Raw genomic sequence first — 67,668 nt, forward strand, 5'->3', positions numbered from 1 at the left:
TCTGAACAAGAGTGACGTGCTGCTCACGGCGCCCCTGGTGCAGTGGCAGGCGGGGTTGTGTGTTTGATGGGTGTCAGCGCATGTATGTGCGCGCCGCATTCTTCTGTTTTTATGGTGCGAAGTCCGCTGTGCTCCTCACCCCGCCTGAGGGGAAAAGAAGGGCGATGAATCCCCCGCTTCAAGGAGCAAAGGATGCCGAGGCTGTCCTTTTTAGGCGGCATATCAAGTCTCTGTGGGCTTGTTAGTGGATGCCCATGCGTGCACAGTGATGCAGTGAAAACACACACATACACACAGAGAAGCTGCAGAGTGGTAGCTGCCGTGCACCTGGCGGCGTTCTTCATGTGGGGTTGTTGCTTTCACACCGAATATGACGCGACCACCACTTGCGGACTTCTTTTTTTCCTGCTGGCATTCGCACTACGCTCTCTCTTTTCTAGGCGACTTTGTTTCTCGACCCCTCTCCCTCGCTTCCTCCCCGCACCCGCACGCGCACCTCGGCGTCTTTTCCCCTCTTTTCATAGACAGAGCGGAAGCGTTTACAGCGCTGCCGAGGTCAGGGGTTCGAAGGGAGAGCGGCAAACTTATTCACACACAGCTGACGCCTTTCCTGGTACCCCATTCTTGCAGTTTTTCTGACCGTTTATCCACTCGACACTGCTGGTCATGGCTTGCACTCGGCTCTTTCGCTTGGCTACTGCGGCGCACTTGACGTGGTATCTTGCTCTAGTTCTCATCTGCGTTGCCGCCGCTGCCGCGCCTACCTTCTCCGCATCCTCCGCATTCCAGCAGCACAAGGACAGGCGCGTCGCGCAATTGCGAGCTGCATTGCTTGACAGTGCCCTGTACAATGTAGAGACGCTCTCTGATCCGCCGCTGGAGTTGGGTGTTCACACCGCCTGCAAAAAATTTGGCCGTGGCTGCCCGGACGCGTACATTCAGTTTCTCGAGGGGCTCTTAAATACGCTGAGGGCAGAGGCCACTGATGGAGACTGCCGAAACAGGACAAGCGGAAACGCACAGGGGGAAGAGGCGAAGAATTTGACGCGTCAGGCCCAAGCGGAGGTGAGCAATGACGCGATGTCACACGAGCGGTCTGTTTTTGAGGCCCCTCAGCAGTACATCTGGGGCGTGGACGACCGCATTACCGATGGTGCTGTTTCTCTTGCCTCACTCCTGCCGCGTGACCTTCGGCTTCCTCTGCAGCTGTCGTGGCCATACGAGGCGCGGAAGCGTCTTGAGAACCTGCACCATCTACTTGCCACTCGCGAGGCCGAGTTCCACAGAGATGGTGTCGCACTGACGTCGCTGCAGCGACTCTACCACGTTCCACCTGCCGAGCGCATTCACTTGGTGGAGGACCTAGACGGTGTCATGGCGGCGTGGCTACACACTGCTTGTGCTATCGGCTCGTCGTCGTCAGTTCCCCTGCCTACGGGGTGGACGGAGCAGAAGTGGGAGGATGTGTACGGCCTGTGGTGTCGACATGTCGAGCAATGCTACCAGAATCGACGAAATGCGGACTTGAATGTCGCTAATATGACGACAGCAACTCCTTCTAGCTTATTGCCTCTCCCTCGCAAGGCGTGGCGTTGCATTGCACTTCACCACGTGACACTGTACCTGCAGCTGCTTGTGGGCGCAGATCAGCTTCTCACCTCGGCTTGCAGTTGGACCTTTTGTGTTGCAGTACCGAGTGCATTTCTGACGTGCATTCTTCTGTGGCTCTGCGTTGGAGATGCATGGACGGAAGCGGCCGAGGCCTTCATGGTGAATTCGTCTGTGGCCGCGTCTAATGCTACAGATCAAGACAACGGCGAGGTGAATGGGCTTGGTGAGAGTAGTGGTACAGAACCCAGCACCACACAGCACGAGTGCCGACCTACCTCGACAGCCACGGGATCTCCCTCGACGCCAAGCGCACGTTCCCCCGTGCGTGGGACCGAAGCAGAACTGCCGATGTCTCCCGTACTGTCTGTCGCTTTCACAGAAGGGCGACATGGTACAGCATCGGCACAGTGCGACGCAGTGCCTGCCTCGGAGCACTGTTATTGCCAGCTCCAAAGGCAGCGCGAAAGGCAACAGCAGCGCCGCGCGGCTCTGCTACGCTGTCGTTTTGCTGAATCTGTGCACCACCGCTCTTCGACTCTCTTTTTTCTCAAATTGCGGCTTCTTCTGTGCCTCCTCGTGGCAGGCCAACTGCTGTGGAGCCTGTGGTGTGTCTTGGCTGCCAGCTATAACATGACCGCCTCAGCTGCCTCGCTGGTGCAGTTCTTTCTCCCGTCCTGGCTACTGGCGTGTCTGAGCGCGTATCTCGTTGTACCGCTGCAGGTGATGGTGCTGGGGACAGCGTTGAAGGGTGCACTAAGCGCGCATGAGGAGCTCCTGTCTTTCCAAGCCAAGTGCGCAGCTGAGCAGCGCGCTCTTCTGAATGCTGCTGGGGTGCTTCCCTCGAGTGGCTGAAAAGTATGACGTGGTGTAAAGGGGCAGGCGAGACTTGGATGTCGCATCAATGTCTTCCATTAGCAGTGCGCGTCTACCTGCCCATACGCCCACGTCCGTCCACGCTGCTCGCGACTACGCCACTCTCATCTCAGTACTACAGAAGGAGAAAGCGGCGCTCTACATGCCTTGCGGGACTTGCCAGCTGAAGCAGCGGCGGCCTGAAGGCCGTGAATGGCTGGACGGAGGCATGGCGAAGATACCGCCCTACTCTATGCGGCGCCACGAGGGATGGAGAGGTGGTTTTTTTTCCCCCTTGTTGTCATCCCATTAACCCCCCCTGCTGTCCTTCGTCAGTCTCCTTTATCGTGGGCACGCACGTTTGCACATCAGCCCTTCTGGTTGCTTCGCTCCTTCCCCCTTCTTTTCATCGCTTTTTCCCTCTCTGCTACCGCCTCCTCTACACAGTTGCTATCGGTCTCTATGTGCGTATTCTTTCACCCTCCACGGTGTAGCCAATACCTACGCACGCAACTCTCCAGGGGGCAATGCGCATCTGTCCATTATCACACACTTCTTTCCTCTCTGTCTCTCTTTCAGTTCCCCCCATCCCCTTTCAGCTGAGTCAAAGCGTGCCCTCACACCCACACACCCCCACAAGCGCGGACGCTGGAAAAGAAAGGCAGCATTCTGAAGCTCGAAGAGGGCACATAGACGCACACAGGCATACACACCTGCCCCTCTTTCCCTCCACCCACAGCACGACATAGACGAACCGTCCTCCATTCCTTCCCGCTTTGCTACGAATCTTAGAAAGGAGGCGAACGAAAACTGAACGCTCAAAGCTGCATCGCCGCTCGTTTACATAATACCTCCTCTCTTACACACCGCGTGTTCCTTCTTTTTTTTTTCGGTTCTCTCCCCTCGTTCTCTTGTTTGGGACTTGGCGCGATCCCCGCGTGCGCGCGGCTCGAACTTTTGTTTTTCTTCCCCCCCCTCTCCTACAGAAGCGTCAACAGCGATGGCGGTGCCGGCGGGCTGCCACCCAGAACGGTTTGAGCGCGTCACCGTCTACACGGACATGGTATATGCCGCAAACACACAGTTGGAGGGCCGAGGAGATGACGAGGAGGCGGCGGTGCTACTGGCGCTGATTCGAACGTCTGCCGCAGCACTCGCTCGCCAGCTCGTTGTCGTGGATAGCAAAAGTCTTCTCCCCTCCGCAGAGCAGGCAAGGCCTTCTTTGCCACCGAAGAGGGATACCGGCACCGCTTCTGTGGCCGCGTCTGCGAGTACGTCTACCACGGTTCAGCTACTGCGGTACTGGCAAGCGGAGGAGGCGGATGTGTACACACGCGATGTGAACAACATTGTTTCCTTCATGCGGGACTGGGAGTGCTTGATCACATGCAAGGACATACGAGACGGTGCTGTGACGTACGCGTTGCATCGTCGACAGATGCCGGTGCTGTCGCTGGCGCTAACGCAGACCAGCACGTCAACGAGGACGCCAAAGAGCGCCGTGGAGGAGCTGCTTTATACGTGTGTGCCAAGCGGTGCCACACTGAAGGACAAAGAAGATGCAATCACTCGCTTCTTCACGTTTCCCTCCGAGCTGGGGGCTTACGTTGTGGCACCGTCTGTGACTGCTGCAGGCGAGGCAAAGCCTCAGCATTCCTCGGAGGCCGCCTCTGCGAGTGCTACTGCTGCTGCCGCTGCAGTGGTGCTGGTGAACAAGAACGGATATCCGGTGCGCCTTCCGTGGGCCGCATCTCTGCTCCCGCCGCCGCCTGCGCGCTTTGCAGGCGTCTTGCAAAAATTGTGCTCGGCGAACAGCGCACAGATGGAGGTGCTGCGGCGGCGCAACCCACTTCTCCCTGGTGTCCTGGCTGCTTTTCATCGTTATGAGAATCGAGGCTTGCTGCGTAGTGCGCTGCAACGCGGGTGCCATGTGGAGGTGGTGGAGACGACAGAGGGCGATAAGGCTGTCGTGTCGGCAGAGGACTGGGTGCGCAGGTTTGTGGATCTGTTGACCACGGGCAGCGACGAAGCGGACTCACAGAGGAGGCAGACCACCGCCGCGGCCACCTTGAAGAACTTCGAGCTGAAGTGGCTGGACCTGCCGCTGCCGCAGAGCCAGACGTAAGTGCAGAGTGCCACTCGCCCTGTAGGGGGTAAGTGACGGCGTACTACATATGGTGGTGTTGTTAGGAAGACGGGGTCTCGCGGCAATGCGGTGCGTGGATGACCGACACAACAGCTGCACTGATCCGCTTGCCTCCTGATGAGTGAGGGGAATGGATTACAGAGACACGTACAAATACAAACGAATCGTAAAGCCCGACCTCATTCGATGTGTACAGGCAGCCTACCTGCTGTGAATTTGGACCGGGTGTGCACGACGGGTACACGGACCCCTAGTCTACATCCCGTGATGCGTTGTGCTCGCGTGTGTTGCGCTCAGTGGAGGGTTTACTCCTATTCTTGGAGAAGCTTTTCGTCATCAGGTGCGCTCTCGCGAGTGTATGCGGACCTGCATATGCTTGCCAGATCGCCTATGCACGTCTCCGTGGGCACGTGTCTCTCTCTTTCTCTTTCTCTTATGTGTAGCGCTTTTCCTGGCGTCTTCACTCTGCATTGCCATCCCTCTTACTTTGCTCCTCTCTTCTTTTATTTTTTTTTTCCCTTTTCGTTTGTTCGCTTCTGCTCTACCGGAGACGTCTCCTTCGCTGAGCTGGACCCGTGAGACACCTGCTTGTGCTCCGTTGCGCGACGAGTCTGCTGCAGGACTGCCCAAGGAGCGTCTTGAGCGGCGTATTATTCTGTTTGATCCATTCCCCCCCTTCCCCTCTGCTACGCGTGTCACCTTCCCTTGTCATCATGGCCAAGATCAATGCCACGTACAGCTCGGGTTACTACATCGCCCCTGATGTCGACTTTCGAAAACTTGAGGAGCAGCAGCGGCAGGAGCAGCGCGGCAAGCGCAGGCGTGGCGTTCCCAACGACAGCGGCGATGACAATGTCAAGCGGCAGACGTTTGCCATTCCGTTTGATCTCATATGCGAGCAGTGCCACCGGCGGATTGCTCGTGGCAGTCACGTCTACGCCAATCGACGGGGGACTGACAAACGCTACCTCGGCAGCATCCGCATCTGGGAGCTGGAGATACTGTGCCGTTTCTGCAAAGGAGCGTATTACCTTCGCACCGACCCGGAGACTCCCAAGGAGACGGGCGGCTACATCTGCGAGAAGGGCTGCAGGCGAGTCGAGGGCGACTTCTACTCCCTCAACAAACAGAACCAAGCAGCGAGGGAGGAATGGGAGAGGGCGAAGGCAGAGGCAGAGCTGAACCCACTGGCGGCGCTGGAGAAGGAAAACGAAGCTGCCCGCGAACTGGAGGAACGCAACCGCCAGATTGAAGAGGCTGTGGAGGAGCGCGCTGGGCACAATGATGGGGACTTGCTTACGATGCTGCGCAGTCGCTCCTGCCGCACCAAGGTACGTGCGGATGCGGTAGGCAAGGACAGCGACGAGGACGCGGATGCCAGCGGCAAGACTGGTCTGGCACTGAGCTCAACAAGTGCGGAAACAGCACCAGCACCGCCGTCATCATTATCAACATCTTTCCTGTCACCAAAGGCGTTCACGCTAGGAGGCGACGGCGACGGAAGCGGTAGCGAAGACGAGGAGGACGCCGATGAGCGTGCTTTCCGAGCATTCAACGAGGACATGGAGCGACGTTGGCGTACCCTGGAGCGCCAACAGCGCGCGCGCCAGCGGCAGCAGGAAGAGCAGAGCTCTATAACCGAGACGACAATGCCCGCTGATGAGGACGAGCTGAAGCGTGTGCTGGCCCGCTACGGCGGCGATCGTCACATCACCACGGAGACACTGGCAAAGGCGCCGACGGAGGCCCAGGAGCCGAATGCACTCCCGGTACAAGGTAGCGTGCCGTCTCCGACACTGATGAGTACCTTGGCATCATTCATACCACCCCAGAGCGGCAGTATCAAGCAAAACAAGTTCTTCGTCCACAACGATGACGATGACGACGACTTCGACGAGGCAGACGGTGAAGAGTCGCTGTTCGCTCGCCTACGCGGACCTCAGCCATCGCAGCCATCCCTTGTTTCCGCCACGGCAGGAGCGACGCCATCTGTGCGAGCTGCCTCTCGCTTCGCAGCCCCGGCCGGCGTCTCCCAGCCACACTCATCGCCACGGCAAGGCGGCAGCTCTCTTTTACGCCGCCTTGTCGGCGATGGGGATGACGAGGATGGAAGTGACGCTGAGGAGCGTTGTTGAGCACGTTGCCCTACGACATGCGCCCCGCCGCTTTTTCTTCTGTGTTTGCGCTTCTCGCGACAGTCGCATCAGCGCTTTCCTCCCTTCTGCTCGTGCATGTGAGTGTCAGCGCTCTGGTGTGCCTGCCAGACGGTGGTGTGACGGGGACAGAGTGACGCGCACTGCTGCGACCCCGCACGCCTCGTCTTCTCCACTTCTTCGAAAAAAAGATGAAAAGGAAGTAAAGAAACAGACCTCACGCGCATATATATGCATACGTGCGTTTCTGCGCCAGCTTCGCGTGCTCAAGAATGGAGTGCGCGCGTCGAGAGAAAGCGGAGGTCAAGCTTTCGCTCGTTGCTTTCGTGGGCTATAAGTGCAGAAAGAGAAGAGAGATGCAGAGAGGAGGAAGAGGGGTGTAGAGGCCGTTTGCGCTCAACTTTCTCTCCCCTGGATCTCTCTCTCTCTCTCCTGGGTGCATGCTCACCTCTATCTTGTTTGACTTCCCATCTCCGCGCATCTCCTGCGCTTACCCTTTTCTCTTTCGCGTTGCCTCGCTTGGGTTTGCGCTGGTTGCGGCGGTCTCGTTCATTCAGCATATGGCGTATCGATCGAAAGCGGCGACAGGCAACGCGAATATACACACAGACGACAACCACAACGACTACGAGAGCGAGAGAGAAGCGAAGCAAGCAAAGGAGCATTCAAACACCCGCACAAACGCGCGCTAAGCGGTGTACGGTTTCCCTCGCTCCTTCTCCTTCTACACACTACAACATTCTGCATCTCACGCGTGCTGCAAGCTCGCGCGAGCACGCACACGCGTGCTTGGTGTTGTAAGCAAGGCTTCTCCGACTTGTGTTCGTGTGGTGAGGTGGACTTCACACTCATTTTTCACTTCTGGAAGCTTTTGGCTCTCTTCTTGGGCGCGCAGGGCTCGATATTCACATCTTAATGTCTGGTGGCCCACCGCCCCCACCGCCGCCTCCGCGGCCAGGCGCAGTCGGAGACGGGGCACTGCACCCATTATCCATCTTCGGTAAGCGACCTGCAGGGGCGCCAGGGGGATCTTACTCCTCTGGAGCCGACCCAGCGGCGGCACGTCGAAGCAACCTGCTGAGCACTTACAGCCAGTACACAAACTCCTCCGCAGGCGCTAGGGCGCCGCCACCTGCAACTACCGGTGGTGACACTACTCCTCTTCCTCCTCCTGTTCGGCCACTCGTGGTGGCAGGTCCTCTAGAGGCGAATGAAGGCCACGCTTCACCACCACCACCCACTCAGCTAGCCTTTGGCCAGCCCTCTGGCAGCCTGCCTCCTCCACCCCCCCGCGCGACCCTACTGAAGACGGCAGCCCTTGATGCCCCGCCAGCAGCGCCGCCTCCCCCTTTGCCTGCCGCAGCTGCGAATGGGCTGCGCATAGGCGGCGGTTTTCGGTACGCCGTGCCCACCTACGGTTTTGGCGAGGAGGCGCATCCGAGTGTCGGTGGCCCGCCTCCACCGGTGGCTCAACCCGCGGTTCCATTGCCCGTATCCTTGCCGCAGCCACCACCACCTGCTCTGCCCAGCAGTGCTACACAGTCAATCTTGGAACACACGGAGGCGGAGGTCCAGCAGGAGCCAGTTTTCCCCCCCACCCCGCCCCTGGCGACGGAGGTGTCGCCACCTCTACTGCCGGCATCCTTTTCTTCACCGCCCTTTCCTGCCGTAGCCACTGCAGGACCACCGCTGGCGACGCGCGTTAGCGGTGCGGCGCTCGCTCGGCCTGCCAGCTCGCGCACCTCGAGCAATGGTCGTCAGTCGCCACGTGACTTGAGCGAGATGGCCGGCCACCGGGTACCGAATGGCAACGGCAAGCAGAGTCGCCTGCCTTTAGCTGAAATGGATAGCATTACTGAGACATCCGCCGCTGCCATAGCACATCCCAGCTATCCCTCGTCACGCGGCAGCAGCATCCTGGTTAGCATCGCAGCAGCGTCGGCTGCGGCACTTGAGTCGGAGGGTCGCCGCACACCACCCGCGCCTCGACAATCGTCCTCAATCGACTCTGGACTGCGTCGCGGTGTGCCCGCTTTCCTCCAACCCAGCGGGGGTGGCAGCGTCGTTCAGCGCCCGCTGCGCACAGCCTCGTCTCGGGTGGACTTGACCACGACTTCGTCGCGTTGTCACAAACTACTGGAGGCCGCCCTCACGTCGCGCGGTTCCCGCCATGCGTCCTTGCATGGCGCGCCTTTCGCCAGTCTCTCAGCACACCTCCAGCAGCAGCCGTCGAGTTCGGTGAGAATGAGCCAAGGGGCCCCGATGAGGGAGAGCGAGGGTGATGCTACTGTTGCGCAGCGCAAACCAGAGGCACCCTCCGAGCTGCACAGTCAGGGGGGCTCTGCACCGACGCATCCGAGCAGCGACAACAACGGAGGCGCCGTTACAGACACGTCGTTTTTGGTGCCGGAGGTGGTGACGCTGCCCACTGGCCGCCTCTTGCCAGGGACCGGATACTCCGTCTCGTCGCGAAGTGTTCGCCAGCCCATGGGCGGCAACGGAGGCTCTCTCGCCTGGGATGCAGCGCTGCTCGCGAACCCAGAGGCAGGTGAATCAAAGGACATGGCTGCGGGGCACGATGGTCTTCAGCAGGTAGACGCGCCGCCGCAGAGACTTGATCCCGCACGCGGTGACAGTGGCGGCCGTACAGACGCCGCCTCGGTCGATTCTCATCCTTCAGGGCCGCTGGGAAGTTGCAATGGCCGCATGGCGGACGAGGTGGTTGTGTCCGGAGCTGAAGTTCATGCAATCTTGAATCCCCATTCTTTGCATTTTGACGCGAGGGAATCGCTGGCCACACTAACGGACGAGGCCCCAGAGAATGCACTGCGAGCAGATGGCAAGAGTGCAGCTCGATACAAGCACAGCAACGCTTTCACAACTGACAGTGACCCCACTGCCGCATCTATGACACTCGTCAATCCGTTCCGTGCGATGGCCGGGAGGAACGGCGGCGATGGCACTGCTGCGTCGCCGCCACCACCACCGACAGCCAGCCGTGGACAGCTATCTTGTCAGCAGCAGCAGTGGCAACATTTAAGGCAGCAGTCACCACTGCAGCATGACGCACCGTACAGCGGCTTTCAAAGCAGCTTGCCACCATCATCTTACCCCGGGGCATGCGCAAAAGCGCCAGAGCAACTGCCAATCATGAAGAACATCCCCACGGAGGAAGCCGTCGGTGCGACTGGTCCTCCTCTACCGCCGCTACCGCGACAACAGCAACAGCAGCCACCCTTTGCTTCAGGGAGCGGCGACTCGGCAACTGCAACTGAACCTGCGACTGGCTTTACCACGCCGCGAATGGATGGGGCGAGGTCGATGCCTCAAGCACAGCAGCAGCAGCAGCAGCAGCAGCGACAGCCCCATCCACTGCCGATGTCGTGTTCTTCCAATTCACATGTGCCTCACAACATGAGCCGTGGCCCCTATGCGGCGTCTCCCTACGTGCGCGGTGAGGACGCGCGGGCCATGGTCGAAGAGTCTCCACTGCCGCTGCGGCCGCCATCCTGTGACAGCGTGCCGCAGATGGAGGAGGCGCTAAGGGAGGCTACTGAGCAAGGCGAGCACGAGTTTGGCGCTATCAACAGCAGCGCTCTCAACTGCATGGACGGCGATGGCAGCGGCGGCGCACAAGATGTTGGCCGCTTCATGTGGGATGAGTCGACTGAGGACGGTAGCGCCGCCGGGCAGTACCTGTCAAAGCCACAGTGCAGTCAACACATCGCACCTCTTCCTTTGCCGGCTCACAACAGAGGCACTGCGAACTCTTTTAGTGCCATCCTCACGCACGCCCAGTCTAAAGCACCACGCGAGTTTCAGAAACCACCACCACAGCCCCCAACACAAGAACCGCAAGACCAGGAGCAACGCCGAGAGAGCCAGTCCGGCCAGTCTGCCCCTCTGATACCGCAGCTATCCACCCCTCTACTTATACTGTCGACAAAGGCCATCTCCAAGACCAGCACCTCGCATCCTCCTCCGGGCCCGGCCTCTCCGCACAGCACAAAGTTCTCTGAGAGCGACTTCAGAAACTGCAGCTTGACAGAGCAGCTGCAGCGCCCACTAGAGCTGAACCTGTCGCCAGGCAATGTGGCCAGCACGGAGAGTCACCACGGTTACACGTCCGTGTCTAACCCTTTTGCGGAGCCAGACGAGAATTTTCTCTTCAACTCCACCGGTGGGCTATTGCTGGATGCGACGAACGCCTTCGACAGCAACACCGTCATACCTAGGTCTCACCAAGCCTTGAAGGGCTCGCTGGACTCAGTTCAATCGATGCAAGCGCAGCACGAGCCGCCGCCACATCTTCAGCTGCTGAGGCCCTCCGACTACTCTGCCTTGTCCGTGGAGCCGAGCGGTGCGCAACCGCGATCCAAGGATCATCCAGCACCGCCGATGTTGGGGTCCGACCCCGCCACCGCACCGCCGTTTGGCTTCACCGGCGACGAAGGTGCCCCAAGCACCGCTGTCGCATCGAGCAACCCGACGAGCGTGAAGACGCGCCCAGCCGCCGTGCGCACACCAGGTAGCGCAACGCTGGTCAACCCTTTCTCTAAGTCGGCCCAAAACTCCAGCTGCTACTTGAGCGGCACAAGTGCGAATATCAGCGGTGGCGGCGCTTTGTCGAGAGGCACGTCTCTGACAGGATCGTTTGCCGGCGGGGCGACACGCAAGAAGCCACGCCGCAGCGGGGCACCGTGCTTCGCCATCTTCGTTGGCGGCGCCACTCTTCTGCCGGGACCGCAAGGCAACAGCGGCAGCGACAGAAGAGTCTTTTCATGCATTGCGGCCTGCTTCAATCTGAGCTCTGGGTCACCACTTGCCAAGAACAGTGGCTGGTCTCCGTTGGGGCAGTCGACTCCCTTGGGTTCCCCCCAAACCGCGTCAGTACGGTCCACGTCGCAGAGTGGCGCCACCCGCACCATCACGTCGCCGGTGCCGCGCCCTCTCTGGACAGGCCCGCTGGGGGGCAACACCGGCATCTGTCTCAGCTTCTGCAGCGTGACGGAGGCGTTGACGGCGCGTGGGTCGGTCGTGGACCGCAAGGGCATCCGCGGTACCGAGTACGGCCGGAGCTACGTGCGAGCCTTGACGGGCGCAGTGCTGCCGTGTGCCCTGCTAGCGGACAAGTGGGGGACCAGGGATGAAGCGACAGCCGGGGAGGTTGCAGGGGTGATGGAGGCGCTGAAAGACTGCGTTCCTGCCCCGCTCGGTGACGTGGTGGAGGTGATGCTGATGGACGCACTGCCGCAAAAGAATGGAGACGACTTTGTCTGGAGGGATAACGGTGGGCGTCGACTAGCCGAGTTGCTCACGACGGCGGCTCAGGCTGACTCTCGCAGGCGAGCAGCCACCGCTAGTAGCAGGAGCGCTGCTGACAGCACTACTGTTGCTGCTGGTTGCACCAGAGCGACGAGGGAAGTTGATGCGCTGGGGGCAATCTCGCCGCTGAACCCGGTAACCGCCACCGTTGGATACGACCCGAAGGAACGGTCTGCCGCGCTCTGCCGGGTCGAAGATTTGCTGTGCAGGGGACAGCGCGTGGAGGCGGTCGAGGCCGCCCTCGAGGCAAACCTCTATGCGCACGCGCTGCTGATCTCCATGATGTGCCCGACCAAGGACTTATACCTACGCAGTGTGCAGGCGGTCATGCAGCAGGAGCTTTCGGTTGCATCTCCGCTTGCCCGCGCCTATTGCATATTCAACGAGATGCCACTCCCTCCTTTGGTCTTGCCGCCCCTGAAGGCGGACGAGGAAGAGGAGGTGAAGGAAGGAGCAGCGGGTGAGGGGAGAAGCGTGGAGACGGCCCAGCAGCAGCACAAGCGGCAGCAACAGACGTTCTTGCGTGATCAAGAAATGCTGCAGCAAACATGGCGCCGTCAAGCTGCTGTTTTGCTTGCCAACTTCACTCGCCACAGTGGAGATGGCCTGCTGCAGCTTGCGACCACGCTCCATCAGTTTCACCTCGTCGTGGAGGCGCACACGTGCTTGCTGCTGCTGCACCTCACCCCACTTGGCATGGCGGGTCCGGCCCGCGCCGGTGCGGAGCCGCTTCCCCCGGCATCCTCTCTCTCTCCGGAGGATGTGGTAGACCTGCTACCGCGTCCCGATCAACGGCAGGTCATGGAGGAGATACGGCGGCGCATCGGCGTCGTCGGCGGTGCGTACCACCCCACACAGGGGTGCCGTGAAAGCTTTCTGACGCCTCTCACAACGTTGATCACACAGCTGGTGTGGCTGGTGAGCGCGCGGCTCGATGCGCGGGCGCCTCCACTGTCACACCCCGAGCCCACTGAGCCACCCGTGCCGTTTCATGGGCTTCCTAATTATCATCCTCGAAGCGATATTGGGTACCGCATGATGCAGGTGCTGTGGCTGCGCGAGTTGGGCCTCGGCAAGGAGTTTGCGCAAGCACTGCATGCACTGCTGCAACGCATGCCTCCACCGCTGGCTTTCTCCTTGCGTGCGCCGCCACGCACATTGAATGAGCTCGTGTACCTCTTTGGTGGTGTGCCGCCTCCGTCGCCGCAGCAGCCACCGGAAGCTTTAGACGGCGCTACCCCTGCGACGAGGGGTGAGTTGATCCCTGAGAGCGAGGCAACCACAAAGCAGTCTTCCCAATCCCTCTCCGTAAGACTCCCACCCCACTTGCGTGAGGGGCTGCCGCAGGACACCGATAACGACGCTGGCGAGGTGCCTAGAGCAAGTAGCTCATCGCTGATTCGTGCCACCTCAGAGGTGCGTCACAGCGGCCCGCCGCCGCCGCTAACCCCCCAGGAGCGACGGGCGACGACACCGCAGCAACCCTTCTCGCTCAACCACGCGTCGCTTCCCTCCTCGTCGCCTGGTGCAGCCGACACCACCGCCCCGCTCACCTGTGATCAGCGCACGGCCGTTCTCCAGCCGCCGGAGCGGCCAGCACCATCCAACATTACTTCCCTGCCCCAATTAGAGACTCAGGGACTACCGCTCCTGCCACCTCACCCAGAAGCTACTGCTGCTGCGGACAAGCCCGACAACGCCAGCGCCAGCGCCAAGATAGCTCTGGCCCCAACTGCGACAAAGTTAAAGCAGCCCGCGCCCCGTCGCTCTCGCTCGCTCGATGCCCTCCGCAACTTCTTCTTTCGACGTGGCAACAGCGAGGCGACTGGCGAAGAGAAGGCTGACGAGGCGAAGCCGATGCACCTCGACACGGAGAAGCCACCGACCTTCGACCCTGTGACGGGTCGATGGCTGTTCGATATGACGGAAGAGGAGAAGCGGCTGCAAGAGCTCGCCAAGGCAGGCCCACCCAAGATGGCACCCAAGTCCGGTGCTACTGCCGCCTGGGGCTCAGCCCTCCGTGACCGAGCGCCGCTGCAGCAACCAGCACCGGACAGTGCACCGCGGCCTGGCAATGCGCGTGCTGGGTCAGGTACTTCAGCCCCCGTCTATGCAGGAGGAGGCACGCCGGCACCTCGCCCAGCTGGTGGCGCCCCCGTGATCACCGGCCGCAATGCGCCGCCAACGGTGCCTGGCCGTGGTGCAGCGCGGCCTGGTGGGCGGCCGCAGTACGTGGATATGTTTAACAGCACAGATTAGTGCGTCCAATGCACTGCAATGCAAGGGAAGTGGTATGCAGGCTGAACTGCTGCGCATGAGGAGTGTGTAGTGTGCGGATGGCCTGGGTGGTAGAAGACGGCCCCCTCCTCTAAAGAATGGAGGGGGCAGGAGGGGGGGGGGTAGCTGCGCCATTGCTGTTGCGCCCTTGGTGATTTTGTGGGGTTGTGCTGTTCCACTCTGTTGCCAGTCAAGAGGAAGGGTGAAAGTGCTACTTGCACACGCACACTTGCCTGGCAGCTTTTGCCTCATGGGGGGAGGAGTGGGTTGCCGGAGGTGTCTTGACGTACACTTGTGAGCATTACCTGTGCGGATGTGAAGGGAGGAGGAGAGGAGATCGTGCTGATGCGGTGTGTGGTCGCCATTTGGTCGACGGGTGTGTCGTTGCTTCTTCTCTGCGGGACCTTTCCTCTTTTTTTTTTGTGTGTCGCTGGTGTTGGGCTTTATGTTTCAAGCGTACATCTCTCTCTCTCTTCGCAGGTGTGCAGGTGCGTGTGAGTGGGCATCCATGCCGTGTGTGGGTGTGTGTCTTTCTCTCCTCTCTCTCTCTCTCGCGCGCGCTACACTTTGTGTGGTTCCGTTGTCCGGTTACGCTGCGGAAGAAAGCAGCAGAGCACAGGCAAACACAGCGAGAGTCGCAGGGCACATCCAGGGGGGAGAGAGCGGCCAAGTCGGCCCGTGTTGGGGGCGTCAGAGCGCTTCTGTCCAAGTTTGTGCCGCTGGTGCTGACGGGCGCACCTATGGGTGCGCCCGCGGCTCCCTCCCTCCGTCTGAGCAGCACTGTTACATGCATGCGTGTCATGTGGCAGTGCTTCATTTGTTTCTTTTTCATCTTTGTGTTGTTAAAGGGGATGTCGCACATTCCTCGCTTTCGCGCTTGCAGCGAAGGGAGCAGTGCCTTCCCAGCAAGAAGGTGAGACAAGTTGGTCGCCTTCAGCAGTCATGCCCCTCGCCCTTCTCTCTCCCTCTCCATGTGTGCGTACGTCTCGCTCTTCTCCTCCACTGCCTTTGCCATCTGCGCTCTTCATATCCGACCTGCTGTAGATCTGAGCAACCGCAGCACAGCGAAGGAAACTAAACAAGCGCCGCGCGCATCCACTAACTTTGTCGCTATAAACGTGTCACTACGGCGACTTCTCCCTTTTCTCGCGCCCCTACCTACTGGCCTACTGACACGCACCCGGCCCAGCAGCACCCCTTCCGTTGCCCCCCCCCCTCCCCCCATACCCCCACTGTGAGCCGCGCCTCTTTGCGCTTTTTCGTTGGTGGCACACTTCAGGCACAAACCCCCCCCCCCCCTACAAAAAAATTTTTTAATTTAATTTTCTGTTCAACTGTCTTTTTTTTTTTCTGTTGCACCAATGAGTGCCACAGACGTGCCGAGCCCCGACGCGGAGGCCGCACCAGCGTTTCCGGTGACGTCTTCCGCTACTGGCCCGGCTTCACCGACAACTGCTCCCACCTATACGGTCGGTATCGACATGGGCTCCGTCACCACTCGCGTGGCCATCTTGAATCCAGCAAAGCCGATGCCGACAATTGTACGCAACGCCTTAGGCAACGAGGCCACAAGCACTGTGGTTTCGTTTGCCGCGAATGAGGCTCGCTCTTTCGGCGAGAACGCGGCGGCGCGGGATGTGACAAAGGCGTCCGAGACCATCGTCGACCTCGCGCCATGGATCTTCGGCTACACATCTGGCGAGCAGGCGCCAAAGGACACGGCTGTGTCACTGCAGGTGGTGTCACCAGCTACTGCCATGTCCGAGGCTGTCCTCTTGAAATCCCGGCAACTGGGCACACAGGAGCACCTTACCCACCCGGCACAGGTGACCGCCTTCTACATCAAGTCGCTCCTGCAGTTCTTGCCGGATCAAGAGATGATGCGGACTGCTCCGATCTGCCTGGCCGTGCCATCCGCGGCAAGCGCCGCTTCCTTCGAAGCGCTCCGCCAAGCCACTTTGCTCGCTGGCGTGCCCCAAGAGCACACGGTCATCGCCCACTCAGACGAGGCCACCGCCGTGTATTTTCACCACCTCCAGTACAGAAACCTCCCCGCCGTGCACGACGGCACCGCAGTGCCAGTGGTGGTGATCGACATTGGGCAGAGTTGCTCTGTGGCCTCCCTCATCATCGCTTCCCAGCCGCGCGTTGAGAAGGTGGATTGCCAGACGCTACGCATGGGTAGCGAGTATATCGACGCTCTTCTCTGCAGCCACGTATACGGTGAGCTCGACAAGAAATTTGGTGCGGCGGCGGCCCCCTTGCGCGGCGACATCAAATCGTTTCGCAAGATCCTCCGCGAGTGCCGAAAGGCCAAAGAGGTGCTCTCGACGACAGACGAGACGCGGGTGCAGCTAGAGGGGCTGCACGGCGACATCGACATCATCGTTTCTCTAACACGTGCAATGATGGAACAGGCGGCGCTGCCGTTTCTGCAGGCAGTACGCGCGATGCTCACAGCTATCAAAGAAAAGCTACCGGCGCCGAACGCGGTGGAGGACGGTACAGGCGAGGTAGCCGAGGTCCCCCGTGTCGAGGTGATTGGCGGTGGGTGGCGCTCTGCGTGCATCATGGAGGTCATCAAGGAGGTGTTCGGCATCACGCGTGTGGGTGTCTCGCTCGACGCGAGCCTCAGCGTGGCGGAGGGCAGCGCAATCCTCGCTGAGGTGCGGCGGTTGAGCGTTGCAAGGCAGCAGCAACAGCAGCAGGACGAGGAGCAGACTGCACAATCCACCGCCGCATCGCCAGTTGCGGAGGTTCACCACGTCGAGCTCACTGGCTTCGAGGTTCTCGACGCGAGCTCCCCTATCTGTCAACCGCTTTCTGAGGCAGCTGTGGCGGCCGTGGCGGAGTGGATGGTGCTGGAGAAACAGATGGAGAGCAGCGACGCCCGCATCCACGAGCGACTGGCCGCGCTGAATGAGCTTGACTCGTATGTTCTGCAGACCCTGACCGCCATCGACAACTGCGTCGCATCGAGCGAGAAGAAGGCCGAGATGCGGTCCTACATTGAGAAGATCGACATATACGTGCGCAACGAGGGTGATGAGGCAAGCACGGCAGACTTGAGCGAGAAGCTGGCGGCGGTGCAGGCCCACGTCACAGAGCATTTTCCTGAGCTAGCGGTGTATTACGAGAGCGTGCGTGAGGCAGAGAAGAAAAAGGAGGAGGAGTTGACCAAACTGAGCAAAGAGCGGCAGGAGGACGAGTCCGAGCTGAAGAGCGACCCCCAACGTCTGCGCATGGCTCAGAAGCGGCGTGAGCAGGGGCAGGGCTTGTTCAAGGAGGAGTGCTGGGCTGAAGCACAGACGCGTTTTGTACAGGCGCTCTCCATCCTTGGCCAGCTCTACGACATAAGCAGCGAGGAGAACAGGACGAAGAAGCACGAGATTTCCCTCTCGTGCTACCTCAACATTGCCTCCTGCAGTGTCAAGCTAGGGCTGTGGAAGAACGCTGTGAACAACTGCACTCACGCCCTTGAACTAGTGCCAGATCACCCGAAGGCGCTCTTCCGCCGTGGGCAGGCCTACAGCGCGCTGAAGGAGTACAAGGAGGCGGTAGCGGATCTGGAGAAGGCCAAGGCGGTTTCACAGCACGACCCGGTTGTCACGGCAGAGCTGACCAGGGCCAAGGCCGCTCTGGAGGCTGAAAAGGTAAAGGAAAAGAAAATGTTTGCCAAGATGTTCTCATAGAACGCAAAAAAAAAGGAGACAGGGAAGGAGGCATAGGCTGGTTGCATGTGGAACACTGAGGGAATGCGCTCATGCGCATGTGCGTCATTTTGGGTCTGTGTGAGACGCTGTGGTGTGGCGTGGGGGTGGGGGTGAGCGTGAACGACGAAGGTGTGTGTGTTGGGGGGGGGGAGGGCGAAAGCAACAGAGTTTCAAGCGTGGTGAATGCGCTACTCTACGCTCTTTTTTCTCTCTCACCTCTCTCTCTCGTCTTGTGCCACAAGCGTGCGCCAGACACACAGACGAACCACCCTTCACTCTTGTGCCTTACTTCTCTCTCTGTTTGGTGTTGGTGTTTCTTCAATACCCACGCGTGCCTCCGAACAAACTCGCCTCCTCCCCTCCTGCGTCTCTCCCCCTTTTCCGCACCCCTCGCACCTCTCTTGCATGACTCAGCTGTCCATGTCTCTGCGGAAGGCGGGATGTGCGTCCGCGCGCGCGACTGCGAGACGGACAGAGCGACTATAATAGGAAAGCGGTTTAGGAAAAGCAAATAGAAGACTGGCCCAACGGCAGAGAAAAAACAGCACAACCCGCCCCTACGCGCACCCGAAAAGCGGAGAGGTAACGCTTGGCAGTCGCGTCAAGTGCAGCACCCATTCCTCCTTCAATTCCCCCATTCCCCTGCATCGTTTGATGACAGTCACCAGAGAGGGCGCGGGGCCGGGGCCGGGGGGAGGGGAGGACAGACGGACCCACAGATGAGCTTACATGCAACGTGCAATGATGTGCTGTCGCAGGCGACAACCTGGCCTGCGTGTGTATTGTAAGTTGACGGTACTACTTTGCCTCCCTTTCCGCCTCCTTCCCTATTTATTTTTTGTCTTCTTCACTCCCTCACATTTGATCGCCACGCGTCTATCTTTCACGTCTACCAGCCCTTCTTATTCTTACACTCCCCTACAAACATCTCCGACGGGCCTGCAGCTCACACCACAGGCACCGCTGTGCGCCACGCTCACCCCCCTCCCCCCTTTTTTCCCTTTCTTCTTGTGGCTTTGGGGGTTGCCTTCCGCTTCTCTTCCCTTTTCGTATGGGCGTTTGCTTTGTTTGCGTCTCTGCGTTGTGTCTGCGTCGATGGTCTTCTGTGCAGGCGCGCTCGTTTCTTGCGTGTGTGCGTGTTTTCTGTTTGCCCCGCTCACCCCTTTCTCTCTGTGAGGTCGGGCGGGGCACATCATCCGCGTGGTAGAGCATCCCAGAGCTTCGTCGTGGTAGGCCCAAGCACGCACCTTTTGTCATTAAAAGGCTTAACCAGGCGACACACATCTCCACACACACCCCCGCACAAACAAGCGAAACCGAGAAAAGACAAGTGTAGAGACTACAACGAGAAGACACGCGTTTCATTCTGGAGTGGATCGGGCTACACAAGCATCCACAGCTGCACAAGCCCACGTTCCCCCTCCCATCAACAGCAACAACGCCAAAGTGCATAGACGCCCCCCCTCGCCATAAGCGACGAGAGAGGAGTGAGGGAGGACAGTGGTGGCTACTTCAGCTTGACCGCTCTCCCATTTCTTCTCGGCCCCTTCGAAAGAAGAAGACGCGCAGCAGCAAAAGAAAGGCGCTTTGCGTTATACACATACGTGTGCGGTGACACACCGTCACCACTTTTGTTTTCCCGCCATAACCGCAGCAACAACAATAACGAAAAGGCACAACGGTAAGCCGCTCATAGGTGTCTCACGTTGGCTAGACGGTAATTTATTGCCAGAGTGAGCTCCTCCTTTTGGGCTTTCGTTGTTCGCATTGTCGGGTTGCTCTACTTTTTGTGTGTCTAGCGCATCTCTTTTCCCTCTTTCCCATTCTTCTCTTCGTCTCCCCCCTCTCTCTCTTGCAGCCTATTCTCTCCTCCTCATCCCTCTTCCCGAGCCCAGAGGTGCGACCGCTTGTCATCTCTTTTTCCCCTTTCTCGGTTTACTCTTTTACTCATTTCTGTGTTGTCTATCGCCTTCGCTTTCGCACGTGCGTCTCTTCTCTATTTTGTTTCTCCGTTAGACGAGATCGGCTTTGGTTGCTCTTCTCCCCCCTTCTCTCTTCGTATACGCGTAGGCGTGCCTGAGGTCCATCTCACTTTCAATATTTCTGGCAACACTGTGGGTAATACCAAAGGGCAAAGCGCTGGTATTCAGATGCCGTCTACGTACGCCCATGAGCCAGATATACGCACCCTCGTGGCAATCACGCGCTGCGTTTCCGCCATGCAGCACTCGGAGGTGCAATCATGCGCGGCTCTCTTCACTGACACTCATCACGCCCTCACGTGTTCTTCCTGCACTTCTCACGCAAGGGCGCTTAGGGAGGTGACACCGGCGTGCTATGCGAGCGGCACGCGCGAGCCTCTGCCTGACAAGCAGCGGTCGGCGACGATGCGCCGCAACGGGTGGCCCCATGTTGCACGGTCGGCTCCTGTCTTTGAAGTCTCTCCACTCCCACCGCCACCAACGTCTTCGAGGCACACGGCGCACCAAGAGAGCAGTGCGTTTCTCTCTTCACGGAGACTGGCAGGGGAGAGTGTAAGAGCGGGGGAGTACGTGCTGGAAATAGGCAGTGACCGAAATGCATCGGACGCGAGGTACGGGGGGGCCCACCATACGCAGTCTGCTGCGTCTCGCGCGTACGGCAGTTTCGGCTTCCCACAGGATGACAGGCACTCAATCAAGCGTAGCACCGGCGTCAGAGGTATTCACTTTCGGTCTTCCGACGACCCTGGTGCGTCCCGTGCTGCTTCCCGTGTGCCTCTGGGAGGCACTGCTGCACGAGCGGATTTGCCTTTTTCGATGCGCCTCTCTCATTTACACCGCCAGCCACCATCACCATCACGCTCGGAGGCAGATGGCGCGACATCGGGATTCAATGCACACTCCCTTCGACTGAACATCAGCGCTGACGTTGAGAACAAGAGCTCTCGCGCAAGTCGCAGTGACGACTTCACCTTGTTCTCGCTGGGCATCTCCAAGGTAAACGGTGTATCGCGTATTTCACGAGCCGATCCTGCGTCTTTTATGGATGAAATGTGCACTGCTAGCCATTTGAACCTTGCGCAGGCGAGCACCACAAGAAATAGCTCACATGCAACGGTTCAGCCGCAGCTGGACTGCTGGGAACAGCATGCGAGCTCCCGGTCGTCTCGGTGGATGACGTCGCAGGGAGGGGAGGGATCTCTTGTATCACCGTTGCAGAAGCTGGTGCACCACGGCAGCGCCGCCCCGTCCGTCGCTGCCTCCCGCTCTCCGCCGTCTGTCACCGCAGCTGTGGCGCGGAACGGCAGAAGCGTGACGTCGTACGACACGGAAGCTTTGTGGTCATCTGTGCGGTCTGCCGGTGCCCATGCGCCTCCACAGAGCTCGCGTGCCTCAGCTGCGTCTCGCTCTTCCTACCCCGTTTCATCCCTTGAGCACGGCGGCCGTCGCAGAGCCAGTGACACCACCAGCGTGCGCTGTAGCAGTCACACACAGGAAACGGCGACGGCCGTAGCTGGCAGCAGTGTTCCTAGAATCCTCTCACATGCTTCTCTCCCTGTGGCTGTTGTCGCAACAGCAGACGACTGTACCCTCGATGCAAGGCGGCATCTGTCGGATGCTGTGCACGATTCGTCTTCGTTACCGAGAGACCCACAACACGAGGGGGCAGAGCAGCTGGGGTTTCCATCGCCGGTGTCGGCGCTGTCGCACGTGGCGTCACCTTTACAAATACTTCGCAGTGGTACGCGCTGCATCCACAACTCCACGACGGTCCTCACGTGCGATACACCTCCGCAGCCGGCATGTGCCCCCAGGAACGCAGGCGAATTGTGTCTTGTCAATACAACTTCATCACCGAGGAAGCAGAGGCACCCAGCTGATAGAGGAACGGATGTCGTTAGCGTAAGTGCATTGGGGGCCTCTTTGGATCACACGCAATGCGCCACACACGCCGCATCTGGGGAGTTGCTGTCGGCCGATCGTGCACCCTCTCACCCGGCCGTGTCTTCACCGGATCTCGAGCGGTGCCCCCTGCTGGAAGTGTCGACGCGTCTGCTAAGCGCCTCTTCACTCGCCTTCACAGCGAGCGAGACTTCACCGGTATCGCTTACTAGTCGCTCACTGCGCTTTTCTCCTCCCTCTGCCGCCACGGTTGCTGTTCCCGATGGAGTTTGTGTGGTGGAGGCCTGCCCCTCGCAGAAGTCGGCGCAGACGAGAGAGGGCAAACATGTGCGTCACGAAGCCGCGTCTCACACATCGGCGGCATCGTTTCGTGCGTCCGCATCGGCATCTGCTTCTATCTCCACCTCAGCCAAGTCTAGCTTGTTTCTGGCTGAAGCGTCAACGATGCGGCCCGATGTGCTGTCGAGGCCGGCAGTGGCGAGCGCTAGTGCAGCACGTAGGCAATATCCACCATCGTCGCCTCTTCCTTCGGCGTGCTTCGAGCCTTCTTCATTCGCTGATCTGCAGCGCGCGGGTGGCTCGCCCCAGCGGTCCTTATCACTTCACAGCAGTTGCGGGGCAGAGCCAGGGTCGGAGAGACGTGAAGACGGTCCGCTAGCGCCACCGGTGCGAACAAGGAGTCCGTCTTACTCCATTCCAAGGCGCCGACGGTCTTCACTCAAAGGTGCGGCGGCAGTCTCTAATATGGCTGAGAGAGCGGCCCAGTCTTTAGCATCCACTGTGATGGGCACTTGTGATGTCGCTCGATTGGTGCAGTCGACGGCTGATGAGAACTGGAGGATACAGAGCAACCCAACTGGCCTACTGGGACGCGGAGGGGAGGTCCTCAGTGATGTTATTCAGCGGCCACACACAACCCCACCGCCGGAGTCTATCGGCACGGCTGATGAGCCGCTGACGGCGGTGAGTGAGGTGGAGGACGACGTGGCAAGAGAAGAGGGTATACACACAAGTGCCAACGCGTCGAGTGGTTTCTCAAGAGAGGGCAGCGAGGAAGGGCAAGGTTGGCAGCAGCAACAGCAACCCCAGCAGAGGCATCGCTTTCTGGGGTACGTGCCCCCAGTGAGGGGGCCTGGCGCGTCTCCGCTGAACCAACGTAGCGTAGCAGCTGCCGCTACTCATCGCGGGAAAGCGCCCCTGCCATTGCCTACGTCACCGACTTCCTCCGCCACGGCACTTCGTCCTCCCCTCGCGTACTGTGGCAATCGGGGCCGACGCTTTTGTGGTGGCAGTGGTGATAACACTTCTGCAGGGTTACCCACAAACAATGCCAGACGTGAAGTGCACGAGGCAGCTAGCAGGAGCCGTGACGCCTGCCCTTGTTGCTCACCAAGGGCTTCGAATCGCAAAATGGAGCACCTGTCTCGGGGAGAAGCAACGACAACCCCTACTGAGACCCCGGAGCATCCGCGGCTGTCTTCGTATCTGCCGTCTTTAGTGGATGCAAGTGGTGACGAGCGTGACACCGGTACTGGTAGCGCGGCAGTCATCGTCCACCTCGATAGCCGTGATGCGCCATCACTCGCTGGTGATGTGATAATGATGCCTACCTCGCCCACCATGCGAAGCGGCGCGGTACGGCTCATATCCCCGGCACGAAGTCATGCAGCTGTCACTTCGCTGCGGGAAAGTGAAGAGGGCAGAGTCTCCTATCGCCGCCGCGGCTGCGATGAGCTCCAAGTAGGTGACTTGGACAGTAAAGATGTTGTCAACGACAGCTGCATTAACGACACGGAGGTGCACCGGCCAGGGGGATACCATAGGCACCGCAACCCCACGACCCGCAGCAGCGTTGCCTCTATCCTCGCCACACACCACACCCCGTGCGAGTCACTGCACAGCGTCAGCTCGGACTTCGACTGGGTCATGGATGACTACGCGGCTCAGCAGCGGCTGCAGAGCTACGCTGACGACGAGGGATCGCTTACCGTACCCTTACCTCTCGACACTACTGTAACTGAGTCGCCGCCTGAGCTGACAGCGTTGGAGACGCGTGAGAGCTCGTTCAGGAGAGGGTGCGCGCTTGGCTCGCAAACTCCCGCTGCGCCGCCGCTCACCTGCGCTACCGTGGTCGCTGAGGACTTGCGCCAGAACGACCCCACGCTACAGGTACGGTCCGCAGCCAGCTCCACAAGCCACTTCGCGCTGTTGCTATGCACATCGTCAAATTTGCAGCCACCATGCCAAAACTCTCAACACTCACCTCACACCTCGGTGTTGGGCTCATTAGTTACGAACAGCAACGGCAGTCTTTGCATGGACTCCTTTGCTTCCCTGGAACACACCCCGGCGGGACGATCCATAACCAACGAAGCCGCCATGGAAAACTCAGCGACAGGGTGCGATGCCCCCGCGATGTCGACCTTCTTTGCCGGTGACCATGTAGCTGACGCAACCCCGGCGGCAGTAGCTGTGAGAGGAGTGGCAGAGGAGCGAGACGAGCGCGTAGCCGGCGACGTGCTTGCCACGGAAACCCCTGTGATGGAGGTGGATGCAAAGCTCAAGTCACATGCACGGACTCGTTTGGCCATGAACAACAGCGAACCTGTGCTGCGTTCGTCAGTGAAGCAGTCATCATCACCTGGTTCGCGAAACACCGACCTGTCCTCTCGTGTCACTCACTCAGCAGTGCACACTCCCGGTGACGTCTGCGTGGGGGTTGCCGACACCACCCCATCGATCTCTTCAGCGACGCGGAATGAGCTGGCCGCTGGCTCACAAAGTTCCCTCCTGGACAGCCGCCTCCACAGCAACTCGGTGTTCAAGACAGCATGGCGTAGGCACACCCAACACGAAGCGAACACGGCAGTGAGTCGTGGAGTTTGGGAGGTACACACACGACCATCGACGGCTCTCAGCGCCAATGCAGTGGCGGACAGCCGTGACGGTGATGACGTGGAAAATCGCTTCGACGACGTACCGACGCTGAGGGATCGCTATACCCCCTGCCCCACCCCAGTCCTCGGCATTGACGGCTGCGACACGCACTTGATCGTGCCCTCCGAGTCAACACCTCCGCCTCCGCCCGGGGTGCTGCGCAAGCCGGGGGAGCAATTACACCAACCGCGAGAAGCTTCCTTGTGCTTGTCTTCGGCACACCTGATCGATACGGAGGACAACGCGACCGCGCTGAAGTCGATGGCCATTGCTCAAGAGATAGAGGGCCAGCAAACGGAGGTGGTAGAGGCCAGCCGGCGTCGCGTAGCACCTGAATTATCTTCCTCACCATTCTCGATCAACGCGGCCTCCTCCACGACGGCCGCATCGCTGCCCCAACGTGGGCGCCACCCGGGCGAGCGGCAAGAGGACAAACGTGAGCCTGATGACCTGCTGGAGACTGACCACCGTCAGTGCCTGCAACAGCGGGAGCAACATCAGCAGGTGCGGAATGATTATGATGATGGTGCGCAGTCGCAAACACTGTGTGGGGCACACGGCAGCGATTTCTTGGTTAGCAGGTCGTACCCTGGCTGGAGCAGCGTAAGCACGCAACCGTACGACACCGAGGGGAGCCACAGTAGAGGCGACATGCAGGATGAGCTACCGGGTGAGCCAATCATGATCATGAACGCCGGTGGTGGCGGTAGCGAAAGTTGTGGAGACTGCGTCGTGTCAGCTCCGTCCTCGCCACAGTCACGCGAAGGTTCCATGCGCGACAAGGCCGTGGTCGACTCCGCCGCGGCCGAGTCGCGTGAGGGTGAACTTGCTACCCCTGCCCATTTATTCACTAAGGCGATGGCGACGACAAGGACAACGGTGACCACGACGCCAGAGTATCACCCATCAGCATCAGGACAACGCACCCACCTCTCCGTGCCAGCAGCGTTTTCGAAGCCACCAATGGGGTCTGGAGTGTATCGACCCCTGCTTGGCAATGTACTGCGCTGCAGCTCTGCATACGCTTTCAGAGGTGGTGACTCCGTCGTGCCGTCGGAGGAGGCTGGTAGTCACCCACGGCGACAGTGGGCGATGGCCGCGGCAGCAGACAAGGATGCCCACGTGGCAGAGGCAGATGGCTTTGGGGCTGAAGTGGATGACGATGAGGATGGCGGGTACTGCACTTACGGTTACGAAAGTGATCTCATTTACGTGTGATGGCCTGTGGGCAACGCTGCCCTTGATATCGGCAGGCAAGGCCTGTGGTCCCCCCAAGTGAAGACGCGGGTGGTTGTGTTGCGTGAAAAGTGTGCTCGCCTATTTTACGCGCGTGTTGTAATCGCGTCGTGACCGCTGTGAGCGGACAGGGGCTCTTTTGTTGCCCTTCTATTTCTTTGTTTTTTCTCCATTTCAAATTGTATTCTTCGCGTTGTGGATGCGTTGAGCAATGCACCTTTTGAGAGTGTCTCTGGGACTCCTCCCGTTCTCCACCATTCTCTCTGCCGCACTTCTGAGGTGATGGCTTATCATCAGCATCGCTGATGATCAAGAACTACAGGAGCTGGGGGGCAGTAGCGCCACGACAACGCGGGAGGTAGATGGCATGATGACCGTGTCTTTGTGGCTGCAAGGGCTTGAGTTGGCGGAATCTTCTCTGACGCTGAAGCGTAGCACGCCGCTCCGCGCGTATACAGTGTGGTTCTCCTTTTTCCTTGTGCTCCCATTGGACACCAAGCACAGGTGAATAACCTTCTCTTTCTCTCTCTCTACACACCTCTCTTACGTCGCCTTCTTCCTCTGCCCCCGGAGGAACGCGCACGTGCGCTGTCGTACAGCTCCCTGGATGCCTGTTGTAAACACTGCCAGCACCTGCAAGCACACGCGCACAGAGAGAGAGCAATACGTATCTTTCCGCTCCTTTTAGAGCCGGGGAAGAGGGAGGCATGAGGGCGTGACGAAGCAGCTGAGCTTCTCAACCCTTTTCTCCGTCGAGCTGTTTTCCTCTTGTTTTTTTTTTGTTCCTGCTCTCCTCCGCCTCGTTCCTGGCGACTCAGTGGCCTACTTTCTCTTCTCTCTCCCACCTCGTACTGTTGCTGCGGCCCCCTCACTTTTTAAATGCTAGTTTATTTTAGCTGCGCCTCACTGACATACCCCCCCTCCCCACATACACACACACACACACATAGGTACGTACTCATAGAGCCGTGCTGTCTCTCTCCATCTTTCGAGACCATTTCCTTCACTGCTGCTTTGTTATATCGCTCTGTTCGGCTTTGTCTCCCCTTTCATTTGATATGTGCTAAGCAGTTCGCGCGTGCTTTGGGCTTCTCAACAACCCGCGCATACGCTCATTGTAGCGCATTGCGCTCACCTCTGCATCCGCCTTCGTTGTCATCACAAGAAAACAGCGCACTGTGTCTCCCACGAACCTGCTCTCTGGATGCACCAACAACGGTGTGCCTCTTGTCACGCGCCTGCTCGACAGGTGACCCGCGGGTCGTAACAAGGTGCGCCCAGCGACACACTCGTGATTTTTCCGTAGAGTCGGATGCTCAGCCTGCTGAGCTTACAGGTGGAGACCATGTACTCCTTATCTAGTCGCGTGTTCCTGTACACGTGGCACGTCGTCCTGGTGTTGTTGGTGGTGCAGTCGAGCGTGCGCCTACAGAGGAGCAGTTGCAATTTATGCGGGACAGCGGAGGAGGTGCCTGTCTACCATCTGGAGGAGTGGAGCAGCAGCGCCTGCCTGGCCTGTGAGGCTCACTGGATGCGGCAGGTTTATACATGGAGCTGGTCACAGGGCCATTCACAACAGCAGCAGCAGCAGTGGGTGTTGCTGAAAGAGCAAGTGATTGACGTAGTTACTGATGGAGTTGCGCAGCCAGTGCGCCCCGGCTGGGGAGTCAGTCGCCGAGGTGTCTGCTGCTGACGTGGCCGGTCACACAGAGCATGGTGCGGCTACCGCGGCCGGCGACTCACTATCGGGTACGGACCACGACACCTTACGCACCGCTGTTCTATTCTCTGCCAGCTGGATGCTCCCACGCAACAGCGGCGACAAGGGTCGCACTGACACTGACGGGGAGGCATTTGACAGTCAGCAAGGCGGCTGCCCGGGCTTCAAAGATGTCTATGTCACCGGCGACAGCCTTGGCTGGTGCTCTAGTTTCTCTGTGCGCCTACACGTTGCGCCACGTGCTGCTCCTCCTCTGATACCCGGAGACGGATCTCGTTGTCTACCCATTTGGGCAGCTGCGCATCGGCCGCTCTGCGTTCAAGCGGTACACCACACAACCCGCGTCATACCGTACACTATTTGCGTTGCAAATGAGAGCGACGCTGTTTTTAGCTTTAACTCCTTCAGCGAGCGCCATGTCGGCATACATGTGAGCATCGATCCCCTCATCAACTGCATCTGCTAGCCAATGTACATTGAACACATGCCCCGGCCAATGCACCGACGTGGCTTCGCTTTCGCCAGCCACACCATCGCCGCCTATGCGAGTTCACTGGATGCCACGATCGACATGTACACCCACGGCGCGTACCCTTTTCGGTGTCACCAGCCCTACAAGGATGAGGACGAGCCGGTGATCAGCACCAACAGTGAGGAGGGCGAGCGATCTGCGATGTTAGTGCTGCCCTTCCAGCAACGAGAGGAGAGGGCAAAGGCCAGTGGTGCGTCGAGTTGAAACGAAGGAAAGCAGACGCATACAGCGAAGGGGTGGGGAGCTCGTCGTTGGTGTCTTGGCTGTCCCTCTCGTTCTACCGGCTTGCTGCAGTCATTCTCACGGCATGAGTTGCTGTGCGGGGTGTGCACCTCTGCATGCCCTTTTTTTGTGTTCGTTTCGTGTCGCATTTTTCGATGTGTTCGTCTTTCCTCCCCACCCTCATGCAGGCGCGGCTGCCTGTCTTCCTTTTTTTTTTCGCACTTTCCCCACTGAGTGCTGCGTGAGGACATCGTCGTTGGACAGTCGGTGCCATCGGCCTACTATGCGACGAGGGAAAGAGGCAAACAACCGACAGGGCGGCACACGAAGAGAGGGGTAAAGCGAAGGGGCGTGAGTGGCAGGCGCAAAGGAGAGCTACACGCACACGCTGCGCAGTTCTTTGTTCTACGATGCGCTACTCCTCTTTTTCGCTGCTGTGGAGAAATGTCCACAACCTAGCTGAGCATCTCGCGCGCTCTCTCTCGCTCTCGCAAGGGAGAGTGTCTCGACAAAGCAGGGGAGGGAGGGAAGTGCCTTCTCCCTCTCTATCTCATCTTCCTTGGTGGGTAACGCGGCTCTTTCACGATAAAGTTCCTGGGTCGCTTACCCAAGCGTCATTTTATTCTCTCTCCCTCCCACTTCTTCTCTCTCCGCCATCTCTGTGGCTCTCATGTGCACTGTCCCTTTCACCATCTTCTCTTCCTCCTTTTCCCCAATGATCATCGCTTCTGCCTCTACATGGCCCCAATTGCATTTACACTTGCACACACCCACCCACACCCACACACATACACGCATTCCTGCGCACCTACCTCACACCTGTAGGCTGCAAAACTTCTCCAATTCCCTCTCTCCTCCTCGCTATTACTAGCATTATTACAGTCAAGCAATCAAACCACAAACGTCGTTGTGTCCCTCTCTCCTCCTCTTTATTGTTTTTTTTTCGTCTATTCCATCCCCAACGTTCTTTATCCTCTTCCACCCCCTCCCATCTCGCTCTTCATCTCTTCACTTCCGCCTCTTCTCTACTTTCCAACTCGCCTGCTCGCTCTCACTCTCTCTGTGCGTGTCCCCCTCTTCTTTCCCCCTTTTTGAATGGTATTATAGACAAGTAGGCACTCACTCGCTATTGTTGTATTTGATTGCGTTGTAGCAGCACGGTGTGCTGCCTGAAGCTTGTGCTGGGCCTTTACTTGCCTGACCTCCCTATCTCCTCATACCATTTCCTGTGCGGTACTTGTGCCCCCCCCCCCCCCACTTGAGCGTTCCCTCACGAGTGGTGCAGTAAAACAGAGCGGCACGGCGAGCGGGAGAGAGCGAGAGTCAGCCTCAAAACTTCGTCAAGTCCACCGGCCCCCCCCCCTGCTTTTCCTCTCACCACAATAGATTCACCGACGGAAAAGAAAAGGAAAGCTCCAGGTCACACAGCCGAGACGATCGAACGTACACCGGTGCTGCCGGGCGCCACTTTTATTATTCTTAGTGTTGTTGTGTTGTTTGCATTTCATACCCTTGCCGCTTTTCTGTGCCTTCTCGAGTCTCCAGTGTGCTGATAAGAGCAGAAGAACAGCAGCAACACAGGACCCATCAAAACTTTATCTTTCTCTATAAACACACGCCTACACATCTGTAATACACTCACATAGACAAACGCCTAATCCCCTCCCCCTTTCCCATCCCCGCTCTGCCGCCGCTCGCTCTCTCTCACACAGGCGTGCCCACCTCTTTTGGGTGATATCGAGTGGTGGGCCCATTAGAGAGCCAAAAATTTGTCTCTTCTCTTTTGGCCTTCATCTCGTCTGCATTGCGTTGCTAAAGCACGCAGCAGCAGCAACAAAGCCAACGAAAGGGGCCGCGACACATTTGGGGCACATTCACACGACCAAGCGCATATACAAGCCCGCTGCGCTGCTTCTTTTCATCTTCTCTCTTTCATGTCCAGTTAGGTGACTTCGATTAGAACACTGACATACCCACGAGAAGAAAAGCCGAGGGAAAATAAAGCAGCTTTTACCTCCCCTCCTCTCTCTCCCTCTCCATGTCGACGCAGCAGCCAGAATGGACTCAGGCGGCCTCTGAGTTGATGGCCCGCACTGTCGCACTGGCACGCAAGAAGGCAAACGGTTATCTCCACCCCGCGCACCTCGCCTACACCATGTTTGAGGATGAAAACAGTCTTGCCTCTCGTGTGTTGCGCAAGCTCAGTGCCGCCCCGGTGAAGGAGGCGCTAGAGGCCCGTGTCGATGCGATTCCCACGCAGACCCCTGCGCCAGCGCAGCCACGGCCCAATTCGGACATGATGCGCGTGCTGAACACGGCGGAGCAGGAGCGTGTTGCCCTCGGTGATACCCTCATGGCAGCTGACCACTTCCTCCTGTCGCTCCACGAGAGCAAAGAGGTCGGCAAAATCCTGGATGCTGCAGGAGCTGGCAAGAAGGCGATCCGCGCCACGCTGCTGGAGATGCGCAAGGGTAAGAAGGTAACGTCGGACTTCCAAGACGAGAACTACGAGTCGCTGAACAAGTACGCAATTGATCTCTGCAAGCAGGCGGAGGACGGAAAGCTGGACCCGGTTATTGGCCGCGCAGACGAGATTCTGCGCACTATACGCGTGCTGTCACGCCGCACGAAGAACAACCCGGTACTGATTGGTGAACCTGGAGTTGGTAAGACTGCGATTGTGGAGGGCATTGCACAGCAGGTGGTGCGAGGCGACGTGCCAGACACCCTTGACGGCATTCGCATCTTCTCGCTGGATATGGGTGCGCTGGTCGCCGGTGCAAAATACCGCGGCGAGTTCGAGGAGCGCCTGAAGTCCGTGCTGAGCGAGGTGAAAGAGAGTGACAGGAAGATCATCCTCTTCATTGACGAGATTCATCTCGTGCTCGGCGCTGGCAAGTCGGATGGCGCGATGGACGCCGCGAATCTGCTGAAGCCGCTGCTGGCCCGTGGTGAGCTGCGTACCATCGGGGCCACAACGCTCGAGGAGTATCGCAAGTACGTGGAGAAGGACGCCGCCTTTGAGCGCCGCTTCATGCCGGTGCACGTGAATGAGCCGTCGGTCGAGGAGTGCACAAGCATCTTGCGTGGGTTGAAGGACCGCTACGAGCAGCACCACGGTGTGCAGATCACAGACAAGGCCGTTGTGGTGGCGGCGCAGCTGGCTGACCGCTACATTACCAACCGCTTCCTTCCAGATAAGGCGATTGACCTGATTGATGAAGCTTGCGCGAACGTGCGCGTGACGCTGTCGTCGCGGCCAGCCGAGATCGACATTCTCGAGCGCAAGAAGCGCCAACTGGAGATTGAGGAGAAGGCGCTACAGCGCGACAAGGACGCGTCGGCCAAGGAGCGGCTGAGTGCTGTGAAGGCAGAGATTCAGAAGGTGGGGGAGAAACTCAGCCCACTTCTTCACAAGTACGAACAGGAGCGTGCCCGTATCGACGAGCTGCAGGCAACGCAGGCGAAGCTAGACGAGAAGAAGGTGAAGCTGGAGCGGGCGGAGCGAATGAGCGACATGGAAACGGCCGCAGACCTCAAGTACAACGTTATCCCAATCCTTCAAGACAGAATCCGATCTCTCAAGGAGGCGATCGAGAAGCAGAAGGCGACGATGCTGCAGGGCACCGTGACCGAGACGGACATCGCCGCCGTTGTGTCGCGCTGGACCAATATCCCGGTGACGAAGCTGAGCCAGACCGATCGCGAGCGCCTGCTGCACCTGGCCGACCAGCTGCACCTCCGTGTGAAGGGCCAGGATGAGGCGGTGAACCGCGTCGCGGAGGCCATTCTGCGCTCACGTGCCGGTCTGGCCCGCTCTGACCGACCCACCGGCTCTTTCCTGTTTCTCGGCCCGACCGGCGTGGGCAAGACGGAGCTGAGCAAGGCCGTTGCTGCGGAACTCTTCGACGACGCCAAGTACATGGTACGACTGGACATGAGCGAGTACATGGAGCAACACTCTGTGGCGCGGCTGATTGGCGCCCCACCGGGGTACGTTGGCCACGAAGAAGGCGGCCAGCTGACAGAGCCTGTGCGCCGCCGCCCGTACACGGTGGTGCTGTTGGATGAGGTAGAGAAGGCTCACCCGAACGTCTTCAACGTGCTGCTGCAGGTGCTCGACGACGGGCGGCTGACTGACTCGCACGGCCGCACGGTCGACTTCTGCAATGCGATCATCATCATGACGTCCAACTTGGGTTCGCAGTTCCTGCACAGCATGGGCTCTTCACCAAAGGCCTACGAGGCAACACAGGCGCAGGTGATGGGCGAGGTACGGAAGTTCTTCCGCCCAGAGTTCATCAACCGACTGGATGACATCGTCCTCTTCCGTTCTCTGGGTTTCGACGAACTGACTGGCATCGTCGACATCATCATCGAGGAGCTCAATGGCCGCCTCAAGGACCAGCTCATCCGCGTCTCGCTCACAGACGAGGCTAAGCACTACGTCTTGGAGTCCGCCTTCGACGCCGAGATGGGCGCTCGCCCGCTGCGGCGGTGGGTCGAGAAGAACATCACCACGGAGCTCAGCCGCATGATTATCTCGCAAGAGTTGTCGTCGAACAGCACGGTGAAAGTGATTCTCGGCAGTCATCATAAAAAGTTGTCCTTCTCGGTGAAGCGGACGGCGGCGGCGCCATGAATCGCGGTGGCGGTTGCGGACTCGGGCAGCACTGATGCCGACGACGGCGCAAGCAGCCAGTCCGCCTCCGCCAATGTATATGGAGAGACGAAGCGAAGACGAGCTGAGTGACGGCAGACACGACCGGCGGCGCCCCCCGATTTTTCGGTGAATGCTGCAGGCGTTTGTGCTCTTTCCTCACTCTCTCCCTTCTTCACAACAACACAGCGCCCGACCACCCGCGCTGACGACGATTCAACTCCTGCATTCTTGGTTTGCTGGCGTGTGCGTGCGTCGTTTTTTCTTCTCCTTTTCCCCCTTTCGCGGTGACCACATCGTGTATCTCTCTCTCTCTCTCTCCGTGTGTTATCCGTATGTGTGCACCTCGTCATAACCCCTCAGTGATCGAGGGGTTTGAGGGCATTTCTTTCTCTGCCCCCCAACCCCAATCTCCGCTGCTCACTTCCTCCCTCCTGACCCCTCTCTCGCTTGCCTACTCTTTCTCTCACTTCGCTTCTTTTGCTCTTTCTTTCTCCACGTGCTGATGCCTCCCTCATGACATCACAAGAGCGAGTAAGTGGGTAAGTGAGTATGTGTGTGTGTGTGTGTGTGTGTGTGCTTGTGTGTATGCAGACATCGGGAGGGTGCTGCGTTGCTTTTTCTTTCGGGTGCGTGCCGTTCCTTGCGTTTCTTCCTCATTTTGGTGTGGCTGTTGTTTCCCCTCGAAATGCGTGTCGTACCTCCTTTTCTACGGCTCTACAAATGCGGCACATCCGCAGCGACACACCGTCATGTGATGGCGCACTGCTTCTGCGCCGTACCTTTTTTTCTTGTCCACTCGTTGGTGTTTTCTTGGATCGTCTCTCTTCTTCTGGCAAGGGAGGCCTCGGCGCGTGGCACCCTAAGGTGGCAGTACCCACTCTGAAGGGAAGCCAGGCAGCCCCCCCACCCCCTGCCTCTGCCAATGCCGAGCCCTCTCTGGCGGTGACAGGGTGAGGAGCCTACGATGCAGAGGGGGGCCAGGGCGATGCATCGCTACTGGTGCCGGCGCTGCGTCAGAGCGGCATGCAGCTGTGAACACGTTTGTGCCGTCCATGTGATGGGCAACGTGTCGGCGTGACTTGAACGCGTCCCGCCGGGGCCTCGCCGCCTGCTGGTGTGTGTGTGTGGGGGGCGCCGGGTGGGGGCCAGCATGGTGGGAGCGGCCTGCGGGGTTTGGGGCGGGGGCCGTGCTGGGATGGCTGGGTCGGGGCATTGCTGTAATGCGTGTCTAGCGCTGCTTCGCACCACGCGGATGGGCCTATGGCAGGGCCTGGTAGAGTGGAGTTGTGCTCCTGTGTTGTATGGCAGAGAATGGGGGCTCGTCGAAGGTGAAAAAAATTATTTCCGGTGATATTGTGGCCTGTGCTGTGCCGTCGTGCGAGGGCGCCATTTTGTCGGACGCTTTTCCTTGACGATCTTTTTCTTTTCTCTGTGCCATTATGTTTCAGCACTTTCTTTTTCTCTCCTCTGTTACTCTCTACGGCGCCACTGTGTCACATTGCCTTTTCTGGCGTGCCTGCACGAGGACTGCTCTCCCCGCATTGGTTTGGTAGAGTCTCCCCACCCAAAATGTTTTTGGGGGCGTTTTTTTTTTCGCGGTTTGTTTCTCCTCGTCGCGCTTATTCTACCGCCTCCACCACTACGACGGGACCACCACATAATCTTCCTCTTTCTCCCTCGCTTTTCTCTGCCGTTGTTCTCTTGGCTCCTTCCTAATCGCACCTTCCTGTGTTGCGGTTATGGTCATGCGAGTGACGGCAGCTACGAGGGGCTGTGTGATTATGCACCGGAGCCTGACGACGAGGGTGAGCACCGGCACGTGACTAGCCCCCTCGTCCTTCACGCAAAGACACATGCAAAGGTGCGAACAAACGAGCGCCGAGGAAGGACATCAAGGTGAAAAAATGGTGGCAAGAGGAAAAGGTCCTTATGTGTGTCCCCTTCATCGAGGTATGCGCGCTTTTGCAGTGAAATGCGTTCCCAACGGAGCACTTCGCTGCGACTGCAAGTCGAGCCGATCCATTTCCAGCCCAATCGTAAGTACGGTCTGGGTGTTTCCATGCTCCTTACGGCAGTGAGCCAAAGAAGGCATGTCGGATTTTCGTTGCCATCGCTCCACTTGTTGTGGTCTTAACTTTTATTCGACCATTTTCCTCCTTCTCCCTCCCTTGTGCTCGTCTCTCTCCCCTCCCCCTTTTCCATTTCCGCAGCTCAGACTGCTGCATCGCAACGAAGTAGTGGTGACCATTGAGGGGTGCCACATAAGGGAGAGGAGCACATCTCAGCCCCTTCCCTCCCTTCCCCACACGCATAGCAGCACACCGTTCCTCCCAACCGCACAGGCCCTCTTCGTTTTAAACGGAAAGACAAATAAGGATTACACCCATGCGCCACCGCATGAACACTCACGCAGAGAGCTGCGCACGCTGCCGCTAAGCGCACCACAAAGGTGAAGGCGGGTCGACTGGGTGCTACAGCATCGATCAGCGAGTACAAAAGACGCAGTGCAGTAGCTCCTTTTTTTCTCCAGATCTCCCTCCCCCAAAGTACGTACACACACGCACACACTTGTGCGCGTAGTTTCGCTGGATAAGATGATGGAGCATGCTTGTAGAGACGGGCTCCAGAAAGGAAAGCAGGGGAGAAAAAACAGAAAGTTTGAGTGCAGCTCGTCATCCCCCTCCTTCTCTCGTCTTTCTCTCGCCTCCTCGCAGGGCCGCTTTAGCGTATGCCTCGGCTTGTCGCTTTTTTTTTTTCGTCTTATTCGACTGTCCCTTTGCTTGAAGCGGTTGAGCTGTGCGTGAGGCGGTGGGAGAGTGGGTCTTGACCTACTGCCAAGAGAACGGGGTCAACCAAGACATTGCACAACAAGTATGGCTGTTGTTACAGACTCGCTCTTTCCCTTGTTGTGGGGCTCAGCACGGACTCCACAACGGTGGTAGATTGTATATTGCGACGTATCTGCGCGACACAGTGCTGGCGCTTCTACCCCGTCACGTGGGACTCTTATTTCAGCTCGTCTTTGGTTATTGTGAGTAGTGAAATAGCGACGGAAGCTGACAAGCTTTCGAAATCGTCAGTGGCTGAGGAGCCGGCGCCCGCCGCATGAGTTATGGGCCTAGTCGCCGCTCTCAGACGCCAGTCCAACTTCCCCCCGCAACTGTGATACACGGTACAATGCGCTACGACAAGAGCTACTGGGCAGCAACCATCCCACACTAGAAACGTACGAATGCTGAGTTGATGAGACAACAAGCGACGATCTTCGCCCAGTTCCACACAGGAACTTCTCTCTGATTCCCACAGCGGCGAGTGACTGGGGGTGACAGCGCCCAGTACAGATGGTGTGGTGCCCACTACTCCCCTCGCGTTGTGGTGCCCCCCATGCCCGGCGGTCTTTTGCCATGAGGACCGACGACCCGCCGTTTTGCCCGGTCTGCCACGGGAGACTCGCGTGCCGCTCTCGAGGCTCGGCGTATACCTTGTTTCATATTGAGATATTGCATGCAGCGGCCTGATGATGCACCTCTCCCTCGCGCTGCATGGGCCTCCCCCGCCGGGCGCCTGTGGCTGCCCCCCTGCGCCCCCTCGGAACGACAGGCCACGGGCTCGTTGTGCGCTGGCACGCGCCCCCTCCGCTTGCCACACCCGCTGCTGTCCCCAGCATGCGGGGGCAGGAGGGGGGTGGCGCCACGCTGTCGCCAGAGAGCGTCAGAGCAGCGCCCCTCGGCAACAACGCCGCCTCGAAGCGCAGAGGCCCACTGCGCTGCAAAAGTGCACACGCGCTGCCTGGGCCAGCTGGCACGGTGTGACGCAGCGAGCCAAGGCGCGCAGAGGCCAGCAGTGCACGTGTGGTGGGCGGGGACGGCGTGACTGACGAGAGACGCGTGTGCCGGGAGCACGGCAAGGGCACCCCGAATCGCACCATGGGAGCCCACCAGACTCCGATGTGGCGTGTCGCCGCGCCGCTTGGCGCAATGCCGCGGGCTGAAGCGATGGGATGCGAAGCACGGCATACAGGCAGGGCACGGGGTCTCACGTGGCCCTGCCCTGCCGCTGGCGTGCTTCCTCGTCGCGTTCATCCGGCGTGCGCCTGGACCACCCCCTGCCCACCTGCACGGCAGACGCCAGTGCCCCGCCCTTGAGCAGGACCCTGGACGCTTTCCGCGTGGATCGAGGTGTGCGGCTCAGCCTGGCCCCTCCGGCACCCATCGCGCCGCACGCGGCCGAAGAGGGGGCGGGGACGAGTCCATATGGCGCGTGGCCCTGCTGCGGCGGCAGGCGGTCCGTCCTAGAGGAGCAGAGCGTAGCCGCAGTGCAGCAGAGGCGTGTGTGGACTGAGGCTGTGCGCGTGCGCGTAGTTGTTGCCTTGCTCGTTGCGGACTGACGCGAAAAGAAAACAAAAAAGAAATATTTCCGCTGTCCGTCAGCCGTGACTTGTACCTTTCTCATCCCCTGACCCGCTGAGTGCGGATCGCTGCTTCCCTTCTACATTCAGTCGCTGCCCTATTCTCTCCTGTTTCTTTCAGTTTTGGTCGCTGTTAGCCCTCGCTGCTGCTCTCCTGTGGCCCCCCTCCCTCCCACTGCTTGACTTCCACTCCCTTCTGTTAACCCCCCGTTTTTTTTTCCCGCCTATTTTTGGGCTCCCCCTTTCGGGGATCGGTGCGCACTTTCTGTGCTCACGTCCATTGCGCATCCCTTTTCTGAAGAACCGCACAAGAGGGGGGGGCGTCTTTTTAGTAGAACTTAACGAAGACCGCAGCGGCGCTGGATACAACCGCCAGGGAGGTCTTTTCCTTTCAACTTTATCCTCTTACATACCCCCTCTGTCAAGAGCCTTTGTTTTCGTTTGCTAGTCTGCCTCTCTCCTGGTGTAACTTACGCACCTATACTGAAGCGTGGCGCCACCGACAGTGAAGAGCACTTCTCAGCCCTAGTGGACGCACGCCTCCCGCAGGAGCTTCTCACCTTGACCGCTTTCTCCTACTTCAGCTTCGTGTTCTCTGGAGCGGCGAGATAGGCAGACTCGATATGCCCTTCGTCATTCCAGTGGCTGGCGGTGCTGCCGCAGGCTCAGCGATTCACTCCCCTTTCTCAGGGAGACACAGAGTCTCCTCTTCCTCTTCCCACAGCGCCGCTGATGGCAATGGTTTAGAACACAGGCCGGTGCAGCGGCAGCAACGCGCACCGGCCCCCTCTGTGCCGATCTCCCACAGCGCATTTGTGCAAGGGGATCGATACGGGGTGGACACGTCCGGCAAAGTGCGCCGCAGCCCTCCGTCTCAGAAGGAGCGCCAGTCCGAGAAGAAGCCTTACGAGTGCCGTCGCGTCATCCCGACCCCGCCGCACCGGCAGCTTTTTCTTGTTGACGGCTACGGCAGAGCAGGCGCGCTTGATACGCAGGGGCACGAGAGTTTACTCGCTACGTATTCGATGGATGACGGCTGCGGTGGTAGCCCCAGCGGTGTTTATGGTGAGGTGGCGCGTGCGGGAACGTCAACCGCGGCTCTGTCGGACCGCGCTGGCACCAGGGTATCTGCCCCCACGTACATGTCGTCTGACACCCCTCCTTCCGCCACATCCCATGTCCAGCTCTTCAACAGCTCATCAGGTGTTCGCGACGTGCAGGCTGTTTCACCAGCGCACAGTCCTGGGGCACCATTCTCGACAGCCACCGCTTTTTCTCCAGACCCCAATAGCAGCGGCCGAAAGCACGAGCAGCCCGATAAGTTGCTTGCGAAGCAGCGCTTCTACGAGCCGGTGGAGCTTCAGGTGGAGTCCATCTCCGCCTATGCAATGCGGTTCACCCTTGTGCTGTGGTACACGAGCCTCGCCGTGGCTCTCGTCGTTCAAGTCATTCCTAAGGCGCAGTGGTCGATGGTGAACATCTGCGGCGCAGATTACGGCGTAGACCTGCGGTACATGGACAAGTGGACGAGCCCCTGTGTGAATTCAACGCCCACTGTAGCGCCCAATAACACCCTCACTACCCTAGCGACGGTGTCGCTTAGGTGGGCAGGCGCGAACTTGACCCGCCAGCAGAGCAGTATGGTACGCTACCGGCGTCTGGTGCTGAGTCTGCCTCCGCCGGCCGACCAGGCGAGTAGGGTGCAGGAGTATAACCTCGTCGCCCAGACTCGCATTTCGGGCGACGGTGTCGAGCGGGTCTCGGAGTACCCCTTCACGATGCGCTGCGACAGGACGAAGCGCCGATGCGACGTGGCGCGTGTGCCGGAGCTCTTGCTCGGCAGCGCGCCAAAGTTTGCGGGCGAGTTCAGCGTTACCCTAGCCTTGGTACCGGAATCGCTGGCGGCTGGGGCGGCCGGTGGCTCCGTTGGCATTGCCTACCAACGCTCTGCCTACACGCTTGCCACCATCGTGTGGCGCTACGTGCTTATGTTCTTGTCGCTGATTCACACGCTACGCTTCGTCGTGTACTGCAAGTACACGGGCACCCTGTACGAGCAGAGGTGGACGCTTATACTTCAAGTGGCACTGCTGTGGTACATGAACCCGCTGTTCGCGCTGAACATCACGAATTGGCCCTTGTTCTCCACACTCGCCTTCATGGAGTATCGTACTCCCACCTACTTCATGGCGGTGTTTATTGCGTACATGCTCTCCGTTATGAGTGCCTCGATGATGTGGACCCGCCCCAAAGAGGCGCAGCCGAATGCCGGTGCCTTTGCCAAGCTCAAGGCCTTCCTCGTGCGAAGCAGGAACGTGTGCGACCCACCCATGTGGACCAAGTTACTCATCTCTGCCTACATGCTCAGCATCGTTGTGCTGGACATCATTGATGCGTGCGTGCACCGGTACGTGTGGAACTCCACCTCAAACAGCGAAGCACAGTTCAAGCCGCTCTACTGGTTCGTCGTCGCCCTCCAGATTGCTGGCATTTTCGTCTGTCTGTTGCTCCTCTTCTACCTGCGCAGGTACCTCGGGAGCAAGCCGTACTTGGAAAGCCGTCCTCAACAGCTTGCCTGTCGCGTGTTCTTGATGATCTTCCTGTCCGCCATTGTGTACTGCGTCATTCACTCTCTCGTGTTCTTCCTGCTATACAACCGCGGCTACCCGGCGCTGACCTCGCAGCAACCCTTACTGCAGCTTCCGATCTTGCTAGTTGCGGCCTTATTTGTGAACATCATGACGCTCGTCTACACCTCGCAAAACCGCAATGAAAGTGTCCCAATCCACCCAAAGGACCCGCGTTGGAAGCATGTGGTGTGGCCCGACTCGTGGTACCGCTGGTTGGCGCGACACGGCGGCAGCCAGTACATCTTCGCTACGGAACGGGAGGAGATGCGGTTCTACCGCATTCAGCTTGAATTCCGACGACGGCAGTGCTTGGCGAAACAGAAACGTCGCCAGAAGGGGGGTGGGCTGCTGGCGAGCCTCGTATCCACCATGGCTGGCTCTGCTGTCGCCACGCCGCGGGAGGTTACACAGGGCGCCGTGCCGCTCAGCGTGCAATCCCCCATCCATGACCTGCAGAGTGACGGCCACCGTACGACGAGGTCGCTGCAACGGAGTGGCAACGCTGTCACGTCGTGGCGCACGGATGTATGGGAGTCGCCGCGGCCGAGCAGCCATGTGGGCGCAGCGGACATGGACGACGCCGCTGATGATGGCGGCAGCCAGCACTGTAACGAGTCACCCGATGTGCAGGACAACGACTGTGTCACCGTCAACCCCACGCGCCGCGGTCGCCGGTCGGATGCTCTGGTAGCATGGGGAGCACGCCACCCGGCCGTCGCGTGTAGTCCGCCGCGTCGCTTTGACGATGACGGTAGCCCTCTTGCTGCGACCACCACACTCGGCATGCAGAGCAGTGGGTGTTGGGGCGGGGGTGTTGATGTAGGCTCGAATGGCTTGACGCCAGTTAGCATAGCGGCGCGACACATCATCAATATGGATCGCTTCAGCAGCTACTTTTTACCAGACGACGACGATATGACTGGCAGTGGCGAGGGAGGCGCTGCAGAGTCGTACTCTGGCATCACGCGCCATAAGTCATCAGCCGGAGACGCGTACGCTGTTGAGGGCCCTGCGCGGTGGCGGTCTCGCATGCTGCAGAACGCATGCGCCGCGCGAGGTCGTGACGGCAGAGACGCCAGTATTAGAGTCGGCAGGCCCTCACAGTGCCAGGCATCGTGGACAGCGAATGCCTTGATGCGCACGTATAGCGGTTTCAACCGCCGCGACGGCTGTACCTCTCTCTCACAGGCGCAGTCGGAGCTCACTAGCGGGTGTCAGCACCATGCACGATCCCGCTCGGATGGGGACATGCCCCTTAACTCGCCAGGGAATGGGGACACAGGGGTGGCCATGTGCCACTGCAATACCCCTCCCCGGCATAACACACCTCTACTGGCGCAGCGGTCACGCTACCAGGATCCCTCCAGTACTGTAGGCGTAACAGGCAGTATTGAGACACCCGTGGTAGCGACCTCGAGGCCACCGCAGGCAGCAGCTGAGGGTTCAGCTGATACTTTAGTATTGTCGCAAGCCGCGAGTGATAGGGAGCGGGGCAAGGATGGACAGCGGCAACAAGGCGAAACTGGAGTCGCGTTAAGCGCCTGCAATGGCGTCTTTGCGCGCCAGCGCGATCATATGCAGTGCACAGTGCTTCAGTCGCAGCCGCCGACCGCAGATGCAGCCGGCACCAACGATGGGAGAAATGTCAAACGAACGCCGTTTGCTGACAAGGATGACCCTCTTGCTCTGTCATCCCGTTTGCCAATGTTGGCGGCCGATCCGTCTTCTGCCGCGCCAGTGAGCGACGCTGGCGAGGACAACGCACGACAACGCTCTGTGCACGGCGAGACCGGAAGTTGTCCGTACAGGTGGCACTCTGGCGACCACGATGCGCTGTCCAACATCTCCTTCCGCACCTCGAGCGACAGCAAAAGTGACCGCGCGCTTGGCGGCACTCGCTCTCTCCTGGGTACCCTGACCCTGGCACGAGAGCGCCTCGGGGCGCTGATGGGGACGGTGGAGCGGAACCTGCTGGAGCGGCCGGTTCGGGGGCTGGGCTGGTTGGAGGCACACATCTTCGAGGCAGCGCATCGGTATTTTCAGGAAATCCAGTATTTGCCCTTTTTCAACCTCGAGACCGCCATCGACTGCTTCAACATCTCTTGGGAGGCCTACAGAGTGGAGGAGAGCACTGATGACCAGGCGATTGAGACGGGTAGCAAGGTGACACCGAAGAATTTTCCTCGCACAGTGGCTCACCTTATTAAGCAGGTTCTCTGCGGCTGCTGTCCCGCAGAGGAAGACACGGGCGACGACGCCGAGGACGGCAGCGAAGGAGAGGCAGAAGACGAGGACGAACGCACGTGGGAAGCCGTTGAGCAAGTTCGCGGCGGCGCTGAGAGGACTGCGGCAGTTGTGTCTGCCATCGGCGGCGATCGCACGGAGCAGGGGCGGCACCCACACTCCACGCCACGCAGGCGCGGGTCGAATGTGGTTATTGTGCACATGGGCGCCGGGGGCGGCGGCGGCGCGGCGGGGGGTGGTGATGATGGGGTCGCTACCTCACAGCCAACCTCCACGTCCGCACTCGCCGCCAGGAGCCCCTTGGGCGGCCATCCCGTGTTGTCACCCCCGGGGCCTGAAGTGGGTGTGGCAGTGCAGAGGACAGCCGCAGCCGCCCCCCACCGCACCGAGGCGCTGCCCATGAACGTCGAGAAGTACGGTTTTGTGCGGCTACTGGTCGCGGAGGCGAGGGACGTGCAAGTGCTCATGGTGAAGATGGACACAAGCGCCCCAGAGCATAAGGGCAAGGCGCCGCGTATCATCATCGGCTTCCGCGGGACAGCAAACTTGAGCAACGCCTTGCACGACGTGAACATCCACCGGGTTGTGTGGCGGGAGATGGAGAATGCAGACCGCCGAGAGGCAGCCAACGCGATGGGCGAAGCGGGCACCGAGAGAGCGAACACCGTCGGCGACGGCAGTACCACGGCTGCGCAGCACCCCGGCTGTGCGTCCTGCATTCGCTCTTGCCTGTCCAGGGCGTCGTGGAGGCCCACCTGTCACGCCGGGTTTCTTACCATTTGGAAAACGCTGAGGTCGACAGTCCTGTCGCGGCTGCGCGACATTCTGCGCGACGACCGCGGTACCGTTTACCGTATCTTCACGACTGGCCACAGTCTCGGCGGCGCCTTGGCGTCTCTCTGCGCGTATAGCATCACCTACATACTGAGGCGCATGGACTACCCCATCACAGACGTGACCGTCTACACATACGGCCAGCCACGCATGGGCAATCGAACGTTCCAGCGTCTGTACAACAAAGCCGTTCCACGCACATTCCGCGTTGTGAATGAGAGCGACATTGTCGTGGCTGTGACGATGTTTGGGGGCTACCACGTCGGCATCGAGGTGGACGTGGACCGCAACGGCAACTTTATTGTGAAGCCGACAGGTATCGAGAAGCTGTTTCTGCCAACGAGGGGGCGGGGCTTGAGAGTGATTCACCACCTTTTGACTAACTACGGGGTTTCGTTGAACGCAATCGCCTCGCGGACCCCATGTCCAGCGCGCGGGCTCGACTTCTACTTGACTGCCGACCCCAAAAAGGTGGAGGCCGAGGTGAAGATGGAAGCGACCCCCACAGTGGAGTTGTAGAAACGCGAGTCAAACAAACAACCTGTGCACAGAGGGCGGCCCCTGCTGGTCGCAGCACGGAGCGAGGTCACGTGACGACCACTACTGATGGCCGTTTCTATCATTATATCGGTAGGTCCCTTCCTTGCGAGGGCGCCCTCGCGTGCTTTCGACTGCCTCCACTGCTGGCCTTTTCGAGAAGGACTAAAGAGGGCTGTTCTTTTCATGAGCCTACCTGATGGAGACCGATGTACATACACGCACACGTAACCACACTTGTAAGCGCATGAGGGGCGTGTCGTAGGGATTCGCAAGCGCTCTTTTGTTGTTGTCCGCCGAGAGGGGGGCATTCACAGGGAACCGTTCATTGACGAGCATAGCGGAGGAGACACCAGCCTTCACGCTTGCACGCACGGGCGCTTCGCCTCCTACGCCTTCACACTGTGAGGGTGGCCCGTTACGTTGGGCATGCTTCAAGCTTGCAACTTGCAGCATGCGTGGATTACTAAAGCAGCTGCTCGATTTAACGATACTTCAGCGGAGGCGAGAGCGATGCGCCCCATTTCTGTATTCCTTTCCCCTTTTCCAATTCGCTTTGTTGGATTTCAGCATCATCCTCATCATCGTTGCGCTCCGACCCCTCGAAGGACTGTCTGGTGCACGTATCTCTCTCTCTCCCTCTTCTCTTTCCTTGGCTTTTTCTCTCTTTGGTGTTTCAATCCATCGGCTTGACGACGGTTGTCGCACTGACAATCAAGAATTGTGATAGCAAACCCCCTCCACACCACGCAAGCAGGAGCTGAAAGAGCAACACTACGAGCAACAACAGCGCCAAACAATAAGCAGTCAGTCAAAATGACGGCGGCAGCAGCGAACACCGCCGAGGCGAAGCCCTCTATTCTGCAGACGACGGAAGCACTCCTAGCTATTCCTTCGAGTGAGACCGTGTGGTCGGCGTGGTACAAGGAGTCGGAGGACAAGTTTTTGGAGTTCAAGAGCTTCGAGCCGGTGCCAGTGGCGGGAGTTCCAGGCAACATGTCCCGCACCGGGTCTGTTCGCACTTTGTCGATGCGGCAGATCAGCGGGCAGTTTGAGGAGGAGGTGGCCAAGTCGTGGGAAGAGGACTGGGAAGACGAGGATGTAGAGGACACCTTTGAGTACATCATCGGCCAGATTTCACAGCTCCATGTCACCAAGGCCGTGTCCAAATAGTGCGAGCAAAAGTGTCGAATGCTTGCCTCCCGTCTCTTTACATGTGAGTTGTTCGAGCGGTGTATAGACGGACACCACCGTCAAGGCAAGTCGACGAAGCGAGAAGGACGCAGGTTTCTCGTCCACTCTGTTGGTGTTGCTTTCATCTTTCCTTCTCCCTTTCCCTCCGCCTCTCCCTCTCCTATGCCCTCAAGGCCGATTATGTGGCGACACCTTTGCCGCTTTGATTGTGTCGCCTGTGTACGACTCGCTCATTTGACGCGTGTGCTTGTACGCCTCTGTTGAAGAAGTCACCATGAATGAGGAAGACCTAGCCGCGCGTAGCCATGGCTGTGCGCGACTATGCATCATGCCATTTTTCTGCGCTCCTTTTGTGGGCACTGTCTGATGGGGCCATGTCGACGTCCTCGAGCTGCTCCCTTTCCATTTCCCTACAAGGATGGGAGGCGGGAGAAACATACTGCCTGCCGATGACAAGGGAGTGGGTGGATGGGCGTGCGGTCTTTGGTTGTTATCTGTCGGCGACTTGTGCGAAAAAGATGCGCTGGCTAGACCTAATGCGGCTACTTTTTTTTCTGTTAGTGATTTTCTTCCTTTATGTTTCCATACCGCGTCTCCTCTTAACCTCTCCGCTGTCTCGTGTGCCGTGCCTGCCTGATTACTCTCTACCACCTTTGCCACGCACTCACACGCCTGCACGCCTCCTCGACCACACCCTCCAATCCATCTTAGTCCACACTGCACGCATGCCAGGCCATACCTCACAGAGGCCGGCATCCACTACTGTAAGTTGAAGGTTGACAGAGGAGTTGTGCGAAGCGCGGGGGAGGGGGTGGTGCGCTCGTCGGCCTAAGTGAGGAGCTGCCCTCTTCGTGCAGTCCATCTTTTTCTCTCACGTCTTCGGTGTCACCCTGTGCCGAGGTGGCGTCACAAAGGGAAGTCCGCCACCCCACACCCCACACCGCCCACCAACGCAAACGCAGACGCAAACGAAAAAAAAATAAAATAAGAGACCTACACAGCAGGCAGGCAAAAAAAAAAATCCATTGACGTTTTTCTGATCCACCATCGCCCCCACAAAAAAAAAACAGAGGAGGAGTGTTGCCGCCGCCGCGCTTCGCACGACGTCAACTACGCGAGCCGGTGATTCTGGGGGTAGCAGCTCTGACGCCAAGTCGCGATGTTCTCACGTAATGCTTGGCGTCTGGTGGGGAAGACAATTATCGCAGCTGCCAAGCATGAGGTGCCTAACAATGACAATTTGAGCCACGAGAGCTCCCCCTGCGCCTTTATGTCAGCGTCGGCTACCAAGAGCGCTGCTGCAGCCTCCGCCTCTGTCACTACTTCGGCGTCGGCGTCGTGGATGGCAGGGGCTGCGTGGGCTAGCCTGGGTAATGAGTTTAAGAGCGTTGCGGAGGAGAAGTTCTTGAAGCCCGTCCCGGACCAATTTCTGACGCCGCGCGCCACGACCGACGTACAGCCCGCCGAGGAGTTGTTGTCGAAGCTAGTGGAGGAGAATGCGGAGCGGTACAAGGGCATCGACGTGCGAGACCCATCCTCCATGGCTATCTACGAGGGTGAACGGCCGCGGTGGATGACGATGGGCGGTCAGGTGCGTGCCGTATCGGAGTTTATCTCTGGTCATCTATGCCACCACATCTCACTGTCCGAGTGGAAAGATCTGTTCGACCTAGAGTATGCGGAGATGGACCTGACTTACTGGCTGTACGTGTTGCACATCCACCTCGTCAGCCGCCGTGCGACGAGTATCCCGATTGAGAGATTCAACCGCCGCCGCGAGGTGCTAGAGGAGCTGCTAGTGACTATGTTCGATGGCTGGGCAGCCACGTCAGAAGACATCATGGGTCGCCCGCCGCTGAATAAGATTAAGTACTACATCCGGGATATGTACTACGTGACGGCTGTTAACTTTGAGGAGGCGCTGCTGCACGATGGGCCGGGGGCGGACATGATGCTGGTGGGATTTCTGATGAAGTTCTGTCCGCTTCCGCGGCCAGAGGATGTGCCGATGTTCACGTACTACACCCTTGTCCATTACGTCCGCTTTCACACGGCTCTCTTCGACCGCATTCCTGACGAGGAGTTCGCAAAGGGGAACTTCAACTTCTTGAGCCCGACCGACCCGCTCATCTTTAGCCAGTACAGCGACATCGCGTACGATGAAGTAATTCGCGGCTGGACCGTGGAGGAGGGAAAGGGTAGTGCCGCTTCACCGGCACCGAGTCACTCGTAGTGTCGTTCTGCTGCTGCTCGTTGTTGTGGTGAGGTGTCGTTTTCATTTTCTGCAGAGCTGGCGTAGCACTCGCAATGTTGTGCTGCTTGCGGTCGTGGTGCTGTTGGTGGTTGTGCCGATGCCCCCCTCCCTCTTTGTCGTCAGTTCTTTTGCTCTGCGTACACCACCTCTGAGTTTTCCCTCCCTCTTCCCTCCTTAAGCCCTCTTCGACGAGCTTTCTCCCCCTGTTAGGCAGTCGCACTTTGGGCTATCAGGGTCTTGCGGCTTCTCCAACGTGACTGGCGAAACATCTTTCAGGGGTTGTGGACGTGACGGCGAGGGATGCATGCAGAGCAACGGGCGACGAATCCGTACACGATATTCGTGTCTGGTCGAGGTGTTTCGATCGCTTCTCAATGTGCTGCTGTGGGGGTGGTGGTGTGCCTGTATGTGCGTTAGCGTATCCGTGCGGTTGTACAAAGAGTGTGTGTGCGTGTGTGTTCTCTTGTTTGTTCTTAAATGCGAGCCCTTCTCTTGGCAATTCTCGAAAACACAGTCAGTGCGTCTCTCTCTCTTTTGATGGGCGTTTTGCTGCCCAGCTGGATGTATTGCTGACTTGCATATATATATATATATATATATATATATATGTATTCCGCCCTGGTGATTCTATTACTAAAAGGAAGCGAAAAACTCACCTCACACATGCACTTCATCACCAGCGGTGCACCACACACACACACACACACACGTTCGTCTTTTCTACGCTCGTGCGGCTACACGTGTGTGTGTGTGTGTGGTAAGCCTCTGCGTCTTTCGTTGTCTCTCTTACGTTCATCATCACATTTCTGTAATTCAGAGGGTGCGCGAAATAGTCCAAGCAGGAGACAGATATGGTCTCTGCGGTAGCGGCCAGGCATCGCAAAGAAGATGGCAGGGGTGTGGGGCAAGGAAGGAAAAAAGGTGCAGAGACGCGGCTGTACATGTGCGGCGTCTTCACACTCCTCACAACTTCCCTATCAACCCCCTTGTCATTGTGCCCCCACCGTATGTCAAGCATGCTGGCACCGTTAAAAGCCAAATGTGTCAGTGGCGGCGGCTTTGCGGTGAGTTGGCAGCCCTCTCTCTTGTGCTCCACTCTGCTACCGTGGTGAGGGTAGTCAAGCGGTCTACTGCTGTAGCTCCTGTCTACTGGGGTCTTTTCTCTCTCTCTCTCTCTCTCTGGTCAGATCGAGGGGTGAGAGAGGTAGAAACTATCCCATCCTCACGCCTTAACTTCTGGGATATGGCGGTGTGTACAGGTTAGGTTGTGCTGGGTTGCTATCCCCGACGTCTACCCACACTCCCCTTCCCCACCCGTAAAGAAAGAGCTTTGCGGTGGCACTTGTTAATTGTGTCGGTTTCCCTCTCACTGTTTCGCTTCTCTTTCCCTCTCGCGCTCTCCTCCACACCTCCTCTTGTGCATGCCGGGCGGTTGTGTGCGTGTGTGTGTGTGTGGGCATGTTGCATCTACATGATGTTCATGAAGAATACAAGGGCTAACGTACACACGCACCCAGACAGACAGACCAGACCAGACACACGCAACGCACTTCCTCCCCACCGCCACCAAAGACGAAAAGTCAAACAAAAACACACGTCCAGGCACACCACCCCATATTACGCGATTCCTTTTCTCCCTCTCTTCTCTCTCTGTCGTTTCGTTTGTGTTGTTATTTATTCAGTTTTGTTCCCTTTCTTTTCTTCTTTTCTTCTTCTTGGCTCGCTTCTCCCTTTTTGTCGATTATTTGTTAGTACTCACATCGAAGACGATTGCGTCCCACACGTAAGCAAAGGCCAATACCCTGAGAAAGAGAAAACCAACAAGACAGACGCCCTCCTTATAGTTTTCTACTTCTCTCTGGCCATAAGTGTGAACAGCCACAACCACAACCACAACCACACACGCCTCCGCCCACGCAAGAAGGAAGGAAAGAAAAAATCCTCTTCTCTTTTTGCTTTTATGTGAGTGCGTGTGCTCGTGCGCGCGTATGTGTGTGTGTGTGTTTCGCTGCGGCGACGCAAAAACGATCTCACCTCCGCACCTCCGCACTGCCGAACACTCCACATTATAGAGAGAGAGAGAGAGAGAGACGAACCAGCGCAACTGTCTCGTCGTAGCACGCATCACCACGCATACGTATATACACACCTTATCACCCTTGGTGTGGTGAGCTTGTGTGGCTGTCTTCGCGTGCGCAGTGAGAGAGCGGTGCTTAGGCCTCCGCAAAAGTGGTGGGGAAAGAGCGGACGACAGAGGCGGCTCTCTCTCAAGACTTTTTCTTTATCGCTTTTTGTATTGGCACCAGCAGAGCACGTGTGAAGGGGGCGCGCGTGCACGAAGTGAAAGGATAGCCCACTCTTCATCGCGACCGCGCAACATTTCTTTTTCTTCACTTTGTGTTGCTTTACACTAACACACCCCCACATATACAGGCGTCAGCGTAACCAAGAAAGGAGGACGACTGTAAAAACTGTTCACTTGTGATCTTTTCCTGAGGTGTCTTGCTATATAAGTCTCTTTGCAACCGTATTATCTGTTGCCATTACACAGAGAGACGTACTCACAACACACACACAGTCAATCGTCGCGAGCGGCTTCAGACCAAACGGAGAACCGGCTCACCTCTTTCCTTTTCTTCTCCCTCTTCATTTTCTTTTGTGATTCACATTCCATCGCTTCACAGAGACTCTTTTTCCTCTCCCCCTCCCTTTCTCTTCATCATGAAGCGCATCAGCGCCACCGAGCTGCATGGCAACGTGCTCAAGCTACCGCGTCTGCCCATCCCGTCCGTTGTGGCTACCATGGACGGGTACCGCTCATCTTTGCGAGCGCTGTGGTCACCCGAGGTGACGGCACCGCATCTAGCCAAGCTGGACGCCTTCCTCAACTCCTCTGCTCCTGTGTTGCAGCGGCATCTCGTGGATGCGGACAAGGCCGCTGCGGAGTCGGGCAAGGCACCGTTCACATATGTGGAGGGGCTCTTGGCGCAGTCGGCCCTCAACAGCCGTTTTCCGCAAGAGGTGAACATGAACGCTGCGTTTGTTCTGCAGCCGGGCATCCCCGGGGCGGATAGGACGCAGGCTGGAGTAGCCTCGGCCCTCACCTACGGTATTGCGTGCTGGATCCACGAGCTTCGGACGAACGGTCTTTCCGTCTCAGCTGACCCGGCAGCGCGGTTCGACGTGTCGCCGCTTCTCACTGAGTTTGGCCGAAGCCTCATTCCGTCCAAAGAGACTGATCTGCTACACACCACGCCGCTGGAGAAGCTAAGACACATTGTAGTGCTGCACGATGGTCATCCCTACATGGTCCGCGTCTTTGACGAGCACCAGTGCGTGCTCGACCGCAAGCTGATCCAGAAAGCCTTCGAGTTGATCCTCACTATCACCCCCGACCAAGACAATACGTCTCCCGTGTCGGTGCTGACAGCTGGTAGCCGCACTGTGTGGGGTCAGGCGTACCAAGAGCTCCTTAGAACCCCTGAAAATGCCGAGGTGCTGCGCCTCTTCCACGAGAGCATCCTGGTGGTGTGCCTTGACAGCACGAAGTGGGGCAGCGACGAGAGTCTGGCGGAGGCCTCGGCCCTGCACGGCAGCAAGGAGGAGCTGGAGAACCGCTGGTACGACAAGCATCAGATGATTGTCTCCGAGGATGGGCAGGTAGCGTTCAACTTCGATGCGACGGCGAGCGACCGCGTGCACTGGGCCAAGTGGGTAAGCGACGTACTCTCTATCCTCAAGGAGAGAGGTAGTGGCGGGTTGTCAACGGAAGGCATAGATGGCGCCGCCGTGAGCGGCATCGTGCGCCACCTGAGCGTGACATACGGCAAGTCATTCGTCTCGCACATCCGCGCGGCACGCCAGGAGGCTCTAGCGATTGTGGCAGACACCGAGGTGCACTCCATTCATATTCCCTACGGCAAGGCACAGCTGTCTGCGCTGAAGGTGGAGCCGGATGCGTTTGTGCAGATGTGCCTACAGTTAGCCATGCATAAGATGCGCAACAAGCTGTGCTGCACGACAGAAGTGTGCAGCACAGCTGGCTTTTTTCACGGCACAACAGAGCTTGTGCATACGACGTCTGAAGAGATGCTGGAGCTGGCGAAGCACCTTTCACAGTATCAGCAGGATGGCGAGGCTGCAGCGGTGCTGGACACAAACAGCAAAGAAACGATTGCTAAGTTAATTCACGCTACAGGCGACCGACATGTCGCCCTCACAGCTGCCGCATCGCGTGGCGAGGGGTACGACCGTCACCTGATGGCCCTACGCCACGTCGCGCGGATCAACGGTGACAAGGCCGCGCTTGCCTTCTTTGAAGACGGTATGTTCCTCAAGACGAGCACGTCGGTGTTGAGCACGAGCGAGTTTAGCCAGCCGTGGCTGCGGTATTACACGTTCGGCCCCATGCAGAGCAGCGGCTACGGCCTCGGGTATGTAATTGATGAGCAGGAGGTGCGCGTTTCTCTCTCTGCCTTTACAAACAGCCCGACAACGAACGTGGCGGACCTGAAGGCGGCTCTGCTCCTGTCCTGCAACACCCTCTTCGAGGTGCTCGGAGGCGTGCCAGCCGCAAAACCCGCTACAGCAGGCGGCGCGAAGTGATCGCCTTGCGAAAAGATGCGCGACGTGGTGGGGAGCAGCCGATGCCTATGAAAGAGGTAAAAGTGGACGAAGAGTCTGAGAGAGCGCACTTAGTCACGACAACACCCACAATCACATTCACACCGAAATGCTGCCAACACAACGGGGCTCGATTGGATTGTCTTTTCCCGTGTTTTTTTTTTTTTTTTGCGCTGTTGTGTGTTCGCCATCGGCAGGCCCTGTGCGCCGTCAGGGACACGTCATTTTACCCGCTGGTCTCGTCCTCTCGAGGTTTCTCATTTTGTTCATTTTCTCCCTTTGCTTTGCGCGTCGCTATACGCGGATACAGATGCTCCCTTTCCTCCCTCTCCCCACAAACAGAAGCGCAAGCACCTTTGCTTGCAGCAACCAATAAGTAGATGATAAGCAACAGTGACAGCTGTAGCGAACAACGATGGGAAAAAGAAAGGCGAACAGACATGCCTGTCAGAAACGTGTGTACGTTTGTGTATCAAGGTGAGGCGTTGCGCCGGGTGTGCTGACTGAGCTGGACCCCCTTATCCACCTCTCCTCCCGCCGCGAGCATGGCTCCCGTATGACGCTCTCCCCCTTGTCGTCTACTTTGTCCCCACCGCTTTGCCCTTGTGGAGATCGTTGTTGCTGTTGTTGTTGTTGGGTATCGCCGTCTCACTTTTTCGTCTACACACTTTCGTCTCTTGGCCTCTTTATTATGTCCTTTTTGGTCGCTTTCTCGAGCTGCTCGCTTCTATTTTAGGATCGAGTAGCAAAAGAGGCACTTGAAGAGGTTGCCCATGAGGAAAAGGGGGTGAGGTGGGGAGAGACGCTCAGCAATTGTTTCGTGCTCGCCGTCCCCCCTCGGCATCGCTGCTCTTCGCAAGTGTCTCTGCACCTTTGCACGCTTTTTTGGGCTGTGGCGTCTCAGTCGATGTCGGCGCTTCAAGAAGGCGTGTTGTTCGGGGTGCGGGTATGGGAGCGAAGTGATGTTGTTCGCTCTCTTCGTATCGTCGCTCTTGCCCGTGTGCTGTGGTGATTCGATGACGAGATCATATGTTTTCGTTTCCCCTCTTTTTTTTCTTCGTTGGTATCTTCTCGTCGACCCACCTTTCGGCTCACTTTGCACTTCGCCGTTTTTTTTTCTTTTCCCCATTAGCGCTCGTTTTCGTCTTACGCTCCAACACCCCCTTTTTTGTGGTCGGCACTGGCTTGTGCGCCATCTCTTCCCCTCTCACTAGCGCCTCTCTCTCTCTTTTACTGTGTGGTGATGTTTCTCTCTGCACCAGTCGACATCGGAAGCTATCACCGCCCTCCTATTTACCTGTGAGTGAGAGGGTTCTTTTCTTTTTCTTCTTGTCTAGTGTGGGGTGAGGGGGTGTGGAGTTGTGGATGGGATGCGAGTGGCAGGGTAGAGGGTGTATGCTTCTCTTGTTACGTGTGGGTAGTGGTTGAGTTTTGTTTTATTTGCCTGTTGGCTATTCTCCACATTCTACTCAAGCTGGCTTCACTTTGTGTCTTCTGTTTTGTTCTCTAATGAGTAAGGGTGGGTCATGATCTATGAGGCCTTTGAAGTTGGTTTCTAGAGGGATACCGATAGTTGAGGGAGGGAGAGGCTGCCTGGTGTTCGGTTGTTTTGGCGTGCGCACTCGATGGGATCGGCGCGCGGTTGGTTCGCAACGGAGAGGTTGGTAGTGAGTGAAGGCGCGGAACGACGAGAGAGGGAGCACACAAAGGCTAATTTTGAACCCATTCAGCTTAATAGAGGTTGTCTGCTGCCGCTGAAGGGAGTGCACTCCATCAAGAAGGTGCGTGCCTGTTTGTGTCTTGTCCAGTAGGCCACTTTCACTTTCTGTCACTGACGCTGCTTGCGTGTTTTTCTTGTCCGTCTCTCTTCTGCTGGCACTCCTCACCTTCCACAGCAGCCTCACGTGACTCTCTTTTCTTTGTTGTTGCAGTCGTTAGCCACTTCTGATGACGGTGAACACCTCGGCGCGTGGCACCCTAAGGTGGCAGTACCCACTCTGAAGGGAAGCCAGGCAGCCCCCCCACCCCCTGCCTCTGCCAATGCCGAGCCCTCTCTGGCGGTGACAGGGTGAGGAGCCTACGATGCAGAGGGGGGCCAGGGCGATGCATCGCTACTGGTGCCGGCGCTGCGTCAGAGCGGCATGCAGCTGTGAACACGTTTGTGCCGTCCATGTGATGGGCAACGTGTCGGCGTGACTTGAACGCGTCCCGCCGGGGCCTCGCCGCCTGCTGGTGTGTGTGCGTGGGGGGCGCCGGGTGGGGGCCAGCATGGTGGGAGCGGCCTGCGGGGTTTGGGGCGGGGGCCGTGCTGGGATGGCTGGGTCGGGGCATTGCTGTAATGCGTGTCTAGCGCTGCTTCGCACCACGCGGATGGGCCTATGGCAGGGCCTGGTAGAGTGGAGTTGTGCTCCTGTGTTGTATGGCAGAGAATGGGGGCTCGTCGAATATAAATTTCCTCTTGTTATTTGCTTTGTGGTGTCGTTGCACTGTGCTGCGTTGTCACTCACCCCCTCTCTCTTTCTCGTTGCTAATTTTTCTGGCTTCTGCATCTCCTCTCCCTCACTGGCAGGGCCACTCTGTGGCCCCCTCGGTCCTCTCCATCCCTGTTTCCCATCCTGCATTTTTCTTAGTTGTTGTTGGTGTTTTTATCTTTAAGAGAAACGCAGAGTGATCGCAGGCGAGGACGATCCCCCCCTTTCCTTACTCACACAGAGACGCACATAGGTGTGCAGGCACTCAGATCAGAAACACATGAACCCGTTAAAGCAAGCACAGAAGACACGTAAGAAGATACTGACGGAGGAGCACAGCTCATTCAGCCTGCCTGCCTGTTTGGCTGGCTGCATGCACACACACACACACACATATATAGGCAAACTAAGCTCAGGCCCCTGCAGCTTCTCCTCATCGCGCCTTCGCGTCGTTTTGCTTGGATGCCTCAACAACCGCTGTCCAGCGAGGCTCTGAGTCATCATGCGGGGAGGGGGGGGAGGTGGACTCACTGCGACCGTAAAGGCGGAGCCGGCTTGCCTCTTGCTCTTTCTTTCTCGCTCTGCACCCACCCTCCGCCCCGTGTGTTCCTTCAAATCACCATGTACAGACTTAACACCGTCGTCTCCTCTCTTTTTGTTCTCAACTTATCTTCTCTCTTCTCTTCTTCTTGCGCACACGCTTTGCCCTCTTCGTTCCCCCCCCCCCATCGCTACTGCTGCGTGAAATACCACCACAGTACAGTCACGTGTCTGTGGAGCAACTCATATTCCACGTATGTTCCGCTGTGAAAACAACACTAACCAGTCCGAAAGGCAACGCAACCACCAACGCAGCACTGCACGGGCACCACCTCATCGTCTCCTCGCCATTGCGGACCCTGTATGCGGCGAGTACTGGGCACCGCTGAGGGCCTCTTTCCTTTTTTAGCACCCTTCCGCTTTCCTTGTATTTAGGCGAGTTTGCGCGCGTGTGCGTGTGTGTGTGTGTATTGAACTCGGTGCTCTATGGTGCAGGATCCTTTTCGGCTACACCACACTCTTCCTTAATCGAGCGAACATGTCCCTCTTGCCTTCCATGACGGTGGAGCAGCGTATCTTGCACTGGCTCTCCACCTCCGCCGAAGAGGCCATCCCTTATGAGCGACTCAAGAGGGAGCTGCAGCTCGGCTCCAGCGGGGGTGAGGGGGCGGTGCGCCAGCTGATGGAGCAGAATCGTGTGCGCCTGCGCCGCGGCAACGGTGCCGACACACAGATATACATCTCCATTGTAAACAACATTAACGAGAGCCTGTCCCTAGTCCTCGACGCGGTGCGGGCGAGCGGGGCCGGTGGAATTGATCAGACACAGCTGCTGAGTAAGGTGCGGATGCCCAAGACGGAGCTTGGCAAGGCTCTCACGGCGCTAACGGCGAAGAACCTCATTAAAGAGCATCGCTCTTTCACGAACCGTGCGAAGCGTATCTACACGCTCTTCAATATCGACCCCTCGTCACACATCACAGGGGGCGCCATGTACTGCGGTGAGGAGCTTGACGTCGCTTTTGTGGATGAATGGCGTCGAGAGCTGACGCGGTTTGTGTCAACACGACGAATGGTCAGCTTTGACCAGATCAAGCGTCATGTCGAAGCGCTGCAGAGCACTGGCGGTGGTCGTGGCGGCGGCAGCGCTCTTCCCACCCCAGGCCTCGTCGTGAATCACTCGTCTGGCACATCCACACAGCCGTCCAAATTGCCCGTTGTCTTCACAATGATCGACTCGGCGGTGCAGCGGACTGTCGGCGGCGGCCCGTCGTCGATGCCTGGCATGGCCTCCTCTAGTAGCAGCTATGCTGTTGTATCGAAGCAGCTTTCCGACCTGGACCTGCGCATCCTCGTCCACACACTTGTCCTCGATGGCGTACTGGAGATGCTTATTCCAGCCACCACTGAAGGTGTCAACACGCCTCAGTACCAGCTTGCCCACGGCCAGAGCGTGATGAGGCACTTCACAGCGCAGGTGCGGCGCCCTCGTCAACGCTGCTTGTCGACGGGTATAGAGGGACCGGCGCTGCAGCGCGCGCGCCAAGAGAATGACCTGGCGCTAGGATTTCCTGGGCACCCGTCTGCTACTCCGTCCTCCTCGCCGCCAGCTGCTACAGGTGGTGGCTGGAGTGGGTTCATTCCCGACATTGAGGGCGACGGACTCAGCAGCAGCACGATGGAGGTCCTGAGTCAGTCCAGCCTCTGGGAGCCGGCGCCCGTCTCGCAACCGTCTTCGAAAGACGCCGTAGATGGCTGGTCGTACATGCCGGCTGTGGGCTTCCCCTGCCTCGGGTGCCCCCTCCTGGAGCAGTGCTCTGTTTCATGCCGTGGCGTGGTGAATCCGAAGAGCTGCACCTACCTAAAAGATTGGCTAAGTTGATTCCCAGAGACAAGTCCCGGGGCTGCGACGGAAAAAAAAAGTGATACGCTAAGCAGCACCGTCGTTGTAGTCTCAGTTGTTGTGAGGTGCGCGTTGAACGTTCCGACAGCGGTGAGGGGTGTAGGGTGTTTGCATTGGTGCCTTCAAGCAAGAAAGGGAGAGGGGAGGGTACTGACTGAGTTGATGCGCACTTTTGTTGCCACACGACTGAGGAGCGATGCATGTCCCGCTCGCCGTCTCTCTCTCTCTCCTCCTCCTCCTCCTCCTCTTCAGCGAGGGCTAACCTCCGGGAAGACTTTCGCAGGAAATTCCCTCCTCCCCGTCAGCGCAGGCGTTCCACTGCACACCCACAAACACTCGCCTCTGCTGCCGGTGCGAAATGCTTTCTTTGGTTTAACATGCGCTTAAGAACGCGTACCCGCGTACTCACATTCGCTGAGCTTAGAGGTACACCCTTTTTTGAAGTCAGAGGTGAAGGCCAAGTGAGGTTAAAGGGGCGGAAGAGAGAGGGGAAATTGGTGGGAAGACGATAACCAATGGACGGTGGAGCGTCGTCTCCTCCCTCTCTCTCATACTTGTGCGTGGGCGTGTCCGTAAGGGAGGTAGGCGCACCCCCCTCTTTCTGCCTCCTCGTGTCCGTCAGTCGTGCAGCTTTTCCTGCTTTCTTCGGAGTTCTACGTTGCGAGAGAACGAACTGTGAAGCAGGCGTGAACCCATCAGGGTGGTGATGATGGTATCACACACGTGACGAACTACGCCTTCCTGCGTGGCGATTGAGAGGAGGCGCGGCTTGCCCCCACTCAGAGCGGCGGTAAGGGCGAAAAGAAAAGACGCTCAGAAGAAAAGTGTGTGCTCTAGTCCGTTGCATCGTTATTGGGAGGTTTGGGCCCGAGGGAAGGGCAAGGCGGGGGGGGGGCACTGCGAGGCTCGAGTGCCTCTTCCATTGCTTTCGCTGTACTATAGAGCGCGCCCTTTTACGCAACACACACACACACACGATGGAGAAGGGATTTTTGTGCTTGAAACCCTCGACAGTGATTGGGGTTTCTATCTAGGAGCAGTTTGCTTCACTACCTTCTCTTCGTCCTACTCTGTTGCTGCCTCCTTTTCCCTCGTGTCGTTCTGTCCCTCCCTTCCCCCTCACCCACGTTGACACGCATACCTTCACAGACCAGGCGCCAATGCCGACAGAGGGACATTCGGTGTGGAGAAGGTGTGAGTTATCGGGTTGGAACAGAAAATAAGACACCAACCGAAGAAGCCAAAAAAAAAAAACGGCATCTTTTTTTTTTTTTGCCTTCTCTTGTGGCGGGTGTTGGTGGTGGTTGAGTGTGACGCCGACACTCCCCAGCACAGACATAAATACCCGCTCGCCTCGTTTGTGAGGAAGCCAAGGGGGAGGGAAGGCTTGCGCAACCCATTACACAGAGCGAGGAGAGAAGCAGTACTATCCAACGCAAACCCCACCCACGGACACAGACAGACAGAGAGACGCCCGTGTTCTTTCGGTTTCATTCCCCTCATTTACATCAGCGTCTAGGCACGGTTGCTACTGCAGCTTTTTACGGTGGTGGGGAGAATAATGTCATCGCCGTGCCCCTCCTCATCCTCACCTCTGCTAGCTAGCATAGCCAGCAGCCTTCACTCGCCGTCGAGAGATGCACTGCAGCAGCCGCTACTGAACCGGCGACCTGCCCCAGTGCGACCGCGTCCCCGCGAGGAGAGGAGCGTTTGCGCACGCCCAGAGAAGTCCGTCAAGGGTATCACCCAGGCCCGCGCTCCGCCGCTGCAGGTTGTTCCGGTCTTTGACGGCGAGGAGGAAGAACCTTCCACAAAGCGTCATCATGCAGAGCCAGAATCTAGCCCAGGACGAGACAGCAGCAGCGGCTCTGTTTCCCGGAGTGCGGTGGAGACAGCAGTCGTGATTTCCGCTCCGCTGCTTTCTCTGTCGAGCACCTCTTCGTGGGCGGCGCCTTCGTCTTTTCGTTCTCTCTGCACCTTCACCGGTGAGTGCCCGGTGGTGGGGACGTGGGGTGCACGGGCTCGTCTCCCAGACTCGCCACGAAGCAATCACTCAGGCAGCAATATCGCCTCGAGGAGCCTTTCGACCGCATCTACACACCCAATGGTGAATTCCACAGCGGCAGATGTCTTATCTTCTCCCTCGTTGGGGGTCGCGCCACCTTCGCTCTCTGCGACTTGCTCCTCCATTGTATCTGCTTACCATGGCCCACGCGTCGTATGCTCGCATCCGCCGCCTGCATCAGCGTCTACTGTACCTGTCGTACTCACTGAGGCATCCACACCGTTACCAGTGTCATCGCTGCCACACCGCATTCGCCAGCACGAGCTGCGCCCAGCGGACTTCCGTCGTGAGGAGGTGCTCGGTGAGGGGAGCTATTCGATCGTTACCCTCGCCACGCACCGTGCGTCGGGCCTATTCTTTGCGCTGAAGGAGATTGACCGCAGCCGCCTGCGATGGCGACCGCTGGAGGCGCAGCTACGCTGGGAGATCAACCTGCAGCGAACGTTGCGCCACCCGCATATAGTGCGGCTCTACAGCTACTTCATTACACCAGACTGCATCAATCTTGTGCTAGAGTACTGCAGCGGCGGGACGCTGCTGAGCCGCTTGAGAGCTGCACCACAGCACCGCTTGTCGGAGGGGCAGGCATCCCGCTACACTCGTCACGTGGCAAAGGCGCTGGTGCATCTGCACGAGCTCGGAGTGGCGCACCGAGACCTGAAGCTGGAAAATGTGCTCATCGATGCGGACGGTATTGCCAAGCTGGCGGACTTCGGCTGGTCACGTCCTGTCGTGCATCCGTTGCCATCCAGCGGGTCAGCGGCTCCTGTTCGGACTGCTTACGACAGGAAAGATGCGCCGCTTAACGGCGCGGAGCACGATACAAGCAGCGAGGACCCAACGGAGAGGGCGGCGGAGGGTCGCCGCACCGTGTGTGGCACACTGGACTACCTCTCGCCTGAGATGGTCTCCGGTCAAGCACACTCGGCCAAAACAGATGTCTGGTCGCTCGGTGTTATGCTGGCAGAGATGTTGACAGGCACCCCACCGTTCTACACGGAGTCGACGCATCAGACATTGCACGCCATACAGCGGTTGCCGCCAAACCTCAGTGCTTCACACCCCATACGCCGCGGACCGGTGGCCCGTGGTAGCGGAACCACCGCCACTGCCGATGCATCTCTGACTCTCCACGAACCGGTTGCCCTTTCTGCAGGCGCGCTCTCTCTCATTCACGCGATGCTCCAGAAGGATCCAGCAGCGCGGCCGACAATGTCCGAGGTGTTGTCCCACCCCTGGCTGCAAAAACTCGTGCGGAAGTCATGAGGAAGAAGCGGCGTGGGCACCCCCACCCTTCCCCCTGCTCGCTGCGCCACTCCTTCCTTTTTCTCCCATTTAACTTGTTCTGCCTGGTGCTGCTCTGCGTGTGGCTGCTGTGTGCGTACGAGTGCGAGGCTTCTCAACGACAGCGACCTTTCTTTGGTTCCTTTTATGTGTCGCTTTCGAGTTAGACTTGCTGCTGTTGTCTGGCATGTGTATTGAGCAGCAGCTCATTCATCGGGATGGGTTTTCCAGGAACTTCGTCCACCCAATGCTACGCGAAGAGGAAAGAAACATAAGCGGCGAAACGCGGCTTTGTTGTTCGACTTGCCTTGCACCGAACATGAAACGGAGGAGGAAGGGGAAAAGAGCTGGCCCACAGCAGCTTTTTTTTTTTCACGTCCCCTCTGCGCTCGCGCTGTGTGTCATTTTTCAACCTGTCGAAACTCTCTTCGACGTTCGTTGAGCCATCTGCTTGGCAGAGTTCATTGCTGTTCCTGTTGCCGCCCAACATTCTCTCTCCTCCCCCGCATCTCCCCCCCTCTCTCTTTTCCTTTCGTGCTGCTGTGGGCGCTTCTTTTTTCACCCTCTCCTCTCCCTCCATCTTCCAAACAACTCCTCTCTCTCCTTCAGCCCCTCACGCACGTACACACCCACGCGCAACCCAACTCGACTACTTCGCCTTCTCCTCTATTTTTGCGCTTCTTTCAATTTTAATTTCATTCTCTCCCTTCCTTCACCGTCGCCACGTGTGCACTTCGTCATTGTGCGTCTGTGTGCTCCTTTCTTTTCCCCACCCCACCCCTCTACGCGCCAATACATGCAAACAGTCAGCGGCCACGACGAGCAGAAAAATCCAAACACAAAAAGCGAAGAGGCAGAAGCGAAAGAGTCCGAATCAACCAATTGTGCTCTTCTCCTTTCCTTGTCGCCGTCTTCCTCTCTGTCTCGCATTCGCATATTAGCCGACTCGGTTTCTTTTTTTTCTCGCTCTCCTTGCATGTGCGTGTGCGTGCGTGTATGCTGACTGCGTGCTCGGCCTGCAAATATTCGCTCCTTGCTTGCCCCACACAGGGGAGTGCACAGGTTATTCACCCCCTATCTTACTCCCCTTCACCGTCATTCCATCCACATCTTCCTCATCACCCACCAAACACTTTGCCCATCTCTCTGTTTTCCCCCTCTCGCCTCTTTTTTCCCTCTTTTCCCCCTCATCCCCGCCCTGGAGCAAATTCACGCATTCAACCCGCGTTTCCTCCCCCTGTGCATCACCGACTCACAGGAATTCGCAGCGGTTCTCTTCGGGTTTCTTCATACGAACTCGCTACTCGGTGACGCTGTGTGTGTGTATGTGCATGTGCTTGCATGCGCATGTTGAGCGTCTCTCTTTTTCTTTTGAAGGGTGAGCCACATCATCATTAACTTTCTCTGCGTGCTTTTCTCGTGTGAACTTTGCCCTCACTTTCAACTTCTCGTTCTCCCTCGTACCCTTCACCTGTTTAGTGTGTGTGTGTGCGTGCGCGCGCGATTGTGTGGCTTCTCTCTCTTTTATTATTTGGTCTGTCCCGCGCGCTCTCGCTCTCGCTCTCGCTCTCGCTCTCCTTTTCCACTCGTTTTTTTGTTTGATTTGGTTTGTTGGATGCGTGTTTGCCTCTCTTCTTTAGCGTACCCTTTCTCTGTTCTTTCGTCTTGCTGTTCGTCACCCTGTGTGTGCTGCTCATCGCTTCAGTCTCGCCTCCTTCGCTTACTCGGTGCATCTCCCCCTTCCCTCTGACTGTTCAAAAGTGGGGGGTGCGGGCGCTGTGTTTTTTTTTTTCTCTCTTTGCTCCTTTTCGCTCCCCTGTCTCTCTTTCCCTACGTCGCTATCGCCACCGTCTCATACCCTTCTCTATCCCTCATCATCTTTCTCTCGCCCCCCCCCCCCCCCCCCCCACCCACACACACGCGCTCATCATCACTCCCCCATTCTCTTCCCCACATACCCCCCGCTTCATTTCCGATAAGACTTACGCTGTCTCAGCTACGCTCTCTGCATTGCTTTTTTTTTTTCTTCTCTTCCCTACTCGACCTCTCTCACATTTTCAGGGTTTGTGGGGTTTCTATTCTCTTGCGTCGTAGTTGCGGTCTGACGACTGCCTGTCTGCCTGTGAGTGCGTCTGTGCGCATGTTCGACTCTGTCCAACCCTGACTCCGCGTCTCTGCTTAGCAGCCTATCTTACGTGTGTTCACTCTTCTCTCGAAGCCTTCCCACCCCCCTCCCCCCTTCCCCCCTCACAACTTCATTGTTCCGAGCCGCGCTCTTTTTCTTTCCTTTTCGTTTTCTCTGCGTGCCTTGTCTCCCCCTCTTTGCTCAGGCTTGCGCTTTTTTCGCTGTTGTTTGGGCTTTTGCATCCTCTCTTACCATACCACTGTTTAGAGGACGCGTGGGAACGAGAGAGGGAGAGAGACTGCGGGGCTTGCGTGTCCACTACCCACCAGCAAAGTAGCGGCAACCAAACAAGCAACAAGAGTGGCCCTGCAAGCCATTGCAGACACCAAAGAAATCAAAGGAAATTAGGATTTCTTTTGAACGAGAAAAAAGGGGACCAAACAACGCAGCTCTCCATTGAAGAGGCACACCCCCCTCCGCGCACACACGCATACACACACATACATACACTAACGCAATACACTGAGACCCCCAACCTTTCGCTATTTCTTTTTCGCCATTCTAAGTGCGGAACCGTGTTAGCTGTGTATTCGCTTCATTACACCACGCGCCCATAAAGTAGCTCTCTGTGCTCTCTGTCCCGTCTCTCCTCATTCCTTTATTCGCTCTCTTCTCTTTCGGTATTTCTCCTTGACCAGCAAGTTTGTAGGCGTGCGTACGCACACACACACACACACAAACGCAGGTCTGTTTCTGCGTGTCTTTGTTTGCTGCACCTGTCGCTTTTGCCCTCCCCTCTCCCTCCCTCCCTCCCTCTCCCTCCCCCCTTTCTCGCTCTCCGTCGGGTCTGTGTACCAGTCTTTCTTTGTGCTAGCTTCTCCGTGTGCTCGGCGTTCTTAAGTAACTTCTTTATTCTCAAACTTTTTCCCCTATTGCTTCGCAAGTCGCACGTCTTTAAGAGAGTGTCCAAGCGCGCACGGTTGGTCTTGTCCACTTATCATCGTTCTCTTGCGCCTCGTTGTTCGTTCTTCCCTTTGTTTTTCCTGTACCGCCCCACCTTCCCTTTTTGAGCTCGAATCGCCTCTCCGCGACGAACACAATACCCCGTGCAACCGACACTTCAGTACACCACACTCACTCTCCTTCTTTGCTCTCTTTCCCCTGCCTCGCGCTAAAGGTATACCTATCAGCTATACGTACATATCGCTCTATTTCCCTTTTTCTTTCAGCTGTTGCACTGCCTCACTCGAAGCAATACGCACGCCGCAACCCCTTTCACCTCAGGCTTTCTCCCTCATCTCATTTCTGCTCCCACTTCAGTGCAAGGCATACAAAAGACGGAGGAGCCCTTATCATCCACCCACATTCTCTCTCTCTCTCTCGCTTGCTTTCTCTATTACAGTCTCTTTCGTACTCTCAGCTGCCGCGTCTGTGCCTCTTTTTTTTTCGTTTTGCCTCGTTCTTTGCTCACTCGCATTTTTTCCCCTCTTCTCCGTTCCTAGCTATTGCGTTCACCGCTTGCATGTGTCATTGTGCGCTTGTATTGTCGAAAGAGAACACAACGTCTTAGGCGCGCTTGCTCCCCCCTTCTCTTTCAGAGCGGTGTCGCTGCACGACAACTCTTCTTCCCCCACCCCCAACCCCATACCCACGCTGAGGACGACGACTGCAGCAACAACAACAGGACACAAAAGAGGACTCATTCTTTGCTCTTCACTCTCTCCCCCCTACTTTCATTTTTCTCACTCCCCCCTCACATTGTCATTTTTATCTTTTTTTTTTCGTTGTACGTTTCGCCTCTCTCGGCGTCGTCTTCACATCGCTTTCCATCGTTTCCCCTTCACTCCTTCACTTGCACGTTGTCTTCGTGCGTTTATATATATATATATATATTGATTTTCTGCGGTCCTGTTGGTGCTGTTCTTGTTGCTTGGTTGTGCCCCCCCCCCAAAAAAAAAAGAGGTTCATCTTTCTCCCTTTCGCTTTAGCAGACGCACCGAAAGTGTCAGCGACTGGCGCTCAAAGAGAGGGAGGGGGGTGACGAGGGCGAAACAAAGCAACACACCTAAGCAAGAAGACGATTGTACTGGCGATACGCAGCGCTAGCGTGAGGGTTAACGAAAGAAACCGTCTTCAAGTGCGTCTTTTCTTCTTCCTCACGTTTTTTTTCTTCTTCCGCCCTTGGAGGTGATTTTCGATCCTCCCTCTTCCTCGTTTCATCTGCCTGTTTTGCTCTTTCATCTTTGATCATAATCCGTTGTCCTTTTTGTTTCCTTTATTGTGGCCTTCTCCTGCTTTCTTTCTTTTTTTTATTTGCCGTGTCTCGCCCGCTCTCTTTCGCACACGCGTCCACCCACCATAGCGTACGCTGCTTTGGGGCTCAGCTGTACATACGCGAAACGAATCACCCCCACCCACCCACCCACACACGCACACACACACACACACACACACACACAAACACACAAAAGACGGCAGTTTGTCGGCACCGCTCATCGACTCCTCATTTTTGCGGTGGCTTCCATTTTGTTCGGGGTTTGCGGATTGGCGCCTCCCCCGCTACTTAATTTCATTACATTTTTTTTTCTCCGTTGTCTCAGTCTTCTTTTCTGTGCGCTTCTCGATTCTTTACTCGCACAAAAAAGTGCAAAAAACTTACGCCCTCCTTGTGTGCATCTGTGGTCTCCTCTCTACCCTTTTTCCCATCTCCGACACCGTGTAGGCACTGCCCTCCTTCTCTTCACCGTTCCTACTGACGAGCTAAGCAGGAAACGGCGCCCAAAAAGGACAGTCTTTTCAAGATGTACTTCGTTGAGGCTGGCTCGTCGCACTTGTCGCCGCCAGGCGTCATCACGTCACCTGCGCCTTTGCCGCTCAGCACCCCCATCAAGGATGTATCGATGATATCTTTTGGTAACAACGACTCCTCCACCGGCATTTCTGCGTCTCCGCCATCGTACGAGGCTGTCGCTCTCGACCCGAAAGGCCCTCGTAGCCAGACGAACCTCTTTGTGCGCAAGCTGGCCTCGGCTGTGACGGAGGATGACATGCGCAGGCTGTTTGAGCAGTATGGCACGATCATTTCCTTCGCGCTTATGCGCGACATCTACACTGGCGAGAGCCTTGGCACCGCCTTTGTGCGCTACAGTACCCACGAGGAGGCCCGCTCGGCCATGGCGGCTCTCGACGGGCACGAGCTCTACGGTCGTCCTATCTCCATTCAGTGGGCGAAGCGTGAGCACGACAGCACCCCGTGCGGCGACGCCCGCCGCAAGATCCGCAAGCTCTTCGTGCGCAACATCCCTCTTGACGTGACGGCGCGTCATCTACGCCAGATTTTCTCCAAGTTCGGATCCATCAGCAACGTCACTCTACATAGCGATACAGCCCCCGCCACGTTCCGCGACAGTAACGACAGCTCGCGCCTGATCAGTCAAATTCGAAACATCGCCTTCATTCTCTTCCAGGAAGACGACGTCGCGGAGCAGGCTGTGAGTGTGCTGCACAACACGTGCCCCTTCGAAAGCTGCGAGGGAATCCCGCTTATGGTGAAACTGGCCGAGGACAACCGCGACCGCATTGACCGCAAGCAGCGATTCTGCGAAAGCAGCGCGGCGAATACGAGCCCCAAGGGGCCCCCGAGGCCCATGATGCAGAATGGCCATCTCTCCGGCGCTGTTTCTGTCTCGCCACATACCGTTTCTCTCTCCACGCCACCCTCGTCAGTGCTCTCGCCTGCAACGCTTTCGATGGATGTTAGCTGCAATAGCCCCTTCTTCATACACGACGGCCAAACAGCTTCGCTGCCATCGAGTGGGCAACAGGCACTGCCTTTCACTGTTTCAGGCTCGACAGCTACAACTACTCCGATGCTGCACGCCACGGTAGACACGAACGGAAACACTGCGTACGTCTACGTCTCAACCGTGCCGAACAAGGGCGTCGCGCAGCAGATGCTACCAGCACCTTCGGCCCCTGGTCAGTACGTCATCGCGTCCGGTGGGCTCCAGGGGTTTCCGGCGGCAAACAGAGTGGTGCCACAAACCTTCTACACGGCGGCTGCGTCTCCCTCCACGCCGCAGTACTATCAGACCGTGACGCTGCCACAAGTCTTTGTGGACGCGCAGGGCCAGTTGCTGCAGCCGCAGTCGAACGTCTTCGTCCCTTCCTACTGCTCCTACTCCTCGAACTTGCAGTCCCCGCAGAAGCCGCCACGGCAGGTGCCGCTCGTCGAAGGGCAAGCGGCGTCAATGACCCAGCCGCTACAAACCAGCGCGCCAGCCCCAAAGACGTCCTGCGGCGCCTTTCACAATCAGTCGCGGCAAAAACCGCAGATGGCGCACTTTCAGTCGGCTTTCTCGGTCTCACCGCTGCTCAACAGCGCTGGTGGTGTACTAGAGCAGGTTCCGACCGTGATCTTCCCGGCCACAGATAGCCCAGCGAACGCGATTATCAACCCCGCCAACGCCATGCCCTCCCCAGCTGCAGGCCCCATGGCCTTCGTGCCATACAACGCCGCGGCGCTGCCTACTGCCAATGCCGACACCTGCGGCCGTTCTTGCTATGACTCGGCAATGGATGGGATGCGTTCCACGCCACTGATGCGTCAGGGGCTCGTGTCTTCCACAGTGTCGTGTATCGAGGAAGGCAACGTGACGTGAGACAGCACCTCTGCCCACACGCCGGGTGCCGCTGATGTTGCCCGAGGTTTGTGGTGATAGCAAGCAAGTGAGGGAGAGGGAGAATGGACTGGCCGAATCGCACATAGGCACATATGTCCACCGAGACACGACTGCGCACGAGGGGTAGCGAGTAAGCGCCTCTTCTGCTTTCCTTGTCTGTCACGCGCTGTTTCTCTCTCTCTTTTCCCTCGTTGCATCCTTTTTTTTGTTTCTCTGCATTTTATGGTGCCTTTTACGTTTTGTCTGAGGCGATCACCTTTTGCGTTTGGCCGCTGATTGAATTCGTGTTCTTTTCTCTTGTCAAATGTGTCTTGTGCTCCGTAGTTCTTGATGCATGGTGTCTTCTTTCTCTGTGTGATGGGCTCACCCTGCGTGTGTTTGTCAGTGAACATGACAGCTTGCTTCTGCCTGCCTCGATGCGGCTTGCTCATGCTGCTGCATGGCATCTTTTGCACTCGTAGGATGATGTGCTCTATTTTTTTTTTTGTTTCATCGTGCCTCCTCCTCCCTTCTCTCTCACTCTCACGCCTCCTTATCAACGACGATATTGCCGGCACCGCTTGTTTCTTTTAGGGTTTCCACTCTGCACCTTCCTCTCCCGTG

The 67,668-nt window shown here is 57.9% G+C and overlaps 14 protein-coding genes and 1 pseudogene across 14 annotated transcripts, besides 4 other annotated features; all 15 read left to right on the forward strand.

Moving 5' to 3' along the window:
• Positions 1-666: 666 nt before the first annotated feature.
• Positions 667-2,463, forward strand: LPMP_291240 (hypothetical protein; the record flags this gene model as incomplete). Its single annotated transcript, XM_010702430.1, has 1 exon — positions 667-2,463. One exon carries the CDS (start codon positions 667-669, stop codon positions 2,461-2,463), a length of 1,797 nt encoding a protein of 598 aa, XP_010700732.1.
• Positions 2,464-3,463: 1,000 nt separating this feature from the next.
• Positions 3,464-4,588, forward strand: LPMP_291250 (hypothetical protein; the record flags this gene model as incomplete). The annotated part of the gene is made up of 1 exon (XM_010702431.1): positions 3,464-4,588. The coding sequence occupies one exon, from the start codon at positions 3,464-3,466 to the stop codon at positions 4,586-4,588; it is 1,125 nt and encodes a 374-aa protein (XP_010700733.1).
• Positions 4,589-5,322: 734 nt separating this feature from the next.
• LPMP_291260 (hypothetical protein) lies at positions 5,323-6,744 on the forward strand (the record flags this gene model as incomplete). Its single annotated transcript, XM_010702432.1, has 1 exon — positions 5,323-6,744. The coding sequence occupies one exon, from the start codon at positions 5,323-5,325 to the stop codon at positions 6,742-6,744; it is 1,422 nt and encodes a 473-aa protein (XP_010700734.1).
• A 933-nt stretch (positions 6,745-7,677) lies between these two features.
• Positions 7,678-14,346, forward strand: LPMP_291270 (hypothetical protein; the record flags this gene model as incomplete). The annotated part of the gene is made up of 1 exon (XM_010702433.1): positions 7,678-14,346. The coding sequence occupies one exon, from the start codon at positions 7,678-7,680 to the stop codon at positions 14,344-14,346; it is 6,669 nt and encodes a 2,222-aa protein (XP_010700735.1).
• Positions 14,347-15,893: 1,547 nt separating this feature from the next.
• Positions 15,894-18,056, forward strand: LPMP_291280 (hypothetical protein; the record flags this gene model as incomplete). The annotated part of the gene is made up of 1 exon (XM_010702434.1): positions 15,894-18,056. One exon carries the CDS (start codon positions 15,894-15,896, stop codon positions 18,054-18,056), a length of 2,163 nt encoding a protein of 720 aa, XP_010700736.1.
• A 2,171-nt stretch (positions 18,057-20,227) lies between these two features.
• Positions 20,228-26,116, forward strand: LPMP_291290 (hypothetical protein; the record flags this gene model as incomplete). Its single annotated transcript, XM_010702435.1, has 1 exon — positions 20,228-26,116. One exon carries the CDS (start codon positions 20,228-20,230, stop codon positions 26,114-26,116), a length of 5,889 nt encoding a protein of 1,962 aa, XP_010700737.1.
• A 1,330-nt stretch (positions 26,117-27,446) lies between these two features.
• LPMP_291300 lies at positions 27,447-28,842 on the forward strand (annotated as a pseudogene).
• Positions 28,843-30,646: 1,804 nt separating this feature from the next.
• Positions 30,647-33,250, forward strand: LPMP_291310 (ATP-dependent Clp protease/chaperone subunit, putative; the record flags this gene model as incomplete). Its single annotated transcript, XM_010702436.1, has 1 exon — positions 30,647-33,250. The coding sequence occupies one exon, from the start codon at positions 30,647-30,649 to the stop codon at positions 33,248-33,250; it is 2,604 nt and encodes an 867-aa protein (XP_010700738.1).
• An 851-nt stretch (positions 33,251-34,101) lies between these two features.
• Positions 34,102-34,586: a repeat region.
• A 1,478-nt stretch (positions 34,587-36,064) lies between these two features.
• Positions 36,065-36,902: a repeat region.
• A 91-nt stretch (positions 36,903-36,993) lies between these two features.
• Positions 36,994-37,650: a repeat region.
• A 652-nt stretch (positions 37,651-38,302) lies between these two features.
• On the forward strand, positions 38,303-43,906 carry LPMP_291320 (lipase domain protein, putative; the record flags this gene model as incomplete). The annotated part of the gene is made up of 1 exon (XM_010702437.1): positions 38,303-43,906. The coding sequence occupies one exon, from the start codon at positions 38,303-38,305 to the stop codon at positions 43,904-43,906; it is 5,604 nt and encodes a 1,867-aa protein (XP_010700739.1).
• Positions 43,907-44,740: 834 nt separating this feature from the next.
• On the forward strand, positions 44,741-45,097 carry LPMP_291330 (hypothetical protein; the record flags this gene model as incomplete). The annotated part of the gene is made up of 1 exon (XM_010702438.1): positions 44,741-45,097. The coding sequence occupies one exon, from the start codon at positions 44,741-44,743 to the stop codon at positions 45,095-45,097; it is 357 nt and encodes a 118-aa protein (XP_010700740.1).
• Positions 45,098-46,460: 1,363 nt separating this feature from the next.
• LPMP_291340 (hypothetical protein) lies at positions 46,461-47,351 on the forward strand (the record flags this gene model as incomplete). The annotated part of the gene is made up of 1 exon (XM_010702439.1): positions 46,461-47,351. The coding sequence occupies one exon, from the start codon at positions 46,461-46,463 to the stop codon at positions 47,349-47,351; it is 891 nt and encodes a 296-aa protein (XP_010700741.1).
• A 2,742-nt stretch (positions 47,352-50,093) lies between these two features.
• LPMP_291350 (carnitine/choline acetyltransferase, putative) lies at positions 50,094-51,977 on the forward strand (the record flags this gene model as incomplete). The annotated part of the gene is made up of 1 exon (XM_010702440.1): positions 50,094-51,977. One exon carries the CDS (start codon positions 50,094-50,096, stop codon positions 51,975-51,977), a length of 1,884 nt encoding a protein of 627 aa, XP_010700742.1.
• Positions 51,978-53,939: 1,962 nt separating this feature from the next.
• Positions 53,940-54,428: a repeat region.
• Positions 54,429-55,544: 1,116 nt separating this feature from the next.
• On the forward strand, positions 55,545-56,888 carry LPMP_291360 (RNA polymerase Rpc34 subunit, putative; the record flags this gene model as incomplete). Its single annotated transcript, XM_010702441.1, has 1 exon — positions 55,545-56,888. The coding sequence occupies one exon, from the start codon at positions 55,545-55,547 to the stop codon at positions 56,886-56,888; it is 1,344 nt and encodes a 447-aa protein (XP_010700743.1).
• Positions 56,889-58,470: 1,582 nt separating this feature from the next.
• LPMP_291370 (serine/threonine-protein kinase, putative) lies at positions 58,471-60,240 on the forward strand (the record flags this gene model as incomplete). Its single annotated transcript, XM_010702442.1, has 1 exon — positions 58,471-60,240. One exon carries the CDS (start codon positions 58,471-58,473, stop codon positions 60,238-60,240), a length of 1,770 nt encoding a protein of 589 aa, XP_010700744.1.
• A 4,944-nt stretch (positions 60,241-65,184) lies between these two features.
• Positions 65,185-67,044, forward strand: LPMP_291380 (RNA-binding protein, putative; the record flags this gene model as incomplete). The annotated part of the gene is made up of 1 exon (XM_010702443.1): positions 65,185-67,044. One exon carries the CDS (start codon positions 65,185-65,187, stop codon positions 67,042-67,044), a length of 1,860 nt encoding a protein of 619 aa, XP_010700745.1.
• Between the last annotated feature and the right edge of the window lie 624 nt (positions 67,045-67,668).

This window comes from Leishmania panamensis, assembly GCF_000755165.1.
Source record: "Leishmania panamensis strain MHOM/PA/94/PSC-1 chromosome 29 sequence".
Lineage (NCBI taxonomy): Eukaryota > Euglenozoa > Kinetoplastea > Trypanosomatida > Trypanosomatidae > Leishmania > Leishmania panamensis.